Here is a 72,089-nt window from a genome sequence, read left to right on the forward strand (position 1 = left end):
CAACACCACTTTCACAACTAAATGCAAGATCTGCGATGCGAACCACAACCATGCTATAAGCCGCGGTAGCAGCAGGTATTTCACACCTGCCTCCTGCAGGTGTACAGCTGGTTGACTATCTGCAGTAGGCAACAGAGCCCCACATACAGCCACACCTGAAGAACAAACAAAGCGATGGAGCTACTCATCATGCAGCTCAGGCCCCAACATTCACCACCACCACCCCCAGGACCTTGACCCCCCGACCATCACAGAGGCAGCGCAGAGTAAGACAGCGGAAGTACCTAAACACACCAGTCTCACTGACCTAATGCCCGAGGAAGTCATTGCCCAGGCTCAAAAGGACAACCATCATCCGCATCATGACCCACATCGCCCACAGGTTGACGGAACCAACATCCCCTCGCAGATAAAGCTGCTGGCTATGCTGCACCTGTTGGTCTCTGGTATCTTCCAACCAGCAACTGCCATAGTCAGAGGAGTCTCATAGACAGTCCTATCTAAGTTCATTACACCTGTCCTGAATGCCATCCTCAACTTCACACCCCAGTACCTTCACTTCCTCCAAACAGCGCAGGAACAGCAGAAGACCAAGCAAGGCTTCTAAGCCATAGCCGGATTCCCGGCCGTGTTGGGGGCAATAGACTGCACACATGACCCACTTGTGCCAACTGCAGATACAGCACACCACTACTGTAACAGAAAGCACACGCATTCCATCAATGTGCAGGAAATAGTTGACCACCGGGGACTCTTCACGAATGTCGTTGCACCCTACTACGGCAGTGTGCATGATTCCTACATCTTCCGACAGTCCATCATCAACCAGCGCTTCCAGGATGGCATATAGGGAACTGGACTGCTCATTGGTAAGTGCCAAATCAACACACCACACACCTCAAAGCCATCATCACACAACGCACAATTATGGGAATGCACATGTGACCAAACCACACACAACATGCCAAATAACATGCCCACCTACCAGACACAACAACACCATTCCATGGTGATCCTGGCCTATCCCTGCACACAACACAGCCATATCATAGCACCACAGCCACACAACAAATGAACATATGTAGATGCCGAATGCAGCCATGTGCGAAGGATGCAAGTGACCTGTGAATGGCAATGTACACAACGGCAAGTGAGGCGGGCATGTGCAGGACAGACATGGGTAGGCAAACCAAAGCTGTGTCCATGCAGACCACAACTGCTGGTGACTGGAGAGTAGCGAACAGTGGATGCAAGCATGTCACACCAGGCCGGGGATAAGATAGCGGAAAAGTTGCACGCTCCCCCAGTATGTGTGTGAGCATAGTGGGAGGGCCCTGAGTACGCCAGTGCTGCGCAGGGGTGTGGACAAAAACCCTGTGGTGCACAGCGTGGCTCTCTCCCCGAAAGGCTAACGTCACTGACAGGGCATCGCCTCACAGTCCTCCATGAGGCAGATGCCATGAGCAGCGGGCCTGCAACCCTGTTTGCCTGCTGCACCCCAGGACACTGATACCCAGACCAGGCCAGCCCGCACCAGCACCCCAAGGCTGCACCGCTCACCTGTCTACACTGTCTTTTGTCAAAGAGGGTCCACCACGAGCTGGGGCAAGCTCCACGCCCCAGTCCCACAAGCTCTGCAGTTTCTGCTGACCATTGCTGGCCCCCAGGACACTGGCCCACATTACTCCTTTCTCATTGACATACTCCACTGGCGTCCCCTTCATCACAGTGGGCCCCACATGTGGAACTGTGTCCTGAGTCCTGAATGGCAGTGACCCCAAATCCATGGCAGCGGCCACAGCACCAGACTCCCTTCGATCAGTGAGGCATAATTCCATATTGCAGGCCGGCGACACGTGGTGCCACTAACCCTATTCAATGCAAGCCGGCGACACATGGTGCCACTGACCCTGTTCAACGCAAGCCGGCGACACATGGTGCCACTAACTCTGTTCAACGGAAGCTGGCAACACGTGGTGCCACTAACCCTGTTTAACGCAAGCCGGCGACACATGGTGCCACTACCATCGTTGGTATCTGAGCCTGTAGCCTGGGGGTTGTCATCAGCAAAGGGCAGGTACGGACTTGGTGTTTAGCATTAGTCTGTGGCATTCATATCCTACATGTTGCAGGACACAGCTGGCATGTGTCCTCTGCATCATGCCCTGGGGTACACCTTCCACTGTCCACCGAGTCACTCCGCAACACGCTCCTTCAACTTCGTTGAGAACCTGCTCCATACTCTTGTTCCTGCCCCAGTCTCCCATAGGTCAACGTCCTGTGGCGATGGACCTGTATTGGCTGCTGTGCATCCGGGGCCACTAACCCGGTGCAACTCAAGTCATCCCCCTTTGTTGTCCTGCCATTGCTGGTTTGAGTGCCTGATGACTGTTGAAGTTGTTGCCAGCACCAGCTACTCCCTGAGGGCTGGCTTAAACTTACCCCACACACAGCCAGCACAGGCATCACTGGATCAGTGGGCCTGCCATCACATCCTGCCAAACCAAGTATTGACTCTTTTCTCCCTGCACTGTCACAGGTGATCAAGGATATGCACTCTGCCTTTGGTTGATGAAACCCCTCCGGGATCCGAACACACCCGCCCAGAGGCAGTACAATTCGGTCCACATACGTATGAGGGGCATCGTTGAATGCAAATTTGGCGTGTTGAAGTCACGTTTCAGGTGCCTGGACGGCACGGGTGGAAAGCTCCTGTACAGCCAAGAGATCGTGTGCAAGATGATCGTTCCATGTTGTGTCTTGCACAACATCTGTGTACGCACCAATGCCCCATGGATACCAGTTCCAGACGTTCCATACTATGATGGGGATGATGGGGCAGGTGGTCCACAACCCACTGCAGCTGCGGCAGGAATGAACCGTAGGAACACCATCATTGACAATTACTTCTCATATGCACGTGACATTGTGGACGCCCCTGGCTACCATAGGACAGTACAAAATGTAAAAAAACAGCATGTGTGAATAAAACATATTTGCAGTTTACAGGTTGTACTAGTACATTGTGATGTCACGGTTCCATGCAGGGCCAGATGTGATTTACCATGTGGTGCACTTTTGTGGCACGAGTTGTGGCCTGTGTTCTGTTGTGGAGGTGTTGCTATTTGTACCGGGATGTTGTCAATGTCGAGGTGCACTCATACTTATGTGCGTATTCTGCACAGTTGGTGATTCGCACCTGCGGCTCTGATTTGTCTGCCACTGGTCCCTTTCATGCGGTGCACCTGTCAGTTCAGTGCTTCCATGGTGCTGAGATGCTGAAGACTTGGGTAACTTGTGCTCTTTGTCGAGTTGTGACACTGGGGCATGGTTTGTTCACAGATATGTCATTGACGTCAAGGGTTGTTTGTGCAGGTAGCTGTGTCCGAGTGTAACCTGCTTCATTCTGGTTGTGGTCCGCACTCAGCCACCTCAGTGTCGTGCCATGTACATTGTCATGGTGATTGGACAGCAGCCATGCTACTCATCATGTGGTGGTTCTTGCATTGTCAGTGTGGCTGACGTATATGCCTGTTTGCTGTGTTACACACATGTGCATGTGTCGGTTGTGTGCTTGTTGTTGTGTTGTGTGGGTGTACCTTTGGGCACATGGTGTACATGGGACTACTTGGTGTTTGTGTGTGTGCAGAGGTGTTCCCGTGAGATCAGGGACATGATCCCGAGTCATTGTGGATTTGCAATGTGGACTGCTTAGTTCTGCATCTGTGCCATTGGGCCTGTCTCCCCCATCCCCCCACTCCCTGGTCAGTGCGCACCCTGTTGATGTGGTGTTGGGTCATGTTGGACAGTGTCCGTATCCCCGACTCTTGTCTCCCACCTGGTGACTGTGGCCACCATCATCTCCATGTCATTCTGCTCCTGGTGTTCTGCTGGCCCCCTCCTTCTGGGTGCTTTGTTGCTTCCGTGTTGGCAGCGAGTTTTTACTTGGTTTTGCCATTCACATCAGTCCAGGGCCTCTGGTGCTCTTCCATTGGCCTCCACAGCCATGCAACGGAATTCAGATGGTCCGAGGTGGTGTGCCTTCTCTGCCTCTTTGTTGCCAATGCCACGTTGGAGGTGACGTACAGTTGGTGGTGGTGTTCTGGCTCATCTCAGATTTTACTGGCAAATGTGCCCCGTCTTTCTCTTCCTGACCACGTTGGCCTTCCACTGGCCCTGTATTCCTGTGTGTTACACCATGGGGATTGTGGGGCTCATGTTGTCCTCTGCAGTGGGTCAGGGTACATCCGTGGTACTCTGCAGTTGGTATCATTTTTCAGTGGCATTTTCAGTCTGCTGCTCTTGTGTTTTTTCACGCATTACGCATGGGTATTGCTGGCCTTGCGCTGGTTGTCACTGTTTTCTTATCGCGTTTGGGCACATTGCGTGTTTTTCCGCGTTGTGGTTTGTGTTTTTATCTCCGTCATGGTGGTTGTATCATGGACATTGACCGGGTTTAGGTAGACTATTGCATGCTACTGCCTTGTTGTGAATTCCACTTTAACGCAGGGTTATTTTCCCACTATCTGCTGTGATGTGTAAAGGTACGTTCCCATTTTTTGGTGATGTTTAGCACACGTTCTTATGAATATACCCATCATTGTTGTCATTCAAGCTTTTATATTTGTCAGGATGAGCCTGAAAAGTGACAACTTTTATGAAAGCTCTTGCTGATAACCTGAAGCCCAGCAATAGATTTAAATGTATTGAATTCAGTGGTATCTGATGTAGGTTCCTTAATTAGATGTCTTATTACTGTCTGCTGTAGAATTATTTGCACCATGCTTCATCCAGTGACGCATTAATGACAAGGGGCTGCATGAGGCATAAGGTCATTGAGTACATTGTTTTTCTTGACTTTTAAAAGTAGCATTTCTATATCAATAGTGGGTTTTGACCAAACATGAAAAATGTGGTGGGTTATATGGGTGCCCCATTGGTTTTGTAGTTGCCAGATGGGTACTCCTGATATGACTGATTTGATCCAATATTATTAGAAAGATTCTGAGAGCCTTCTACTCTTCATATAGAGGATTTGGCATTCATTCATCAACATTATTCTAAATAAATCTAATTTTTTCAGTCCAAATGGTATGCCTCTTTAAGTTGTTTTCAAAAGAAGCAGATAGAGATGGGTCCTTATCCTAAATGTTGTTCATACACATTGTATTTTCTTACAAAAAGAGACAGGCCTTGTTAGAACTGTCATCCTTAGGGTAGTCTTCCCCCACACTTTTTACCTTACTCCTCCTTTTTTGCTCATCTTATTTGTGTTGGCCGTAGGACTCTGTGCACTTCACCAAGGCTAAACTGTACTGAAATATGTTTGTTCTATGGTCTTAACATGGTAAAATGAGCTTACACCCAATTAGCACATTTAATTTGCTTGAAGGTCCCTAGTAAAGTGGTACTACATGTACCTTGGGCAGCACTTGCTGTGCCACCCAAATAAGTAGCCCTTAAACCTGACTCTGGCCTGCCATTTCATCCTGTGTGTGCAGTTATAAACTTCCATTTCGAACTGGCAAAATAAGCCATTTACCAGGCCTAAATCTCCCCTTTTATTATATATAGTAGGCCCCAAACAGCCATAGGACAGAGTGCAGTGTTTTAAAAAGTTGCACATTTTCTGGTGGTGAAAAACTCCTAAATGTGTTTTTCACTACTGCAAGCCCTGCCTCTCCCATAGGATAATATTAGGCTATCTTATTATATTTAATGAGTGATAACATTCAATTGGGAGCAGATGGGAATTTCAAGTTTGGTGGCTAAAGAATTGTCATTTAGAACATTCTTCAATGGTCAGGTCATGTTTTAAGTAAGAATTCTGAAAATGCCACTATTAGAAAGTGCTTTTTGTGTCTTAACCCTTTGGAGCCTGCAGCCTGTATCCTGTGTCACAGAACTAGGTGCAGCTTGCAGTTGATCGTTGTGTATTGCTCCCAGACAGTGAGAAAAAGGGGGAATATGTGTTGGTAGGATGGGCCTTCTCTGACTTGATGAAGGGGAGGAGCTGTTACCTACTTTCCCAAACTTGCACATCAAAAAAGGCTCTGCTTGGGGGTGTGGCCAGGCGCGATCCAGAATGGCCGCGTAGTGTCAGAGCTCCGCGTTCAGTAAGCCCAAGTGTCTATCCTTAATGCCTATCCTGACGTCTGGATTACTGCCCCCGGGGTCCGAGGTGCTGTGGAACCTGGTCCGCCCGTCCCGGACTCGTTTGCGGTCCTGGAGGAGTATTTTGTTGATGGATCGAGGAGGGCCGTGTCTAGGCCTCGAAGCCGGGGCCCACAGTCATCGCTCCGGCCCGACATATCGGAAACTTCCGGTCCACCCGGAAGTGGGGGTCGCGACTGAAGACACAGCCGGAGTCTGTTTTGGACTCACGCTGCCACAGGACTGTATGGTGCAGTGCTCCGTCTGGGAGCGTTATTGAGGCTACAAAAGGGGGCAGCTGCGAATTTGAGGTGGCAATCACGGCTGTGGCAGACACTGCCGAAGTATTCCAATGCCGTTCCCGGGGAGTAAATGAGCTCCCCACCCTCTCTCTGTCTGAGACTTTTGGTGCTCCTCCCTTTCCCCCTCCTGCTGTCACCGGGGATAGTGAGAAGGCGGCTATTGTGATGGCTCCAGCTTCGTGCATGGAGGCGACGTGGCGGCACGGAGGAAACTGTGACGATCGGTGGAGTTGTGGAGCAACCGGCTGCTCTCGATCGATGCCGCCTGCCTCATCAGTTGTGTGGCGGGCCCCCCGTGTTTGTGGAGCCTTCCAACTTGCCTTGGTGGCCTGGGGAGTGGGCCGCGCCTCAGATCGAGTGGGTGCCACTGCCTGCTATCAGGGGTGCGGGGTGGTCCGCCAGCACTGGGGGCTTCTCCTTATTGCATTTGGATTCTATGCCCCCCCTTCTGCTGTGCTGATGGACACCAACTCTATGATTGGCATGGCGGGAAGTGGTGCAGAGAGCCCTCCCGCCCTCCTGCATTCCTTGCACAAGTCCCAAAGGTGGGTGCGGCTGGCTGTTACACGACTCTAAGAACTGCGCCATTGCTCTAGGGACCGAGAGTGGGTATGTGCTTCTTGCCTGGACTGCGCGGCTGCGGCTTCATTAGTTGTGCAAGACCTTTGAGCATCTGAGGAGGCACAGGTAGAGGCCCCGTGGTGCAGCTGCCTGTGGTGGATGATTTCAACTTTGGCATTTGGTGGCTTTGCTGTGCATGGTGGACGATCGCATTGCTGCCGGATGTTCTGCCTCCAGAGCTGGGCTCAATAATTGTTGGGTGGTGCTATGCACCCGAGTTGTTTGCCCCTTGTGACTGATTCCCAGCATTGTACAAGTGTTTGAATTATAGAACGTGCGAAGGGTGCTGGGGCCAAGGGCTCGAAGTTGGTTCAGGCTAAAAAATTGGATCGTTATACGATCTCTAAAGATGTCCCAAAAGGGAGGCTCTCCGAGGACTCAGTGAAGGGGAGGAACCCGAACTCTCCTTAAAGGATGTCATGGACGCACGATTATAGGGGTCAAGAACTCGCTGGAACATAAGATGGACTCCATGGCTATTGACATCACCTTGATCCGTGCAGAAATGGGGAAATTGAATGAGAAGGTGAAACTGGTGGAGCTCACTACCTCCAGCCTGGTGCTTGATGTTTCCCAACTGCAGATGGAGGTCAAGGAACTGCGGGACTCCCGGGCTGATTTCAGCCACAAGCTGGATGATTATGAAGGCCGCCTCCCGCGCAACAATCTACGCATCTTGGGGGTGCTGGAGAAGGCGGATGATTGGGCCCCTGACCTCTTTGTGGAGGAGCATATCCTTAACCATTTCAAACCGAAGGGCCTCAGCAAATTTTTTGTTATAGAGCGGGCACACAGGGTCCCGAGCAGCCGTCCCAGACCGGGCGCTCCCCCGTGGCCTATGTTGGCCTGTGTCCTTAATTTTCGGGACAGAGATGCTATCCTCCAGTGCTCGAGGGCCAGTCCCCCTCTCAAATATGAAAATGCCACTATCTCCTTTCACACAAAGAGTGCAAAAGCAGAGGAAATCTTCTCTATTGGTAAAGCGTGATCTAAGGGAGAGAGGTATGAAGTACTCAATGCTGTTCCCGGCCCGTCTCATGGTTGAGGCGGATGGTCGGGCGTGGTTTTTTGATCAACCGGAGGCCGTGATGAAGTGGCTCGAATACCGGGGTGCCCAAGCCCCAGCGGACAAAGAGGAGGGTGGCGGTGCGTTCGCTCAGCCTTCCTAAATAAACTGTTGGTGGAGTGTTTTGGGATAGCGAGATGGCGGGTGGAGTGTGAGTATAGGGGGAGGGACACTACCTAAATTTGCACAGTGTTCAGTACTCCGGAACTTCTATTGTTCTAGATTGGGCGCTGACCAGGGCTCGTGGACGTATTCCCCCTAAGTAAATTTTTGTTCATTCCTTTGAATGTTTAGGGCGACAGGCACTCTGCAGTTTTCAAAGCCTAATGGGCAGGGCAGCGGGGTGGGGGGATTTTGGGAGGAGCGCTTTGTTTCACTTGTAGTTGGTTTGTTTGTTTAGTCAGCTCTTTGCACTTGTTTGCTATCCTGTATACAGAGGAGTGTCGGATTTTCTACGTAGATGATGGGGGGTAGGGATTTTAAGTTTTTAAGTTGGAACGTGATCAGGTTGGGGGACAAGATTAAGCGAAGTGTGGGCCTTCAGTATCTCAAGAGGAAATCACCAGATGTGGCCCTGATCCAGGATACGCATCTAGTTGGGAACTCATGCAAAGCCCTGCATAGACAGGGTTTTAAGCTTGTGGCTCATTCAGGCTTTACGTCAGACTCCAGAGGGGTGGGCATATTGCTAGGTAGGGCCTTCCCATTGGAAATTACTTCTGTCAGGGAGGATGACTGGGGTAGATATGTTGGAGTCACGGGCACATGGGAGAGTCACAACATCACCATTCTGTCGGTCTATGTTCCACCGGGGTTGCAGGGCACCACATTTGCAGACTTGGGGAGGCTTTTGCTTACTCTACCGGATTGGCTTCTATTATTGGGGGTCCACTTTAATGCAGTCGTCTCTGGTGTACTTGACAGACATGCTCCGCGAGACCTGGGGGGAGCTATGTGGTGGTTGCCTGATTTTATGGATGCATTGGGACTGGTCGATGGCTGGCGGCAACTTCACCCTGATCAACGGCAATACACATTTTATTCAGGGGCACACAATAGCCTGTCTAGACTGGATTACTGTTTAGTACCTGCTGCACAAGCTTCTTACATAACTGAGGTCACACACCTGGCTAGGGGCATTTCAGACCATTCTCCGCTTTGGGCCCTCATGACCATTGCTCGGGGTTCAGCCCACAGGGTTGCCCCAATTAATCCTTGGTACTTACGCAATCCTAAAATTCGAAATGACCTCCTTAAGGTGTTGAAAGACTACTTCCTTAATAATGAGGGATCGGTATCCTCCTCCCTGTCCCTATGGGAGGCCTTTAAAATGGTCATCAGGGGTCAGGCCCTTTCTCTTATAGCGGGCTCGAAGAAGAAAAGGAACAGGGAGTTGGTACATGTTGAGACTGAGATTAGTTCGCTTGAAAGGGAATTAGAACTAGGTGTTACGCAGGCAAAGCTACATCTCCTGAGACTTAAGCAGCACGAGTATAAGTCGCTGACAACAGATAGGGCCATGGTGTTGGGCCGGGAACAGCAGGGTAGGGTCTATGACCTGGGTGATAAGGCGGGGAAACTCATTGCGTGGTTAGATAAAAAGGCTGGGCCAGCCACCTTGTCCCTGGGCTTCTCACGGAGGACGGAACATTGCTCACAGACCCTCAAGATGTGGTTGACAGGTTTGCGGCTCATTTTCAGACAGTTTATACTGCAGTCTCTGCTCGGTCAGAGGACGACTCTCATTTGCTGCTCCGGGATATACAGCTCCTGTGTCTATCCTCGGAGGAGCGAGACTTCATGGATAGTGCCCTAACTTCTGATGAGATCGCTCAAGCCAATCGGTCCATGAATTCTGCTAAGCCTCAGGGCCCAAATGGGCTCCCAATTGAACTCTACAAGCTCAAGCCGGATAAACTAGCTCCCTACTCAAAGACATGTATTTTGAGTCACGGGATAGAGGGATCTTACCTGAGGACCAAAGGGTGACGTCAGTGGTGGTTATTCACAAAGAGTGTAAAGTCAAGGCTAATTGTGCCTCCTACAGGCCCATTTCCTTACTAAATGCTGAGCCGAAGATTTTGGCCAAGCTTTTGAACAAACTGGTTAAAGTGGTAAGCGGCTTGATTCACTCTGATCAGTCAGGCTTCATGCCCCACAGAAACACGGCCCTTAATTTGCCCAGACTACATGAGGTGATAGCTAGAGCCCACACACTGAGTGAGCCAGCCGTGATTGCTTCGCTTGATGCAACCATGGCCTGTGATACTATTGAATGGCCCTATCTCTGGGGGGTGTTGGCCAAGTTCGGGTTCGGCCCCGAATTTATTAGATGGGTGCGTTTGCTGTGTTCTAAACAGATGGTCCAAATAGTTGTAAACAATAGGGTTTCAGCACCATTTTTGCTAGGGCTGGGTACCCGGCAGGGGTGCCCTCTGTCCCCCCTCCTCTTTGCGCTGGCCCTAGAGCCGCTGGCAGCTTGGCTGCGTTGGGAACCATCAATTTGGGGTATGCAGTGGTCCTCGGAGTGGGAGGACCGAATATCTCTGTACGCAGACGATATTTTGCTTTATCTGACCTCGCCCCGGAAGTCTCTTATCATTGTTCTCGATGTCTTGGCCTCTTTTGATAAAAACTCGGGACTCTCCATTAACTAGGGGAAGTCCCTATTGTTTGTGTTGAGTGGTGACCCTCCAGTTCCTCCGCTTAACTGTCCGATACAAATCAACTCGGACAAGTTCAAATATTTGGGTATTTTCATTTCTCTGGACCCTGCGGCCAGATATGCTCGAAACCTTCTCCCCCCATTGCAGAGACTTAGGAGTGATATTGCAAACTGGAGTAAACTTCCTCTCTCTCTGTTGGGTCGGGCGGCCCTTTTTAAAATGATGGCTCTGCCCCATTTTCGTTATGCCCTTCAGAATACCCTGGGTGCCGTGCCGGGGAGGTATTTCCGCGAGGTTGAGGGGCTCCAGCATAGTCTACTATGGGAGGGCAGACCCCGTATTGCACTTGCTAGACTCACTCTTCCCTGGTATGACGGTGGCATTGCCCTCCCAGATATCAAACGGTACTAATGGGATTCCCAACTGGCTACAATTAACCACGGCACGTATGGTCCGGTGGCTGATCCAGCCTATGCCATGGACAAATTGCTTCTCCCTAGGGGGGATATAGCAGGGTGCTGTATTCAAGACCGGGTTGAAGGGATTTGACAGGACCCACCGGGCATGCAGTCCGGTTTGGCATAATACCACCTGTTCCTTGGGTTGGAAAGATAAACTGACCTTGGCCACTCCGCTCTTTGACCCTGAGAAGCTGGGCAAGCTCTGGAGGACGAAAGGGTTTGAACTACAGGCAGAATACAAGTTGGCGAATTCTGAATATTTCCTTTATGCACAGATTTGACACTCACTCCGGGCTGCTCTGCCCAGGGATGTGGAGTCCCCGGAGGCCTCTCCGGTTGAAGATAGAATTCTCGTTGGCCACCTCCCCGAAAAAAGAATTTCTTTAATATACAAGAAGTTAATTAACCATGGAACCGATCCTCTTGAGGGGCTTAGGGCCAGGTGGGTCCAGGATGGGATAGAATTAGATGATGAGGACTGGCAGATGGCATTGTCCTCCCCTAAACTGGTTGCAATTCCGGCTCGGCTGAGACTGGTCCAACTAAAGGAACTTCATAGGGTCTATCTCACGGAACCCCGATTGGTACATATGGGTCTGTCAGATTCGATCTGTGTAGACGTCAGTGTGGTTTGACTGGCTCCTTTCTCCATGTTATTTGGGAATGCACACACATCACTGAGTATTGGCGCAAAATTCATGACACTATACGTAGTGTGCTTGGGGTCTCTTTGATGCTGGAGGCATCTCAATGAATTGACAGTTGTATAGATGGTAAATAGGCTGTATCCAACCTATGGGAATGAAAAACCCACCACTAAAGATAAACAGTCTTGTTGAGTGTCTTCCAATTGGATTTAATAATTTGAAATAGCCAAGAGGAGATCAACAAATTGCCTTTTAATTCTGTCTGTAGCCCATATATGAGAACACCCACCTAAGAATTTATACACAATGTCAAAAGGTACATCAATATTACAAATGTTTGAAATGTTTGACCAAACCTTCCTCAAAAATTGAGAAACTTCAGGGCAGTAAGATAGGCCTAGGTCTAAGTATTGAACCCAAGTCACCGAATCTTCAGTGCACTTCTGAACCTGTGGACTTTGCCAGGAAGAAGGATGGCTGTGCAGCTGAAAGGACTGCCACTCTGCTGGACTGCTGATCTGAAGGACTTCTGCGCTGCTGTGCTGCCCTGCTGCCTGCAGCCCTCTTGACTAGGTGAGAAGGACTGGATCTGCATCTTGAACCCAGGACTGCAGGAGTGACTCCAAAATGCTAGTTAGATGGCCTCCTGATCAGAGCCTCAGGGACACAAAAGGCTCGAACCACCTCAAGCTTGGCACCTGGACTCTGCTTGTTGTGAGTCTCGCCTTCCGAGTGGTGCCACCTCAGTCCTGGACTCTTGGAAGTGGTCCTAAATAAAGGTGCTCTGCCAGCCCAGATGTGGTCCTGCAAGCAGAACCAATGCAGTGCAACCCATCTGCTCACAGCCGCATCTGAGCAATGCATCCCTATGCAGACTTCACATTGCAGCTTCCCTGAAACTCCCGTTCTGTGATGCATTTTTGACACAGACATTCACATCACATGCCTCAAGTCAGTGGCATCTTTGACGATGACGCAGGACTCTGCATCGCAGCACCACAGCTACCTTGGAACCACCACCACGTGACGCATCCTCAACACGGGATGTCGCAAAGCACCGCAAACCAGGATTTAAGGTACTTTGTTTAATGGGACTAGCTTGGCCCCTATAGCCAACCTGCACTTCACTGCAGTCGACCTGAACTTTTGACTTTGTCCTGGTCTGGAGCATCCAAATGGTGCTTTGAGATTCTTGGCACTATTTTTATTTACAACCATAAAATTGCATTTTCTCTCGTTCTACTGATTGGATTATTGCTGTTTCGGTCTGAAATAATTTATTACATTTTGCTCTATTTTGCTAAATTGGTGTGGAATTTTACTTGTGTTAGGTTTAACCTTATTACTGTTTGAAGTGCTACATAAATATTTAACACATTTCTATGAAGTTAAACCTGACTGCTTTGCACCAAGCTAACAGTGGGTTGCGCACAGGTTAAATTGTAAATTGTAAAAATTGTAAATTGATACTTTTATAGCGCACTACTCACCCGCAAGGGTCTCAAGGCGCTTGTACGAATATCGCCGTGAAACCCATCCTGGCTTTCCCTGTGAGGCGTCCACTCCTGGGCACCCCCAAGGTGGAGGCCAGGCATCCTTAGCGTTGTGGGGGCCGTTGTGGAGATTAAGCAAGCTATTGCCCAGAGTTGCAGAGTGGGACTCCATGATTGGAATAGGCACCGAGGCGAGAATTATCAGGTCCGTGGAATTTTGAGCCCAAGACCCGCCGAGGCGGGGAATTGAACCCTGGTACCGGGCCAGACCTCTGCATCAGGGTCTGCCGCTCTAACCATTGAGCCACACTTCTTTGTTTGTTTGCTTGTGGTTCACCCTGGAAAGAAGTGTGGTTGCTGCTTGGGAAGGGTTTCACCCCCTCAACCAGCAACCTAATTACCAACAGGCCTGTTCAGCTAGAAAAGGAAAAGAAATTGAGCCTTACAGTCAAGGTAAATCTCAAGGTCTCAGCAGAACCAAAATATGCTGATATGTAGTTAATGAAAGGTCAGTCAAAAACACTCCTTAAGATGCGCAGAAGCATGCACCTAGAATGATCAACCAAACATTAAAAATATTAGGTTTACCTACCCTTATATATGTCAATGTATTCATTTTTTCGCATTCATTTAAAGGAAGCTACCTGTTACAAGTGTGGTGTTTATCTATTTCTCTCTTTTTCATTAATGAAACACACACATAAGCAGATCAGTCCTTTGAATATTCACTGACAGTTTAGCATGGGAATGAAAGTTAAGCAAAGGAGGCATTTTGATCTGTCAGGTGATAGAAGTGTCCATTGCAGGCTTACAGGCTGTGCTTATTGCAATCTATGCTTGACCTTATGTTTGAATTAAATGTCTTTCTTTGTTGCCACTCAGTCACTAGGTATGAAAGGGTAATTGTGCCGTCAAGGGTTTTGTTAAACTGTAGAGTATTCAAAATTATATATTATTTTGTGGTCCTAAGCATTTGACACCACTGATGCACAATTTGTGTCAGACAAAGTTTTTAAACAAATAGAGCTAATACCAAACGCTAATAAAAAGAGAGAGCAATAGCAGGGTGTATGGAAAAGTTCTGTTTTGTTTTAATTATTCACAAAACAAAAATAAAATATACATGGGTATACCATTTGTTGCAAAAGCTACAATAGGAAAAATATCAATAAAACAGCCTATTTGCAGCAATTGTTGTAGCTTATCCACCTATTTACAAGTTATATCATTAAAAGCAGTGGAATAAGCGCAGTTGACGTTTCGGTCTCTAGACTTGCGTTATGGAGACCATCCTCAGGACAGACAAATCAAATCATGAATACCCTAAAAAACAGTAAAAACGGTAATTAAAAAACTGTTATTCCCATTCAAGGGATTTGCATATATTATCCAAAAAACCCTAAGCTCTCTACACGATTTAATAACAAACTATATTGCTTTTTGATTTTTTATCATTCATAATATTTCATTCAATTACACCTTAATACTCAGAAGAAAGGAGATTGTCAACATAATTCAAGACATATTGCAGCATCATTATCTTTTGTACAGTCACTAGGCCAACATTGATGTGTTCTTCATTATCTATCTGTGCCTTGCACACTGGTCCATCTAGTTTATGTATATTTCTTGGCACATCAAATATAAAAAATAAACATTATTCTCTGCCCTTTTCTTTTTATAAAAAACATTTCTGTACTGTTAATAGTGTATTCGTTTTACTTTTTAGTCCACAGTATGGAGTTCATCTTCATATACATGGACTTTGTCTTGAGCACAAGCAAGCCCCACCTGAAACGTCTGAAAAGTCACCCACATCCCCTGTTGTCTCTTCTGGAGTCTGATAATTTGGGGGAATTAATGTGTACTCATTTTGAATATCCTCACTCTCTCTACATTTTGAGGAGATAAACTGACCCTTCTAAATGTGACAACTGTAGCAGCTGTGCTGAAAACCAGCTCAGATGATACACTGGTAACAGGACAAGATACATATTTTATTGTCAACATGTCAACATGCTGAACTCTTCATTTGCCCAATGCCAAAAGATCAATGGTTTTTGATCACTGTAGAATTCTGTTTGATCATTCAGGTACTCTTGTGACATTTTTGCTATACCCGTAGTTGTTGGCGTTTGCTTTATAAGGAGTTTCCTGTACCTATGTGCTTGATTTAATCCTTGAAAATCCCAAAACCAACCCAGCAATGAGTTTGCTTGAGGTGACACTGTTGGGGTGTTGATTTAGTAGCAGATGTACTTTGAAACAGGGATTATTTTGGTGGGCACTGCTGTTGCAGCTGTGACATGTTACTGGACTCTGAGCCACCATGGTGCTCTCCAAAGCTTGGGGAAGGCATTATGTAAGTACTTCTTAGCCATCAACAAGGACATTTCTCATCTTCCAGTTCAACCATTTCTTGTTGATTCAATTCTTCTAAATAGTGACATCTACTGCAGGAAACGGAAGGAAAGTAGATAGCCCTTGTTTGTACCGTGGTTCCAGATATACTCTTTGGAAGGCACAATCTCTTGTTGCAGCCTGAGATTTATATCCAGATAAAGGATAATGTGTACCAAACATTTTAACTTTTTTAGGGAGTTTATGAACATAATTTAAGTTTCACAATTTGTTTTTGGGCAAAGGTATTGCCTTGTTGTGCATATGTTATCACTTTTTTGTACAAATAGGAAGAGTAATGATATGAATTTTGAGTGCTAGTTCAATCTTTTGTAGTCTATTGAGCTCTGCTGTTATTTTAGTGTATGGTTGGCTGCACATTTAATTAGCCTCTTTATGATTTTGTGCCTAAAGTCCTGAGCTTTTATATTTTCCTTGGTTATTGAGTTTATTTCTCACCTGCGGAAAAGTTTGTACTAGTGACTGCTGCTATCTTATTGCTGTGTGCACATAATTTGTTTTTTTACTTGTTTTTTCAATACGTTGTTAAGGGAAAATACATTGCTGGGTTATGATGCACTTTATATAAAATATGTTTTAATATGATGCTGCTATAGAATGTTACTTTCTTAAATTGCACTTGTATTTAACATGATTCTCTTGCTGCAGTAAAGGTTCTATCTATTTCATTGTGGCTATTTTGTTGCTGCTATTTGACACACTATATTTCAAATATGTTTTCTATGATGCTGCTATTTTATGTTATTCTCTTAAATTGCACATGTATTTAATTTGACTTATTTGTTATGTTAAAGGTCTTATATACTTGATGACTGCTACTTAATTGCCCTAGTTTAAAAGTTTTGGGACATATATTTGCTTTTAATCTTTGTCATCAGGGAAAATGAGCAGTCAGCCCAGAACCTGATCATTTTCTTAGAATTTCTACTTGGTTCATAATCTCACTGCTGCTACATGACAGACCTTAATAATTATAGGATTCAATGTGAGGCTGCTATAGAAGGGTGTCTTTTTGATTTTATAAGCATTCAATTTGAGATAATGGCTGGGTTAAAAATACTAATCAAATTATAGCAAGTTTTCTTTCTATTAAAATGATTATATTTTTCTATTTATATTCTGCTCCTACTGTGCCACCATGTGTATTTTTTTTATTGGGGGACTCCCTTTGCTTTCTAAAGGAGCCTCCATAGCTGATTTTGAAGAATTCTGATATCTCTAAGATTAACTATTCTGGTCAAATCTGTTGTCTGTGATACAATGGCTTTCAATTAAGTGATTGTATTGTAATTGTATTAAAATATCCTCCAGTGTACATTATTTCTCCCATTGAGGAATTGGCCTATGTTGGTATTTTAATATGTCTATCCATGTATGACTTAAGTGGACCTCATTAGAGATCCAAATTGTTAATAAATATATTGAATTGATAAAGGATAATGCTGTTGACTAAACCAGCTGCCTCTTCACTGACATTGACATATTATTCCTTCATCCTACACAAATATATCTGCAGCAAATGCTGCAATGGGATGGTTCGACTCATAGTACAATCCTCCTTGTTAACGTCCTATGTCAAAATCTCAAAAGGCACTAGCATTTGGATCAGACCCTGTTTTAGCCCCCATTTAAATCTTCCATTATCATGGCTATGGCGGTTGCATCACCTCTCCTTTGTAGCACATAATCATTTGTATACCTGTAATGCTCAAACTGCATGAGCCTCAATTGATTCTAAGAGAGGGCGGCAAACTCCGCTCCAAGCAGTGGGGGTGACGCACTTCCACCATTGCGGAGGAGCCAGTGCTGCTGCCCACTCTCCGTTGTTCATGGGTTTCCTCATCGTCCGCCTTCGGTTGTCTATGTACTATTATTATTTCTTGCTTGTCCTTCTCTACCCCACCTCATCCATCTCTCCTCCCCTCCCTCCCTCCATATTGCCGTGTCCCCACCCACTGCCCACCCTAAACCCACTCTCCCATTTTTTTTTAAAAACACTTTAATGCTATATCAAAAAGCACATTAGCACTGTATCAAAAAAGGGCATTTTGTATTATTTTATATTTACTAATCGATCTCAGATTGATAAAATAAAAATGCTTGCATCGTTTTGTAGGGATGAGCATCTGCATTGGTACATGCCTACAAAACTATGTGATGACCTTGTCATAGTGCTTTTTTTGTTACATTATTTTCAGCCATGCTATACAGCAGCCAGTCTGATGCACAACATGATTAAAAATCATTGCCAAAAACAAATGGTTGCAAAGGCGAGACTTATTGGCTTTACCAGTGATTGTTTACTTATTTTTTACTTTGCAGTCATATGCATACCACATGTGGGTGGAAATATTGTGACCTTTCATTACTTTTATACTTTTCATGCCTATGGCATAGGCCTTGCCAGTGCTTGTTTTCGTTTCATTGTCGATAAAAGAAGTACTATTAGTTAATGTAAGATTACGTATTCACAGTCTCTGGGAGAGAAAAAAGTAGATTGGTCACAGTGGTTAGGAAACTAGATGGGGTCTGCTTAGAACATCGACATTGAAAACGGATATGAGAAAGATAAAGGCATGAGAGGTGAAAAAAGATAAAGGTAGCAAGGTAAAGAAAGGCTAAAGAAGCATAAGAAAAATGATAGTGATGAAGAAGAAAGAAAAAACTGTTGTGGGACAAATAATACCTGAATCAGCAAAAAAAAGACGGAATTAATGTGCAACAATGAGTGGATGATGGATGGTGAAAGAACTTACAGAAATTAAGAAAGGAAATATGAGCAAGTGAAGGCAAATGAGAAGAATAATGAGGGGGCGGATCAAATGTACATGAAAAGCAAAAGAAAGAAGAAGGGGCAGTGAAAAAGTAAAAAAAGGTGAGGAAGAGGTGAAAGAAAGTTGTAGAAATGGGAGTCGAAATGAGTAACCTCAGTCTGTAAGTGGTGCCTGAAAAGAAAGCAGGCTACCAGCCCAGGTTTGAACATTTGAACCGGGCTGCGGTGCCCTGTGTGTGAATCCAGGGGTCCCTGCCAGGCCCAGGCGCTGCTGATTTATGGGGGAGCTGAGATAACCGAACTCTGCTTGTCAGGGCAGAGAAAGGCTCCCCTCGCCCGCACAAAAAAGCCCTTTGTGTTGCTAAGCGATTAGAGGAGATGTAATGAGATTTGCCCCAAAACTGCTTTGCCCTTTCCTATCTGAAGCAAAAGTGTGTGTTTTGTGAATTTCTGAGAGCGCCTTGCACAGTGCAGCAAACAACAGCTTAACTTTTCCTTTCACTAAATGAGGCTGGCTGTTTACTATTCAGGGCCTGGCAGAAAACACCTGTCTACACAAGGAATGAAATTTCGCCTTCTGTGGAGAATGAAACATTACCCTAATGTTATATTCATCGCCGTAAATGACTGCAGCACTTTCTTCCCTTGACATATCTGCAGATTTACAAAGAAAGTGGGCGTGGGCTCATGAGATTCCCCCAAACAGGAAGGAGGAATAGAGGTTTATGATAAACCATTCGGGGCTGTACACACTGCCGTCAAAGCACCCACTTTCAGTTTCCAGGGTTGTGGCAGCAAACAACAAGGGACCCCACACTTCCCCCTCTCAGGTGTGAGAAGTCAATGTAGGCATTTCCTCTGTATTCTGGTGCCTGCAGATTTGTATATCCTTATAAACACAGGATTGTAAATGCCATGGTGCATATAAAAACATAGACATCACCGAGGCCTCAATCATGGAAGAACCCAAACGCAGACACGGCATAGATAATCTGAGGAATCGATATTTATTAGAACACACACACACACACACACACACATATATATATATATATATATATATATATATATATATATATATATATATATATATATATATATATATATATATATATATATATATATATATATTATTATTTTTTTTTTCAATGGAGGGTAAACAACGTAAAGACTAAGAGGGACTGGAATGGGTGTGGTGGCTGCCTCGTTCAATGCGGGACATGCTTCTCAAAGTCTGTGTAAATAACCTGACTGGCTGGGCCTGAGGCTCTCTGAGCTGCCTCCGCCCTTTGTGCTGCTTTTTTTCGGTTAAAAGGCCTTTTTTGCGCGTTGCCTTCCGCTTGGCTGGGTGCACGCTCCCTGAATGCGCAAGTGAGGCGGGGTGGAGGGTGGGTGCAGGCCGGGCCCGCAGTAGCATTCCGGTCACGTCCCCCCGAACTTACAACAGGCACCCAGGCCAAAACAGCCCCAAATCCTCTTTCAGGTTTGGTAATTGGGCACTTTCAGAGGCAGCTCACGGCACTGGGCACAATCCGCGAGCAGCCGCGGTGGCTGCGGGGTCACGGGGCACCGGCCCCAGCCTGACCTCTGTCTTTGGGAGGGTGGGCGACGTGGGGGGAGGGTGCTTGGTTTTAATTCACCCATGGCAACTCTCTCTATTCAGATGACACACTGCGATGTTTGTTTAGCCAAAAAATGTAGACGGGGCGGGCTGATGTGGCGGAGAATGGGTGGATTCCAGGACTGGACGGTGCCAATGAAAGGACGGCGGGGCTGGGGTAGACGCAAACACAGCGCTCTTCTTTGCTCTACTACGCAGTGTTACCAAACGTTGCCTTGTGTGCTAATGTGGTAGAAGCGAGCCTATGTCTGTCTGAGTACACTGAAGGTGCTGCGCGGTTACTGGGCATAGGGGCAGAGACCCCTTCTTTGAACTGGTCCCTGTGCGGAAGTCATCATCAGATGACGAGCCCGGGTGGGAGGCCAGCACAAGCGCAGACGTGCCTTGCTGGTCGCTTTTCGCAGTCAGAGCGTCCTTGTTCAGTGTAATGAATGAGTTAAGTGAAATATAACGACTAAGTAGTTCTGAAAACCATCGAAAAGTGCGTGCAGTCCTGTGCTTTAAATGGGCCGGTACAGTCCGGTACGGTGTACAGGCACTCTTTTTTTTTATTTTGAGAGGGAGTGAACCTGTACTTCTCAAGAGAAACGTAATACTTATAATTGGAGAGAATCGGCACTTCTCAGAAACGAGCTCTGGTACAGAGTACCTGCACTTTTATTTAGCACTGGCGAGCACGCCCCGCCAGAACCAGGATGTCCTATCTCGTATTTTGTACATCTGCGAAACTGAACACAATAAAAACAGCATCCTGTGTGTTTAGCAAAAAGTTTTATTACGAAACAAGAGTGTATAAAATAAGGTTATACAATGCCATTGCATGTTTGTAATAAAACGTCGAGAAAAGGCAGTGCTTGAAGTTGTCACAAGGCAGCGTTTTGGAGGGCCGCCTGCTAGGTTTGGCCAATAGCTGCTTGCGTCCGTTCATTGTGCTCTCAAGTCAATAACAGCGTTATTACACAAACAAGGTTTAATCCAAGTAAGACACGTTGGTGCTAAAGTTCATCTGGGGGTCCTAAGCCCACCTCCACCTTCACAGGACCTTGGCACAAGAATGGCAGCTGCAAGGTGGTGAGGCTTACACGTCTATGTATGCAGAGGTAATAACATTACATATTCAAATAAGAAGCAGTGCACATTATATATCATCTGTACAAAAATTCTATAAATCTCTTATGTACAAAAATAGCTTAATATGTCCCCAAACAGGCCGGGAGATAGATACAAATAAACATTCTTACAATATAAAATCTCATTTGATTGGAAGCATTCTAGGAGGAAGCAGGTACAAAAATAGTCTATGGGGAGTGGCGGTGTCTTTGAGTACAGCAGAGTGGACATTGAAGTACAGTCTAGGCATAGTGCGGGGGGGGGGGGGGTGTCCTACGGCTGGGATCAGGGGGTCTTTGAGTGCAGCAGAGTTCGACATTGAAGTCCAGTCTCGGTACAGTGCTGGAGTCCCACAGCCGAGAGTTAGGGGGTTCTCTGGAAACATCAGAGCCCAACATTGGAGACCCGTCTCCGGATAGCGCTGGTGTTCGACAGCGGAGGGTTCTTTGAGTCCGCATTGGAGTCCGGTCTCCGGATAGTGCTGGTTGCTTGAGTCCACAGCCTTCTTGGAGAGCAGGCCTTCGGGGCTGCAGCCGACTTCTGCGGCCCCACAGCTCGTTCTGTGGGACCCTGGGTCTCCCCCTTGCAGGGCGAGCTCTTTGGGATGCCCACGGAGGCCCGGCGCCCGGGTCCAAGTCTCTCTTTCTCTCCAGGTTACCCAAGTGAAGTGCAAAGGCAGCCAGTGCTTTGGGTCCTGGGAGAGGCCGCAGCTCCTGCATGTGCTTCATCCATCCAGCCATCATCAGGCCAACGAGGAGTCCTGGGGATCAAGGAGATGCAGATTAATACAAGGAGCAGGCAACAGAACTAGGCAAAGTCACAGTACATGATCTAAAAAGAGACATATCACTAGGCCACAGCTTGGGCCTCTTACTGTCCCTACAGGCTGCATAGGCCTGGGTATTGTTGTACTACTCTATATGGACACCAATAATACAGAATGTCGAGGGACAGAAAATTGAAGGGTAAGTGCATATAGGGAAGAATAGATGTTCTATTCCTAACCCACATCTTGCATACCTTGAAGATATATGTACCGCGTGGGTACATACATGTGGAGTTAGGTATAGAAACTCTAGTCTTATCGGTCGATATTTTTTCATGATAGATTGCCCTCGATATATGTCCCATCGATATTGATGGTTTGATATTCAGGATGCACACCCTGGTTATGACACGTGGACAGGCAAACACTTTATTTGATAAAATACTTGTTTTCGAAAATATAATTTTTCAGAAAATAGTTTTGAGACCAGGCAACAGACATTACCAATGATGGGCACCACAAACAACTAGAAACATAACATGTCAAACCACAGTAACTGTGAGAGTGTGTGGGAGTGGGGGTTGAGTCGTGGAACGGGGCACAACAACAAGGGGTGTAAGACCACGGAGCATACATAGAGCTCATTAGTTAAATCAACTCTGAGCAATCCGTGGTACTAGGAATGTCTAGGCCGTCTATATTCAAGGTTTGAGTGGCAGCCTTAGCTGTGGCCAGGGTCTTATGTAAGGGCATGGTGGCAGTGAGAGTACTTATCAGTGCATGATCAATGGCACACTCATTCATTTAAGGGCTACCCAGGGTTAAGAGCTACCCGAGGTTAGATGGCCATGAGGTGGAAGGTGGGCATCCAAAGAGGGTTATTGGTGGTATTGGTATCACCCGAGCAGTGAGAGTGGTAAATATGCATTTCACAAGTACATTCAGGACAGATTTTGGCTGGTGAGTGATCATTCTTTGGGTGGATGACCTAGGACTGGGGCTTGTGCATATAGTGGGGGTCACCCTGAGAGTTGTCAGCACCCTTAGCAGATTTCAGCTAGCATTGAGGTCATGAGTAAGAGGGGCTCTGCTATAATGCGAGGACATGGGTGCAGTATGTGAGCACCAGGGCAAGGATGTGGCAGGTGGTGTGCTGGAACTTGTTGGGGGCGGTATGCTATGACTGTAGCCATAATGCACCCCTGGTCGTTGCAGACCTCGGGTGGTAGTATCATGCGGGACAGTGCATAGCAGTGCAGGACACTCCATGCAAAGAAGTTGTGGCAGCAGGACACAGCCAGTGTGTGGTGGAGGCAGGAGACCAGGGGTATTGTGGAGTTTGGTTGTGGTGGGAGGTGAAGGCGGATACTGGAATGGTGGCAGTATGGAGTGCCTTTCAGCCATGTGGTACAATCCGTGCTCGGGTGGCTGTGGCAGGACGCGATGGCCAGTATACGTTGTAAGAGGGTGCGATGGTACATGAGTGACTGCAGCACCTCGCCCTCGGGACAGGCAGGCTATGCCGTGATGCTGCGGTCACTGAGGGAGATGCTAGCATGCACAGTGCTGGTCTACTTGCGGTCATTCATGATGGACAGTACAAGGGAGGAGGCAGCGCGCCTCATCCCGTGCAAAAGTACCCACCCCGACTCCCTTTCCAGACACCCACCTGCTCGACGCTCAGAACCAGTTGGTGAAGTCCAGCAGCTCCTGCTCTTCGGGGCTCAGCGGCTCATAGGAGCCCTCGTCGGAGGAGTACGAGGAGACGGGGGAGCCCGCCATGGAGTTCAGGCCGTGGGCCGCGGGGACGCAGTGCGGGGACAGCGCGGGGGACAGCACGCCGGAGCGGAAGGCGGCGCTGACCGCGTCGTGCTCGTCCAGCAGCGCCTGCAGGGCGCGGATGTACTCCACGGCCGAGCGCAGCGTCTCCACCTTGCTCATCTTCTTGTTCTGGGCGCCGCTGGGCACGTGCTCCCGCAGGGTGGCGAAGCCCAGGTTCACCAGCTTCACGCGGTTGCGCTCTCGCTCGTTGCGCCTGGCCACTGCGGCGGGCTGCTGCGGGGGCAGGCTGTACCCGAAGCCCGTGAAGTTCAGCCGCCGCTTGCAGCGCATCAGCTCCGGGGAGGAGGAGCGGGGTCGCTTCAGGGCCGCCCCCTGGCCTCCCGGGCCCTTGCTCGCCTCCGGGGCAGACTTCTGGACAGACTCCGGGGGCGGGGAGGGCTTGCCTGGGCTCAGCTGCAGGCTCTGCCCCCCAGACGTGAAGTAACAGGCGGGCGGCAGGAAGTGCTGTTGGGGGGCGAGGGTGTGCATCTTGGCGCTGTCCGTAAAAGGGGGCAGATATTGCTGCTGGGGAAGACGAGGTTCAGAAAGCTGTGCTAAGTTGCTCGGACCACAGAGGCTCTTCCAGACTCGAAAGGAGCTGTCACTCCTGCTGTTGGAGCTGCCGAGGCTCTGAGCCTAGGAGTACAGCTCGCTGTGTGGGAGAGGTTGCTGTAGGTGCAGAGGGTCAGGGGTGCACTCTGCACCCAGACAGTGTGGTTCTTCTGTTTCTCGGCTCAGGGGTAGAACCCTCCCTCTGAAGAAGAGATGGTTCTGTTTCTGGAGAAGGTGGCCCGTCTGGAGGCAGCAGGCGGTCACGGACCCTGGCTGCTGGAGGTTGCCCGGTGGTTGATGCTGCGGCAGGCTCAGCGCGAAAAGGATGCTGTTGCTGCTGCTCTTGGTCCTGCCCCCGATGCTGCTAGAGGCGCGGGCCAGGGAGTGGCAGCGCTACTGGGGCTCCCTTGGAGGCTCGTGGCGCTCGCGTGCGCTGGCTGCTGTTTCAAACTCTTTCTCGTGTCTGTCCCGAATCCTTACATTTATATAGGAGTCGGTGATGTATGCAGGAGGTGCGGAGGGGGTGCTGCCGCCTTTTCATTGCACACACAGCCCCACGCGCTGCCGACGCCCCTCCCCGCGCCCCGCAGCTCCATTCACTCGGAGAGGGGTGTGTGCCCCCTCCCCTCTGCTCCTGCCGTGCGTGCGCCGGGCGCGTGCCGGGCACAGCCCTGGATCAACAGGGCGGGCGTAGCGAGGAGAGCCTGGGCGGGGGAGGAGGACGCCAGGGAAGGACTAGAGTGGGCAGCTGGGGTGGAGGCTGCAGCCGAGAGGGTGGGCAGCCCCAGCCACTGGAGCACACAACAGCCCTGTGAGGATCATGTGCTGGGCCAGCACCATGCTTGTCCGTATACTATACTCATCTCACACCATCCATCCATACACTTCGCTCCTGTGAACACACCTTAATCAACTGCAAGCACCTTACCCCTCACACTGCACGCGCCTCTCTGCGATATACAGACCTCTTCCCTCAACACACCTCACTCCAATGCACAAACATCACCCCTGCACGCTGCACAAACCTCTATTCCTCACTTCAATGCACAAACGTCACCCCTGCACGCTCCACACTCCACTACACAAACCTCACCCTGCACGATCCTCACTCCGATATACAAACCTCCCCCCTTCACGCTCCACACTCCAATGCACACACCTCACCAATGCACGCTCCATCCTCCAACGCACAAACCGCACTTCTGCACACCCCTCACTCCAATGTACAAACTTCACCCCTGCACACCCCTCACTCCAATGTACAAACCTCCCCCTGCACACTCCTCACTCCGATGTACAAACCTCCCCCTGCACACTCCTCACTCCGATGTACAAACCCCACCCCTGCACATTCCTAAATTAAATGTACAAACGTCACCCCAGCGCCCACCTAACTCCACCACACATTTCACCCTACCATGCAAACTTAGCTACACCCACCTGGCCCCACTGCAAACACAACTCCCATACACCTATAACTCACCTGCACACACATAACACCCCTGCACACACATTGTTCGCCTGCACACACATAACGACTGCATACCTCACTAGTCACTCAGCCCCTCACGTACAGACTTGGCTCCTCTCCTGCAGAGACCTGACTCCAGCTTGCACACACCACGCTCTCCTGCACACACCTCATTCGCGTACACACAGTCATTTCACTGAATCACTTCCGTCCCAGGCACACAACTCACGCTTATTACATACCACACAGACACACGCACTTACACGTGCAATACTCCCCTGTACACACCTCTCAAATCCCCATTTCCCTCCCCTGCTTCCAGTTCAGAGCTCACTCGTCCTCCGAGCACAGCTCACCGACCTGCACTCCTCTCTTTTTCGACAAACTCCTCGCCCCATTCACTTTCACAATCAGTACTCTGTCTCCTCTTCTCACATACATTCTCTCACCTAGGCATGGCCGACTCTTTAGCACGCACCTCTCGCTCCTGCTAGCTCTTCACCTCTGCTCACACCCCTTCCTTTGCACACGCAGTCTCCCCGGCGCAAACCCCAGTCTTCAAAGCACACTCCAGCCCCCTGCTCTGCTGCTCACTCTTCACTCACACACTTCGTCGCTCCACTTTAGTTCCAAACGGTGCTCACCGCGTGCGCCGGTGGATGGACTCAAAGGCGGGAGCTCACGAGCCACCCATTACCCACAACCCCACCGTAGTGTATGTGAAACTGCACGAAACGAATGCAATATTCGCAAATATTCAGGACATGCGCAGGTGTATTAGTGTGGGAGAACCCCCCCCCCTTCTTGGGGGGGGGGGGGCTTTTGAACTTCAGAGTCCACCAAATAACAAATGTGGGGAGAGGGCTCCCCGGGGACTCATCCCGGCTCAGGTCTAGGTCAAGCCTGACACCCGTTGATGCTCCACAGACCCGCTACACAGACGGCATTCCGGCTGTGGCGCGAGTCAGTCACAGTTCGCACATTGCATTCAGAAAACGAAACTTTGGAGCTCCCGGGCTCACCTACGCACGTCGAATCCTAATCTTGGGCACAGAAGCCAAATATACAGGTTGCCAGTTATCCTCCCTGTGCTTCTGGAGCGGGTTAGCACAGAGCCGCCGGAGCGAGTGCAGTAATGCTCCAGCACAGCCCCGTTTAGCTCTTCGCCGGCCAGTCACACCTGCAGGAGTCTGACCTATCAGGGCTTCATCTGACAGAGCTCCTCGACTGTAAGTGAACCGGACAGCAGAGTCAACCTCTTTCTTTCACAGGCCCCGCCCTCCCTCCGAGAGGGTAGAGCTCTGCCCACAGACCTGAGCCAGTCCCTGCTCCTCGCAGACCCGCAGAGCACGCCCGCCCCCCTCCCGGCCATGTGTTCGCGTCCTGTCCTGAAGGTGCTGAAGTTGCTGTTCATTCAGGACCGGAGAAGGGAGAAGTCAGAAGACGGAGGCAGGAGATACTGCCTGCGCTGAGCCCCAGGCGGAGAGCAGAGGGGATAGAAAACAGAGGGAGTCGGGGCTGTGCTGCCACATGGGGCGTGCTCACTCGTGAAATTTAATGGGGGTCATGGCTGTGCCGCCACGGGGGCGTGCTCACTCGAAGAGGCATTTAGTCATACAAGTGAAGCGCCTCCGTCCCTTGAAGCGCAGTGCAGGTGTCGGCGGCTTTCACTAAACCATGTTCTCTTGTCTGGGACAAAATCCGGACTGGGCCCAGGACTGTCCTGGCCGCCCCTGTCACTCTAAGGACAGCCCCTTCACACCGCTGTCCACGGCATGGCTGTGGGAGTGATGTCCACTCAGCTTTGTCTAACAGGGCACAAGAGGCACACCTGACGACAGGCGCCAGCTTGCCTGCCCGTCTCAGCCTCGGACCCTCCCGGGCACAGGCCTCTCGGGTCTGCCCTGGGTGTACTATCCACCGGAGGGCACCGCTGTTCAGCAAGTGCTTTACTGGCTACCGTTGGAACTTGTGCTGTATTTTCATAGTCTCTCTTCATCCTAAAACTCTATCGTATTGTGAAACGTGTTCTTTCTGTAAGGTATAATAATGCCTCATACGAGTAAGAGTAAATCCTTGGTATACTCACGAAGTGGGACACCGAGGCACGGCTTTCGAAATTAAGAAACGTCTTTCTTTAAGTCGGATAAACGCCAAGTGTTTGTGTACTTGGTTGAGAAAGCAAGTAGATGCCAGAGGAAGGCACCGAACTCTGGCTGCTCTCTTAGAATGAGGGTCACATGAAAGCACAGCTCACTCAGAAGAACACACCCTACGGGTACCCTTCAAATTTACTAAACATTTTGTGGAAACAAATGTTCGTGAAATGCTCGATTTCACGGCTGCACAAATAAAACTCTCGCTCCACAAGTGGACACGCACAACAGGCAAAGACAGTAGTGACGCACACAGCACAGATACATGCACACAAACCATAACTCACAGACACGGATGAGTACATACTGCCCAGATGCCTAAGCACTAATTCAAAAAAATCAAGAATTTTATTTAGTTTGATCCAGTCCTCTACTGAAGACAACACATAAAGAGAGATACAATCTATTAATACCATGACAATATAACTACATCAAATCAGTTTAAAAAAAACTCTTACATTTATACAAATTATGGCAAACAAATTAATCAGGTGGTGATTTAAAAAGCGATATAAGACCTTGTACCGTAATTATATTGAATCTAGTACGGATAGGGTTTATATACCGGCGTCTTGCCTCGAACATTGTTGGATTTGGACATTCGAACAATACATGTGCTCGGTCTTGCACTCCTCCGACACACACATCACAAATGCGGGTTGTATTTTCACAGGAGTTACATTAAGATGTGAAAGCTTTTAACGGTATAATCCGTAGCCACAATGGAATAATAGAACGCTGGACCCTGTGAACTAAGGTAAAATGAATATAGTGTTGTTGCGATTTGTATTCTACTGCTTCTGCGAATTGTACATAATATTTTAGTTGAGAGCAGAGTTTAACAGCAAGATAGTAGCTTAATATCGGGGTCAGGTGTTTTAAGAAAAGTCTCTAGTGTGCGGGTGTCCACGATTTCAAAAGTGCCAAAGTGCAGTTCGAGAGGTAAAGTGCTATATTTAGATTCTGGGTAAAAGTATATTGCGATGATTCGTTCCTAAATGTCTCCTTTTTTATATATACCTTAAGGAACCTTGGGCCATATTATCAAGAACAGCGATAACATTATTGCCGCTTTACCGGCAGGAAACTGCTGCTAAAGCGGCGATAAGGGTCTTGATAAAATGCCCTTGTGAATTCCCATAGAAGCCCAGTGTAATGAAGTAATTCACCATGAAACCAGTTATCTTCAAGATGAAGGTTTATTGCACACAGCTATTGCAGGATCCCATAAACTGTACACTGTAGAATGTCCCAAGCTGGAAATACATCATGCATTCTAGATCCAGATGACATGAGCCATTATGTCAAATGTCAAAGTACACTTTATTCGATTAAAAAAAAATCATAAAAGGCACGCACAATACATATACAGTGGAGAAGTGTGGCTCACTGGTTAGAGGAGGCAGACCTGGAAGCAGAGGTCAGCCCGGGACCAGGGTTCGATTCACGGCTCGGCGGGGTCTTGAGTCCTAAAATGTCCATGGACTCGACAATTCTCGCTGCGGTGCCTACTCGATTCACGGGTTCACACTCTGCGACTCTGGGCAATAGCTTGCTTAATCTCCACAACGGCCCCTCGCGGCGGGATGCCTGGCTTTCACCTTGCGGATACCCTGCCGGTGTTATCTCACAGGGGAATACCAGGACGGGTTCCCTAAGCAAGCGCTTAGAGACCAGTTGGTGATTTGCGCTATATAAATTCCTGTACATTAAAATCAACAGTTCATTTATGTACAAAATCAGTGAAGGCCATGATTAGACTGTTCTACATCGTATTTGGCTAATAGAATTAAAATCTGTTAAAACGATACCATGTTTACAATGAGGTGTTCAGTGGTACACGTTTATTCCTAATTCTAAAAGCTTCCGCTAGAAAACTGGCAACACTAAAAGTAATGTAAATATTGCCCAACATCTGGAGGTAGATTAATGCGGGTCTGACTTGAATAAAGTAAACAATTAAGGACATGGCTTTTGTAGTTCGGACTGGACTGTTCCCATGGGGCACAGGGTCAGAGCTGATTTGCATATCGCCATTGTCTAACCCAGGGGGGTGTGGAGTGCAAAAAAACGATGGATTTGGGCCCAGATCTTTGGACTGGGGTGAATGTGTGACATTGATCTACATTCTGTCCATCACCTGTTTTGTCTGACTTGAATAAAGCCAGCCTTCCTCAAAACAGGTAACAGATGTTTTTTCCTAGCGGCGGTATAAAACCCACAAAACATCATAAAATGCATGGTATCTTGTTTTGAAAAATTATCACACTCACAGGGAGGGGCATCTTCTAAATTGGCCCATGATGGGTAATAACCTAAGGAGAATTGAATCAAGTTAAACCTGAATCTTGCTAATAGAAATCTATGAAGAGGTCTCGTAACAAATTTCAGGTATGGTTCCAAGGTGGGAGTGGTGATTAACATAGAGTGTGCTCTTACAGATGGTTTCATTATTTCCTTCTCCTCTCTGTTAAGATGCACCTTCTCTAAAAAATGGACCTTGATCCATTTTACAGCTTCTCTCCTGATGTTAGATGGAGATAAAAAAAGTTCCGGTCTACCTAGAACAGAATTTTTTTTTTTAAGTACTTCAACTAAGGTATTTTCATGGCGTGGTCCAAAGAAATGACATCCTCCAGAATAAGATGGTTCAAGGTTAACTCTGAATTAAGCCATGTCTTTGCCCAGAATAAGAGGGGTGCCAGGTTCAACTTATCTGCAATGTAAGGCAAGCCCACTTCCTCATGGATAGAAAAGGTAGGGGTAGATTTGGGGACTGAGGGCAATTGTCTGATTATTCCATTTTCTACCCTTTGGATTTTATCATGGGCAGCATAGCCCCACAAGGCGGCCCCATAGGTGGCGATGGGAATACACTTGGTGTTATAAACTTTTAAAAGCGCTTCCATCGGCCTGGCCCCCAACCTTTTTGTAAAACCCAACAGTGCAGATGTCGAATGGGCCAAGGATAAACTCTTCACCTTTATCTGGGGAGCCCAGGACCCCCTTTCATCGAAAAGGACCCCCAGGTAAGGGAAGACCGGAACCCTAGAAACCACCTCACCCTTACATGTGAAGATTTTAGATCTAAACTTTCCTCTCTGTTTACCCACTATCATGGAATGAGATTTTTTGGCGTTTACTCTCAAGTCAAGGTTTTCCATGAAGGAACCAAAACGGTCCAATAATGTCTGTAGACCGATACCTGTGCGTGCAATCAGTACGGCGTCGTCCGCATATAGGAGGGCCGGAACCTGCAGTCCTCCCGAGCGCGGAACGTCTGCCACCCCCTCCTCTAGATGTTTTCCCAACCCGTTTATGTAAATAGTGAAAAGGAGGGGGGCCAGGATACACCCTTGGCGGACCCCTTTCTCCGACCTAAAAGTGTCCGTACACCTCCCCTCATTTGTGACCCTTACCTTGGCAAATAGCTCCTGGTGAAAAGAGGCCATGAATGTGACCAGGGAAGGATCTATCCCCATCTCAAGAAGGATTGACCACAGTTTGGACCTATTTACCAAATCGAAAGCCGAGTAGAGGTCCATGAAAGCCAAATAAAGAGACCCCTCCCCGGCCACCGCATATTTGGCAATTAACAGGTGCAAATTCAAACATTGGTCCAGAGTACATCGTTTCTCTCTGAACCCATATTGTATGTTTGAAAGCCCCCCACAGACCTCCAAATTTCCGCTAAGTTTAGACAATAAGACTCTGCCTAAGATTTTAATGGCAGAGTCAAGGAGGAAAATGGGTCTGTAACACCCCGGGTCCTCACGTTGTCCCTTTTTAAAAATTGGCACTATAATGGAGATCACCCAGGTATTGGGGAACACATTGTCATTTGCTATCCTGAAAACTTTAGTTAGTACCTGTGACCAAATTATCGGAGAGTGTCTATATAGGTCTGCAGGTACACCATCGGGGCCCGGAGCCTTGTTTTTTGAGGTCTCCAGAATGGCCTTCAACACCTCCTCCTCACAAAAATCTACTGGGGGGGACACCCGGGCAACCATTTGGCCACCCGGGGCTAGGCTATTCTGGTCACCATAGACGTCTTTGAAATGGAGGACCCACTTCTCATCCGGAATAACGCAGTCAGTGGCTGCGTTATCTGCCCCGACGAAAAAAGGGTGATTTATGATCTCCCAAAATTTCTTGCTGTCTCGCAAGACGTCGATAGAGAGGAGTTGGTCCCACGCTTCACTTTTAATTTCATCTTTTCTCCCCTTTAAGGTCAATTTGTATTCCGTCCTCAAGTTGACAATAAGAGCCTTGTCCCTCGGTATGGCTTTTAACTCACATTTCAGGCGACTGTGTATTCGTGAACAGTTAGCATCAAACCACTTAGATGTCCTAGGCAATCTCTGGGTGGGCTTGACTATCATGTCCCTCAATATTTGGACACATATAGATTCAAAGGCCTGTGTGATTGTATGATTGGAGGCCTCTTGATTTAGACATGTCTCTATGTCTCCCTCGATTTTAGGCAACAGAGTTGACATAAAATCATCTAGGACCACCTTGCCCCACTTGAGCCGCCTACCCTGATCAGTAGGCACAAGTGCCACCTGCACATGGGGGCGACCCAAGCGCTCACGTTTAAGGTCTCCCCAACACATCACCAATAAACAGGGTTGTGGTCACTATAGGATGAGGGAATGGTCCTATAGGTTTTCACCTTGGAAATTAGCCCAGGGGTAGTGAATATATAATCAATTATGGACCCTTGAGCCGTGCCTTTATAGGTGGGGACTCTATCCCCCCCACCTGTGTTAAAAATTTGTAAAGATTAAAACTGGCCAACAGTACTTCCAGCGCTTCACCTGATTTTGTGTGTTCAAAGTGAGGAATAGACGCCCCTAAAGGTCCCGCGTGTTCACCTATATAACAAGGAAGGTTACATAAATGGGTGTTAAAATCGCCCAACACGATGAGCTCAAAAGCAGTGTGCTTATTAAGACTGAAATTATGTAAACATTTCTCTAGGGGTGCAATGTGATCAATGTCCATTGCCCTCTCCCAGGAATTGTAAAAATTAATTAGTAGAATTGAGCAAATCGGTGAAACAGTCCATTCCACAATTAAAAGATTAGGGGAGCCTGACTCTAATTGCTTAAATGACCCCGCAAGATGTAGGGAAAAGAGAAAAATAAGACCCCCCTTAGCTCTCCCCGCCGAGCTGGGTGTCACTGGTACGAAGAAGCTGGTAAAGCCATCTAGCCAAGTATTTGCTAAAGTTTCCCAGGATTCTTGGATGGCTATCACATCAAAAGAAGAGATAAAATTGATCCATAAAGGATCTTCCCTTTTAGCTCTCAAGCTCTCAAGCCTGCAACGATCCAACTAAGGAGTTTGCATAAGGCTTTGTCCTCCTCCTGCGAGGTCCCAGTTATGGAGGCAGATGGTATGATAGTAAGTGTACTAGGGACTTGCCCCAGCTCAAACTCACAGTTCAGTGAGGAATGATCATCAAAAGAGCTGCCAACAGTAGGTTGGATAGTTTGTTCTAGTATCAAGGCTTGCGATGGGGGACTAGGTGTGACATTGGCGTCCTGGTTTACATTTGTGGATTGCTTGTTGATAGGAGGTCCCGCTTGTCAATTGCAATTATCAAAATCAGAGAAAGCATCAAACCTGTTTACGACCTCCAACGGAGTGAAGGGTAGCAGGTGATCCATCCTCCCATTACCTTCCGAGTAATCAGGCCTCTTGTTTCCATTTATGTGGCGCCTAAGAGGAACAGTTTCCCACCTAAATGCATTTTCAGCAGTCATGGGATCAGGTGCCTGCATCATATGCCAGTTGTTATATGGTATGGTTGGTTTGATCTGCGGGTACGCCGATGCCCCAGGATGGAAAACAGGGTTCACAAGAGATCTCGGGTAAAAGTAAGTCAGATCACAGGGAACAATGGAATTATCAATGCTCCCAGGGATCCATTCTAAACTATATCTTACAGCCCCGGTATCTCTAAAGTTGATGATAATTACATCCCCCTTTATGTTTTTCCCAGCCAGGAAAGTCGACGAACATGCAGAATGTCTCCATTAACATTAGGGGGCAGTGGTCGGTTTTGGTTAAGCCAATATATGATTTTGTTTTTCAGCTGAAAAAAACCCTCTCTCTTACCCACCTCTAATGTTGGAACCCCCGTTAGGACAACCACAAAAGGGGCCACTTCAGGGGGTAATTCGACCTGGCGCCCCTTACGCTTTTCTGTCCTAGCTGTACTAATTGTTCCCCTCTCCTCTCGCTTATTTCCCATAGGGGATTTGTTCCCTTCCGTCAGCGCTTCACTAGCTGTAGGTGGTGATAACTGTTGGACCGGTTTAGGGGGTATTGCCCTCTGTTTTGTTATGTTTGTGGGCTTGCTGGCTTTATTTATACCCATCTCAACAGCAGGAGTGGGAGATGGCAGTGTTGCTACAGGGGGTGGGGCTAGCTTCACAGGACCCTTAGATGGTGCAACATATTTGTTAACGGCCATTTCTAAAACTCCTAGCCTTTCTTCTACCTTCTTCAACCTCTCTATTATAGGTAAAGCAAAGGACCTAATTAGATGTTCAAAGCCTTCAAGAGGAACAGCCGGCACTGTTATCTTAGTCGGGGAGTTCAGGGGGATGGGCAAACCAGGGGGAGTTGGTACAGTCTGTGTAGGGGATTTTAAAATTAACGCGGTGTGCGTAGGGGCCTTTGAAATTTGGACATTTGGTACGGTGGCCTTCAGTGTGGATGTAAGTATTGTGTTCCCCTTGGTGATTTTGACGAAATCAGAGTGGTGAATCCTGCTTCTAAGCGGCTCACCACCCCTTTTCCTTCTCTTGTTAGGTGGCGGGCCATGAACTTTGGGCAAGGCTGGTTTCCTAACCTTCTTATTCCTAATGGTTCCAAGTACAGGCATGGGCTGGGCTGCTCCGCTATCAAGTCTGTGCCTGCAATGGGATCGCCAGGAGGGGGTACAATATTCATAGATAAACTATTGGGAGGATCAAGTAAAAGGGACGTATCTCGTTCTCTGTGTGGGTAGTAGCACCAGCTGATATTTTACAGGGCACCCCATCCAAGAGAGGTCTATTTTTCAGGCACTCAATAGAGCTACGCCGCTCCGCTCTGCGATCAGCCAAAGTACCCTCCTTATGAAGATCAATGCCAGTCTTGAAAAAATAGTTTTCCAAGGTACCCTTGGTGTTCCCAACAATGCCTCCGGGTGTGCATTTTTCTCGTATCTCGGCCATACTCAGGAGGTAGTCAAATGTAAAAAAGATATCAACTTATGCAACGTGTTAGTGTATAGGCCCGGCCTCGTCGTGCTTCTGAGGGCCTCAGAGGGCCTGCCCTTTGCCCGGGCTCGCCCGAAGGCTCCCGCGCCGCGGGGGGTGACGTTGATTTTATGGCGCCTCCTGACACATAATTCCCCTGAGCAGGGCAGCGAGGGAGCTTGGGAGATGTAGTTCCCAGCTCCCCTCGGTTCTCCAGACACAGCGGCCACGCGCGAGTGAAGGGGCTGCGGCGGCGTGGAGGGACCGGTGGCGCTGTTAGTGGCCTCTGGCAGGGTTGTGGGCAGTGAGTCTCCCGCTTCTTCAATCCCAACAAGGTCGGCAGCAAGGTAACGTTTTTTCAATTTCAGAGCCATTATGTCATCGGCCTGGATCACCACAACATCTCCCTTCTTTACAAAAGGTAATAGGAACAAACAAATTGAATAAAATGAATAAAAGAATAAAAATAAAGATTGTACAAAAACCAATAATGAAATACAATTCAAACCCATGTAAATAATTCCATACATTTTACATCAATCGCGAAACCTCAAAGGTTTGACAATATTCCTCCTACCAGTTCTGCGTATAGATAAAGGATAGGAGTTAGAATTATCCTCAATAGCTTGAACATCAGAAGAAACAACAGTAGGAGGAACAGAATAAGAAGCTGCCTTGGAAAGGACATTTGAACTGTGAGAAGATGATGCGTCATTTTCCAAAAAGGTAACATCTTTAGAATTCACTTTGGCTACTCTCCCCTTGTTCCACCATTCATTCCTACTGGTTCTCACAGCATTTTTTGTCACAACCTCAATCCTAACCGGAGGTTTATACTTAGATAAACCTTTCAAGACGTGGTTTGGATCCTTGATCCGCACCCAGTCACCCAGCTTGAATTTGTCCTGTACATGTTTCAACCTATGTGTAGCATCATAACATTTTTTTATTTTCTTTTGATATTCCTCTACTTTAGGTCTTTTAACACTATCAACTTTTAACACTCTTTCCCTTTTCTTTTGAAACTCCCTCAACCAAGCAGGGCTAAGTCTTGAGGCAGGAGGTCGTCCTCTTAAAAGCTCAAATGGAAAAACCCCAGATACAGCATTTGGAGTGCATCTATAGGACCACAACATTTCTTCAACAGCTCTCGCAATATCAAATTTGTTTTGGATTCCCCATTGAATGCATTCCACCAATGTGCGATTCACTTTCTCCACAAGGCCATTGGCCTGTGGGTGATAAAGAGCTACACATCTATGTTTGATGGCATTATTTCCCCCAAAACTCTGCATTTCTTTAGAAATAAATTGGACACCATTGTCCGAAACAACCTCCCTAGGAAATCCTTCCCTAATGAATACATTTTTCAAAAAAATGTAACTACGCTAAGGGTATTGGGTTCCTCTACAAACTTCACTTCCCACCATTCGCTATAGTAATCCACCACTACAATTGCACATTTTATTTTTCTAGGCAGAATACCAAATGGACCGATGAAGTCTATAGCCAATTTTGACCAAACTGCACTTGGCAGATCAACAGGTTGCAATGGTATTGCCTCCGTTTTTAAGCTTTTATCACTTGTTGCACAAAAAACATAATTTCGGACACAGGCGATGATTTCAGAGTCCATTTTAGGCCACCAGTAATTATCTCTTATTTTCCTCTTGGTTATGGTCTGACCTAAATGCCACTCATGCCCGTACACAATGATCCTATCTCTTAAAGAAACAGGAGGGATACATTTGTCTCCTTGCACTAACATTCCTTTATCCTCAATAGACAATTCATCTGCCACCTTGAAATAAGGTTGTAAGTTTTGAGGGAGTGTCCTCTCTTTAGGCCAACCTGACATAACATATTCCCTCACACTTTCCAATTCACTGTCTTTTAAAGATTCAGAAAACCACTCCTTCTCACTGAAAGTGGTATCATGGCAAATGCCAATACTCGCAATCAAACAGTCTTCGTCATAGTCATCATTATATTCTTGATTTTCAGTGTGATTGATTGGAGAACGTGATAAATATTCTGCCCTTATGTTCCTACCACCAGGTATGTATTCAATGGTGAAGTTGTACTGTAGCAACTTCGAACTCAACCGAGCTATTCTTGGGGTGTGATCTTTTGTAGCAATTCCACTTAATATACTGACCAGCGGCTTATAGTCAGTTTTAAGTACAAACTTCCTCCCCCAAATAAAACACTCAAATCTTTCCACAGCCCAACAATAACTTAATAGTTCCTTTTCAATTACTGAAATTTTTTTCTCATTGGGCTTCAATGATCTAGAAGCAAAACCAATAGTTGCTTCTTTCCCTTCTTTCAATTGTGTAATAGTGGCACCAAGACCCTCATTGCTTGCGTCCAAAGTGATTATACATTCTTCAGATGGTTCAAAGGGGGCAAGAACACCAGCAGATACAATCTCATTTTTTGAACTATCAAACTCTTTTTGGCACTTTTCATCCCACACAAATATTTTGTTCTTTTTTTAACAATTCTCTAAGAGTCGCTGTTTTTGTTGAAAAAGTTTTGATGAATTTTGAGTAAAACTCACAAAGACCTAAAAATGAGGCCACATTTTCTTATGTTTTAGGTGTTGGAGCTTTACCAATAGCATCAATCAAACCTGGTCTAGGTTCAACACCTTGTTTAGAAATTACATGTCCCAAATACTCTATGGAATCCTTCGCAAATTCGCACTTTTCGCGATTTGCCACAACACCATACTTTTCTAATCTTCTAGAACTTTCATCATACTTTTGTCATGACTTGACTCATTTTCTCCTGCAACTAAAATATCGTCTTGATACGTTACCACTCCATCAATTCCTTCCAAAACATTTTCTAGTACCCTTTGGAACACGGATGCGGCTGATGATAAGCCAAAAGGTATCCTTTTAAATTGATAAGACCCCATTGGAGAAACAAATGCAGTGAGGTGTCTCGAGGATTCCTCAAGAACGACCTGATGGTAGGCTGATGCTAGATCGATCTTCGAGAAAATACTTGAACCAGAAAATGTGCTGATGATGTCATCTGTTCTAGGTAACGGGTGTGAATCAACCCAGATTACCTTGTTTAAACTTCTCAAGTCAATGCATACTCTCAACTTGCCATTTTTTTTCCTCGCAATAACCAATGGACTCAACCATAAAGACGATTCTATTGGTTCAATCACCCTATCATCGCACATCTTCTTAAGAATGTCTCTGATAGAGCGGGCTGCAGAAAATATTTTATTCTGGCCTGTGGATTCAATTCCCTATAACATTAACTGATTAATTAATGCACTGTTGCATGATTTATTTTACTAATTCAACCTAGATTAAGTTTGCACCACACATGAACACGCGGGAAACTAATTATATGTGCTTATGTGCATTTGCAAATCTGTTTTTGTAACACATTATTAATATTGTCCTGTTTATTATGTCTGTCCTATTGTCTTTGTCACCATTAACATGCAGCTGATCATTCATGGCATGTGCTTTTATATGTGCTTATATGTGAGTCTTATGTTGTGTATTGTCTGTCTGTGTGTCATTTAATTATCTTTTTATTCTTTCAGAAACATAAAGCTGGACTACATGAAGAATGGTGGTTATTTTATGTGCTGCTTTAAATGTTTGCTTCTGCTAAATGTTTTTTTTTTATTAGTGGGTTAATTAATAATTAATAAGGGACTGGGTGGTTCACAAGGGTTTGCTTTACTTGAATTAATCACTCTTTTGTGTTTGTTTAAATAATAGCTCAAGTGTGAGCTGAGGCCTAGTTCTTGCTTGGAGAAAGTTGGTCGGCCTGAATTGAGCAGAAGCTGAGCCAAGCTGCACGGTGAAAGAAAAAAAAAACATTGCAAGAGGTCAATGAACTTGCTTCTCTGGCTCAGAACTTTATTAAAGAAAAGACTTTTAAATGGAGTTTATTCCATGGACTGCTCTGGCTGATCCTATTCAAGGTCGAGGAAGTGACAAGCGTGAATCTGCCGAGCTCTGGTGGAAGTGGATTGGCAACTTTTTGTTGCAAATGCCTCGGAAGTCGTTGTCACTTTGAATGGACAATGGCACAGTGACGCGCATATTCTCTGGACTAGTAGCTGAGGTGGTGTGATGACCATAAACCAATCACAGTGCTGAACTTTACTAAATAATAACATTTAGTCAGATTTGAGAGCGAAAAATGATATAAAATTGGCTCTCTTGTGGGGTTGGGAACGTTCTTTTCCAGAGGGGCGAAGCGCTGTCGGATTGCCTTGGGAGAGTGTAAGCATGCAACTGTTTATTATTTGTTTCCCTTTCAGGCTTGAGAATTAACTTGGAGAAAAAGCTAATGTTTACTTAAATTCATCATTTATGATTAATTCTGACAGCTTACTTTGTGCCAATGATTAATATAATTTGAATTAATAAAACTAAATGTTTGATTCTAATAAAATGAGTTATTAAAGACTTTACTTATGAAAACTAAAAAATAAACTTTTCAAAATGACAAGCTGGTCTTGTTTATTGTAGATAGTTTATTGCATAGAGTCAAAATAACATATGATCCATTCACCTCATTCACTATGTTTATGGGCCTGGTATTGTTGGTAAGTGTGTTAGTGGAATGAGTCATCATTTATAAAGAATTTTAGTTTCTAGGCTCTATCAATTGGTAGCATTCAGACGGTTTATATGTTGTTTTTGACATGCATGTTACATATATGTTGGTATAGACATAGGATTGATGTTTAACATATGTTAAGTTTTGATTCTGTTAAGTTGTTATATGTAGTCTTAAGGAATTTTTCCAGCAGTGTGAGAGATTCCTGGTTAAATTGCTGGCCAGCAAGATAGTGTAGCTAGAAGAGTTACACAGTGCATTTGTCTGTTTCAAAATTGTGGTATAGCATATATCACGTGTTGTGGGCGTACAACACAAGTTTAGGGACCTTAGATTGTATGGTTGAATGTGTAGTGAGGATTGCCTATGAAATTGTAGCATTAAGCAGAGGGACCTGGTGAGCCTGTTTTAAAGCTTTCTGTGAAAAGAGTAGTAGGAGTTAATTCAAACTCGAGTGAAGGGTAAAAATAGCGTCGTCTATTCTTATCAACGTCTGACGTTTTCTGTGGTTGGTTCAAGTCCTGCCAAGAATTCGTGTGTGTGTGAACAGGGTTTTCTTTGTTTGAAAGGGTGTGAATGCTTTGTAAATTGAAGGGTAGGGTAAGAATTGCCTTGCTAGTGAATGAGACTATTCTGTGAGAATAGCGTCGTCTATTCCACACTAGGGATACTTGAATGAATGTGTAAAACTATCTCTTTGTTAGAGAAGCAGACAAATGGTTTGTTTTTTATGTTGTTATTAATTGCGATTTTATAAAAATGATTTAAAGTGTTTCTAAGTCTTTATGGTGAAGAAAATGCTATTTTAGGTATAGTGTGTCATTCAAAACTTTTTATAAGCATTTTGTGTTATTTAAATGCTTAGAAAACTGTCCCGATCGAAAATTGTGAGGGAGGGGCTGTTTGGAGGAGTGAAAGCGAGTGAGGAGACTTTGCAGCTGCAGCCTGCTGCATACGTCAGAGCCTGCCGCGCTCTGATTGGTTAAAAATCCCTGTACTGACAAAACAAGCGCTCCCATTGGTTAAAGCACGATCTAAATGTTTAAAATGGTATTTGTATTGTAAATACCTTATTAAATTCATTGCGCGCTATTTTAGGGTGGATTTGACCCCATTTCTGTGAGCCCTTTGCTATTTGTATTTTGCGCTCTTTTAATTGGCAACCCGCCTATCTACATGCGCTTGCCTCGAGCCTATCTAAAATTTTGCTCGTTTCCCTCTAAAATTGTGCGTTGTTTCCTTTGTTTCCTTCTGTATTACACCGAGCGTTCTCGGTGTTTGTAAAGGAGGGGGGAGGCCTGTGAGTGAGTGGAGAGGGGCTGACACTGCAGCGGCTGATTACGTCAGCCGCCGCGCTCCCATTGGAGGAAACTCCGTCGCGTCACGCCAGAGCCGCGCTCTGATTGGGCGAGGCCGGCGAGCCTCCACAGAGGAGCTGCGCAGTGATTGGGCGAAGTGATCGAGCCCACAGGAGTCGGCGAAGCTCCGTTTGTTGTTGTGCAAAATTAGGGGGAGCCGGGCTCTCATTAGGAGAGGCTTTAGTAATTAGTTTAATTGATTCATTCCTCTGTGGATAAAACTTGCAGCGTGTCCGCTGTTGCGCAGATTAAAAGCTCTCTCGCATCGTCTTAGCGAAGCTGCGCTATCATTGGCCATTAGCGCGTCACGTCACGGGAGAGCTGCGCTCTCATTGGGCGAGGTTTTGAGGCTTCGTTATTGAAGCCAAGCAAGGTCTGCTATCGCGCTGTGTGAGCGCGAGTAAATTAAAACAAACTGACAGCTCTGGGGAGCTTGTGTAGGGAGTGCTAAGCGAGGTCTTGCCATCGCGCTGTGTGAGCGCGAGTAAATCAAAATTTGACATCTCTAAGGAGCGTATACTAGGAAGTGCGCGTGTTGGGAAGTGAGCACTGTGCTGTGTTGGCACGTGGTAGGAGGTGGGCAACATTTAGAGAAGTAAGCACTGTGCTGTATTAAGCACGTTGAGGAGGTGAGGCTGGGAGGAGGAGGCTTGGTGGGGCTCTGTGGAGAGGCGAGGTGCATTACAAGGAATAGGGGAAAGGTAGTGACGTGTGTGGTCACATGGAGTCAGGCTTTGTGCTGATTGGTTATTGACACTACAGTGTCACGGGGAAGTCTGCTGGTGACGTATGCAGTCACATGTTGATGTTATTGGAGGCAAGCTTTGTGATGGTTGGTTGTTGACACTACAGTGTCATAGAGAGGCTGCGACCGGATTGGTTGAGGGACTGTAGGCATTTTACATTGGCTGAGTGTTGTGTAGTCACATAGTGATTGGCTAAAATACACAAATACATTGTTTACATTTTCCAGAATTAGTTTTTCCCACGCTATTTATGCCTAAAGCTTCATTTTTCTTAAATTTAAAAATTAATTTGATATTTACCACTGATAATTAGTAAATAATACAGCAATAAAGACTTTAATTAGGATATTAGTACCAAAGGTGATTTAAATAGGGATATTCATTATTTAATTAATATAAATTAGATAAAAATAGTTGTTTTAAATTGCAAAAAAAAAAAAAAAAATTATAAATTTATAGGTTTGGAATTAAAATACAAACATGAGTTATTGGGATGATTATAAAAAAAAGCCTACATGGTTTCAAAAGGTAAAAAATTATTTTAAACCTGATAAGAAAATTGAGACACATGGTGGTAAATTACTTCATAAGTATAAAACACCTGCAGCCTATATGGAAGGTGAATATGGTTATCATACAGTAATTTGGTTTGATAACTGGATGCAGTATACCAAAAAGGATGGTGTACTAGCCTGGCCAGAAGATGGGTCATTTAATATGAAAGTTTTACAAAATTTAAGAGGAAAAATGATGGATCTTGTACCAAAGCCAAGACCTACACAATTTGAGGCCCTAGTCGAGTGGGAAGTTGAGATGATGGAACTTGAACGCGAAAGCAAATGTACAGCACCTAAATATTCAAAATATGTTGTAAATAAAGAAACACATGAAGATAAAGTGAGACGCTGGAGAAAAGCAGACATGTATGATGGTCTGTATCCCATAAGAATAATGATTAATGGAGATTTAGAACAAAAGACAGCTGGAAAAGAAATTGATGAGGAATTAGATGATGCAGTTTTAGAAGACATTTATGCCACTAAACCTAAGCCGCCACCTTATCAAGCAGGTTCTCACTCTATCCCGAGAGTTTCTACAGAAGCATCTCCAAGCGCACCACCTAGAGAAGTTGAGGAAGGTTCTCCTAGATTTTTAAAATTACCTGGAAGGGCAAATACTTCTAGTACACCTAACAGAGGCAGAGTAGCTTATCAAGAAAATAATTCTGTAAGAAATCAGGAAAGATTACCAGCTGAGCAAGAAGTTTCTAGTTATAATAAAGCAAAGCATGATTTGATTGAACAGCTGACAAAAGGTATGGAAGCAGTTACAGTACCAGTAACTATTGGTCCTGTGGTACCAGTCTTTGACCAAGGAGAAAATAGACAAACAGCCTTAACAGTTCCATTAAATGCTGAAATTCAAAAGGTTGCTGAAAAATTTTATTCAGAACTTTCAGAGATTCATAGAGAAAAATCTATAATGCCAAATTTAACACTACATGGAAGTTTATTAAGTTCACAGTCACCAACTGTGGCAGGTTCAGATTCAGGTTCATCAGAAAAAAGTTTAAACAGAACAGAATTATCTCAAAATGAAATGTCTCCTGAAATCCCCGATTATAAAAAGCTTGATGTAGCTAAATTAAAAGCTGATCTGGAGGAATTGATCATTGGCACAATTGGTACTGACAATTTAAAATTGTATCAAGATGATGAATTATTATTCATTTGCAAGAGCATTCAGTGGAAAACTAAAAACAGGTATGAACAACTGGAAGAAATGGCTGCTGAATTAGAAATTGATTTAAGCAAACAAAAACATTTACAGAAACATTACAGGGTAGATTTTTCTGAGAGGGACATTGATAATTTAAATGCTTCTGGAAGAATAATTCATATAAGAGAATTAATAAGCTTTCTCAGAAAATTAGGTGAATTAGGTAAATGGAGAATGAAATGGTCAAAGAAAGAACAAGATAAAAGATTAAGAAATGATGAAATTTCTGAATTTCCAATGAGAGAAATAGCAGGAGGTGGGTATGTGCATGTTCCTTGGTCCAGACAGGATATACTCCTGTTTACCAATGATTTTCCACGTTTAAGGGAGAAACCAGTGGACTGGTACCGACAGGTAGACAGATTCATAAGGGTGTCAAAAGTTCTGTGGATTGATCTGGATGGATTCTTTGACATTGTTGTTCCATCAGATCTTTGGACAGAATGCAAAATTTCTATAGATTGGCCAAAAGAAGAACCTGCCCGAGATAAAATTACAGGTGCCCCATCAAAAGATGTCATGGATCTTTATAAAAAAGTAATTTATTGGCTGAAAGAGAAAATTCCCCCAAAGGAAGTGGACTGGGTTAAAATAGACAGAACAAATCAAGAACCAAAAGAATCAGTTCATTCATTTTATGAGAGGTTACTGTTAGTTTTTAAACAGTACAGTGGCTATGAAAAATTAAGTGAACAAGACATGAGTCACTTCATATACAAATTTGTATATGGCCTGAGACCTGAAATTGGTGACATGATTAGAAATGGAATTGTTTGTTGGCAATCATTATCACTTGACGACATCTTGAGAAAAGCAAAATACTGTAGTGATGAAATAGATGCAAAGCAGAAGAGTCTCAAGGAAAAAGCAATGTGGGCACAGGTGAAGGTAGCTGAGCAGCAGCAACAACAACAGCAGCTAGGTTCTATGCAACAGGGAAAATTTAGAGGTAATTTTAATAATTCAAAGCCAAAATTTAATGTAAATATTGAAGAGTTAAAACAAAAGCTCCCATGTTTTAATTGCGGCGAAATTGGACACTGGAAGCGAGAGTGTAAGAACCCGCCCAGAAATTTTAAAAATAATTCATTAAATCCACAGGTGCAGTGTGAATTAAGTCCGCAGCAACAACAACAGCTACAGCGGCAACTGCATGAAATTAATCAACAGCGACAGTTACAGCGACAGATAGTCAACCAGACACAGCAGAGCCAGTATCAGCAACAGAATCAGGTACAGCAGAATCAAATTCAACAGAATCAGTTACCTCAAGCACCATTTCCTGGTTGTGCTAACACACAGAGATTTTCTCCTGAAACAGGTTTCTGTGGAAATAATTTGGTTAAAGATGTGTTAAAAGTCAACATGGCAAATGCTTCTCAATTTTGGTTAAATGACAAAGAGGTGAGTGATTCATCAGAGGATTACTCATGACGGTGCCTGAGAGAGGAGGAAGAGTGTGTGCTTGGACCCACTCTTGAGGTAGATCAGTCTGGTCCATTTGTTAATGGAAAGGTGAATGATAAAGATATCACTTTCCTTGTGGACACAGGTGCTACCCGTTCTACTGTTAGATCAGCAGAAATAGAAAACCTTCCTCTCTCGGGTGAAACCATTCAAGTTGTAGGTGTAGCTAATCAACAAATTAAAACCAGTCTGACAGATCCAGTAAAAGTGGAGATAGGCAATTACAAAGATAAACACAGATTCCTTGTTTGTGACAGCAGTCCTGTGAATTTATTAGGTCGTGATATATTATGTAAAATGAATTGCAGAATATATTGCTCTCCAGAAGGCATTGAAATGCAAACAGCAGAAGAAGATGGTCTTTATAAATGGACCATGATGATGGTGGAGGAAGAGAAAACACCACTATTTCCTGTATTTGATAAGAATGATTTACCAGAAGAGCTCAAAGAGCCAGTCAATCCAGCAATTTGGGACCTAACAGGTAATGATATGGGTCTCATGAAAAACATTGATCCAGTAAAAATCACTGTTAAACAGGGAGTTGATTTTCCAAATGTTCCTCAATATAAAATGAAGGCAGAGACAATTGAAGGTGTTATTCCTGTGATTGAAAAATTCATAAGTCAAGGAGTGTTAAAAGAAATTGAAAGCAGTCCATGTAATTCACCAATTATGGGTATTAAAAAGCCAAACGGAACATACAGAATTGTTCAAGATTTAAGAAAGATTAATCAGATAGTTGTTCCCTGCTGTCCCATTGTTCCAAATCCTGCAGTGATTCTTTACCAGATTCCACATGATGCAGAATGGTACACGGTCATTGACCTGTGCAATGCATTCTTTACAGTTCCATTGCATCCAGACAGTCAGAAAATTTTTGCTTTCAGGTTCCAAAATAGGATCCTAGCATGGTGTAGAATTCCTCAAGGGTATACTGAGAGTCCATCTATCTTTAATCAATTATTAAAGAAATCTCTGGAAGATCTAGTGTTGCCTGGTAATTCCACATTGGTACAGTACATTGACGATTTGCTTGTGGCAGCCAAAACACGAGAAAATTGTGTTACTGATACCATTACCCTGTTAAACCGTTTGGCAGATGAAGGACATAAAGTTTCACCAGCAAAATTGCAGTTTTGTAAACAAGAAGTGAAATATCTTGGTCACAGAATTGCAAAAGGAACCAGAAAAGTGACAGTTGAAAGAATTAAAATGATTCGAGCAATACAACCACCAACAACACAGAGACAGGTGAGAATGTTTCTAGGAATGGTTGGTTACTGTCGACAATGGATTAGTGGGTTTTCAGTCATTGCAAAACCACTTCAGAGACTGACAAAAGCAGATGTAAAAGATCCCATTAAATTGTCAGAAATTGAGCTGGAAGCTTTTGAGCAGTTAAAAAAGAGCTTATGTGAAGCTCCTGCTCTGGGTATGCCAGACTATGAAAAGGAATTTGAACTCTATTGTAGTGAAAGAGAGGGTTGTGCATTGTCAGTCCTTATACAAAGGCATGGAAACTTAAGAAAACCAATTGCATATTTTTCAGCAGTTTTGGATCCTGTTGCAAAGGCTTTGCCAGGTTGCTTAAAAGCAGTGGCCGCAACAAGTGTAAGCCTTGACCAAAGTGAGGGTATCATTATGGGTTTTCCTGTAAAGGTATATGTACCTCATTCAGTTGAAATTCTCCTTACCAGAAGTAGAACTCAACATTTAACAAGCAGCAGACTGACAAGATATGAGAAAACAATTTTGGGTTCAGACAATGTAACAATTGTTAGATGTGTAAACTTGAACCCTTCCACATTATTACCTGATGGAGCTATTACTGAGGTGAGTAATGAGGATGATATTGATCATGAATGCCTGGATGTTGTAGATTACTGTACAAAACCAAGACAAGACATAAAAGATGTCCCATTACAAGAATCAGATGTGGTATATTTTGTGGATGGATCTTGTTTGAGAAATGATGAAGGGATTCTAAGAGCAGCATACTCAGTGTGTACAGTTTCAGATGTTGTTGAAGGTTCACCTTTGGATGGAATTCGTTCCGCTCAAATTGCAGAATTAATTGGTTTAATTCGAGCCTGTGAAAGAGCAGCTGGCAAAAGAGTAACCATAGTGACTGATAGTCAATATGGTTATGGAGTTGTTCATGATTATGGACAACTCTGGTCCAATAGAGGTTATTTGACTTCTGCAGGAACTCCAATAAGAAATGCTAAATTGATAAAAAGATTAATTGACGGCATTCAATTTCCAGAACAAATAGCTGTTGTGAAATGTTCAGCGCATAAGAAGGGTGATGATTACATCACCAAAGGTAATGCCTTTGCAGACGAAATGGCAAAATATTGTGCCAGAAATAATTACGCAATCAATCGGGAAAAAGACAAAAGTCATACAATGAATTCTCTCATGCTAATTTCTGTAGTTGAGACATGGCAGGAAATAAAAGAGTTACAGGATGAGGCAAGTGAAGAAGAGAAAAATATATGGCTAAAAGGTGATTGCAGACCAAGAGAGGAAGACGGGATCTGGGTACACCAGGATGGAAGAGTTGTATTGCCAGACAGTATGATTGCTGACATGGCACGATTGTATCATGGTCAAACACACATGGGAAAAGGGTCAATGATCAATTTATTCAGAGAAACATGGTTCAATGTAAAATTTAGATCAATTGCAGAGTCACTTTGTCAAAGATGTTTAACTTGCCAACAGATGAATTTCCACAAAAAAGTTGTTACAAGCTTGGGAACCATAGGACGGGAAGGTGGTCCTTTTACCAGGTTGCAAATGGATTTTATTGAAATGCCAAGACATAATGGTTTACGTTATGTTTTGGTGTTTGTTTGTTTGTTTTCAAGATGGGTGGAAGCTTTTCCAACTCGTCATGCCAATGCTGCTACTGTGGCAAAATTACTTCTAAGAGAAATCATACCTAGGTATGGATTTCCGGTCACAATTGAAAATGATCGTGGAAGACATTTTGAGAACAGTTTGATGAAAAGAATCTGTAATGCTTTAAACATAGAACAGAAAATGCATTGTGCTTACAGACCACAAGCATCAGGTGTGGTTGAACAAATAAATGGCACAATTAAAAATAGGATCGCAAAGATGTGTGATGCTACAGGAGTGAAGTGGACTGATGCACTTCCACTTGTTCTAATGTCATTGAGAAGCATTCCAGATAGAAAAACAGGTCTTAGTCCTCACGACATCGTGATGGGCAGAGTGATGAGACAAGCATTTGTACCAGTTGGCAAATTGATGAGCATTAATGACAGTGCAATTTTTGAATATTGCCGAAATCTGTCTGATGTGATGCATTCTGTGTTTCATCAGGTGGGAACTGACATTATTACAAAAGAAAAGGTACAAGCTCATGATTTACAACCCGGTGACTGGGTTAGGACGAAGGTTCACCGAAGAAGGAACTGTTTGTCACCAAGGTGGCAAAGGCCACGTCAGGTTATCCTTATAACAACAAATGCAATAAAATGTAAAGGACTAAAAAGGTGGATACATCCAAGCCATACAATTCGTGTGTTACCTCCTGAAAATGATGAAGAAGGTGATGTAACAGCTGACTCAGATTCAGAAAGAGACCCAGAAGATCCATATTCTGATTCAGATTCAGATTCAGATTTTGGTGATCCCCAAGAAAATCAACATCAAGAAAATCTAGATGGAAGTCAGAACTTGAATAAAGAAGATCTGAATACTGGAATTCAAGGTGTTGATGATGATGATTTGCTTGAAGAAGAATCTCTGAGAGAAAAGAGAGATTCAAAAGAAGCAGAAGATTCTGAGCAAGACAAAAATCTGAGTGAAACTCTTGAAAGGCAGGAAAGAAGTAGCTCTGTGAACAAAAAGCTTGAAGCTGGGAAGCTGAAGGTGATTCCTGAAGAAGAGGAATTGCCAAGTACCAGTAAAGGTATTGTTTCAAATGGAGTGAAGTTGCCGAGTAGAGAAATTCCTAGATACAGATTTGATGTCTCAGATACAGACACTGAAAGTGATGAAGATTCTGAAATAAGAAAACAAAGAAAAAGAGCTTGGAAAACTGAATGCAACGAAAGTGTGCCAAAGAAAAAAGTCTTGAGAAAAGGAGACATTTGGCCTGAAAATAATCTGAAATTCAAACTGGTGAAGAAATCAAAAGAACAAGTCAATGAAATTACTAGTCAAGGAAGTGAACTTGAAAAAAGTAACGAAGGTGAAAACAAAAAAATAGAAGTCATCACTCGGAAAACAAAAAGAATAATTAGGCCAAATCAGAAATATAGGTCTCCAGAATGGACCTATATAATCATTCCACCGATTGTTGAGGTGGATAGCAGTGGTCAAGAATTTTTAGAAAGTGACAGGGATTAAAATTTGTTAGAAATTAGTTGAGGATCTATTTCCTGGCACAAGGCTGAAGAAAACATGTATTAGGTACTCTTTGTTTCTTGGCATAAGGCTGAAGAAATTGTGTATTAGGTAACTTTGTTTTCTGGCATAAGGCTGAAGAAAATTTGTCAGGTGACATAAGGTCGAAGAAATTCTGTTTAGTTATCTTTAAAAAATATATATATTTTGTGACTCAAGGTCGAAGAAAAATTGTTTAGGGAAAAAAAAAAAAAAAAAAAAAAAACAAAAAAAAAAAAAAATATTTTAAAAGGGGGGATATATAATTGTTACTTACATTTACTTACATTTTATTTAAAATTTTTGTTTTTGTTTTTGGAAATGCCTAGATCAGATACTTCTAGGTGTACAATTTTTAAAAGGTGTTGTAAGATGACTTCAATTTGTGTGATATTATTAATTCTACTTTGGCTAATTTTAGCTGTGGTCTATCCTTTTGATGTTAATAAGCAAAAATCTAAGACTAATATTACTAGTAAAGCAGAATCTATTCATGAGAAGCATGCTGGCAGGTCCAGTAGAGTTATTAATCATGATCCACTGTCTCATCAAGATAGATCAATTGGTGATTTTTCAACCAATTCATTTTCAAGGCTTTTATCTGAATATGTCAAAGTAATGAATGTCAAAGATTGCTATGTGTGTGTAAAATTACCCACTTCTGTTTCTGAGGGAGTGACTTATAATATGTTACCTCTCACTTATGGCATTACCTGTAGTGTGATTACTAGTCTGTTCTATCAAACTGGTCGTCTGGAGTATTATTATTCAGACTTTGATGAGGTTTTTGCAAATCTCAAAATTGTAAATAGCTTAAACAAAGTAAGATCTGCGAAGCAGATGAGGGAATTCTTTTTAGTTACTAATGAATTAAACTATGAATATGCCTATAGAAATAATTTAACATGCAAAATGAGAGCTGAAGAAAAGACATTCCTTAACATGGTTGAGGAGAGAAGGGCTGTTTACAAAAGAAATGAGAAACTAAAACATGCTAAATCTAAATTTTGGCAGTTAGAAGATGCTAAACTAAATGGTGTTGATACTAATGCAGCAATACATATTGATGAACCAGTTAGTGGTAAATTTTGTATTAGAAGAGATAATACTTTGTATGATAATCTTTTTGTAGGTGCTAGTCAATGTGAAGATACTTATCGTATTGAAGGGGGATGGGGATTTAAAGGTGGAAAGGATCCAATTTTCCCTGGAATTTATTTTATTTGTGGCAATAAGGCTTATTTTAGTCTCCCAGACCACTGGTATGGGACATGCTATATCGGCCTGGTCTTTCCAAAAATATTTCATATTGACAGAAATGAAAAAGGTACTTTTGAATTTGGTGAACACTTGAATCAAAATAGATACAAAAGAGAAAGTTTCTCAGAAATTCTGGGAGATATTTTTGGTGCTGTTATTCCTATGGTGGGGGTAACGATGAATTCTATTAAAATTAGAAAAGTGTCCACAATTGTGGATAGGTTGTCAACTGATACTGCGAGTGGTTTTCAATTGGTTAGTACAGAACTTGTCGCAATCAGAAGTATGGCCATTCAGAATCGTCTTGCGCTAGACATTCTGCTTGCAAAAGAGGGTGGAGTCTGTGGGGTCTTACATGTTCAACATTGCTGTACCTATATTCCTGACAAGAGTCGGGATATAGAGTTGCTTGTTAAAAACATTACACATTTTCATGAAGAAATTGAACCTATGGAGGAAGAAACTTTTGCGGAAAAGATTGGAAAAAGAATGGAGGCCATTAAAGATTGGTTTTCAGAACTTGGCAGGTCCATCATTGGCAAAGTGCTCTATCCAGTAATTGTCATTGTTATAATGATAATGCTGCTAAAAATTAGTTGTTTGATTCACAAAAGAAGGAAGCGTCAGAATGAGAAGAAAAGAATTTATAAACTCAAAAAGGAACAGGAAAAGGAATACGAATTAGAGGAAATGCGAAGAGCTCAGTTTGATAAAATTAATCAGACAGCTGAGACAGGGGTTTAGGGAAACTAATATCGAGAGAATTCACTGTGTGTTGTCTCTAAAATGGGTGAAATTTTTTTCTAAAAATTTTTGGAGTGTTGTTTGGTGATTTTAATATCACCAGATGAGGGAGTTGATAGAGCGGGCTGCAGAAAATATTTTATTCTGGCCTGTGGATTCAATTCCCTATAACATTAACTGATTAATTAATGCACTGTTGCATGATTTATTTTACTAATTCAACCTAGATTAAGTTTGCACCACACATGAACACGCGGGAAACTAATTATATGTGCTTATGTGCATTTGCAAATCTGTTTTTGTAACACATTATTAATATTGTCCTGTTTATTATGTCTGTCCTATTGTCTTTGTCACCATTAACATGCAGCTGATCATTCATGGCATGTGCTTTTATATGTGCTTATATGTGAGTCTTATGTTGTGTATTGTCTGTCTGTGTGTCATTTAATTATCTTTTTATTCTTTCAGAAACATAAAGCTGGACTACATGAAGAATGGTGGTTATTTTATGTGCTGCTTTAAATGTTTGCTTCTGCTAAATGTTTTTTTTTTATTAGTGGGTTAATTAATAATTAATAAGGGACTGGGTGGTTCACAAGGGTTTGCTTTACTTGAATTAATCACTCTTTTGTGTTTGTTTAAATAATAGCTCAAGTGTGAGCTGAGGCCTAGTTCTTGCTTGGAGAAAGTTGGTCGGCCTGAATTGAGCAGAAGCTGAGCCAAGCTGCACGGTGAAAGAAAAAAAAAACATTGCAAGAGGTCAATGAACTTGCTTCTCTGGCTCAGAACTTTATTAAAGAAAAGACTTTTAAATGGAGTTTATTCCATGGACTGCTCTGGCTGATCCTATTCAAGGTCGAGGAAGTGACAAGCGTGAATCTGCCGAGCTCTGGTGGAAGTGGATTGGCAACTTTTTGTTGCAAATGCCTCGGAAGTCGTTGTCACTTTGAATGGACAATGGCACAGTGACGCGCATATTCTCTGGACTAGTAGCTGAGGTGGTGTGATGACCATAAACCAATCACAGTGCTGAACTTTACTAAATAATAACATTTAGTCAGATTTGAGAGCGAAAAATGATATAAAATTGGCTCTCTTGTGGGGTTGGGAACGTTCTTTTCCAGAGGGGCGAAGCGCTGTCGGATTGCCTTGGGAGAGTGTAAGCATGCAACTGTTTATTATTTGTTTCCCTTTCAGGCTTGAGAATTAACTTGGAGAAAAAGCTAATGTTTACTTAAATTCATCATTTATGATTAATTCTGACAGCTTACTTTGTGCCAATGATTAATATAATTTGAATTAATAAAACTAAATGTTTGATTCTAATAAAATGAGTTATTAAAGACTTTACTTATGAAAACTAAAAAATAAACTTTTCAAAATGACAAGCTGGTCTTGTTTATTGTAGATAGTTTATTGCATAGAGTCAAAATAACATATGATCCATTCACCTCATTCACTATGTTTATGGGCCTGGTATTGTTGGTAAGTGTGTTAGTGGAATGAGTCATCATTTATAAAGAATTTTAGTTTCTAGGCTCTATCATCTCCTAAATCTTTTCGTACACTGAAGGGTACATTCCTAAGCTTGTGTTCGATTGGGACCACCCTATCCTGAACTTTTATTTTATGTTTAAAACCTTTTATTTTCCAGAGTTTGTCTTCAAACACCTTCGGAAATTTTTTAAACCATTTACCTACAATACTTTTATTGTCAATGGTCTCATTAAGTTCTTTACTACACTTGTCACTGTTCTCTCGTTTTCTTGTGCTGTTTCCATCTTCTGACTCATCAGTCACTAAGGATACTTGTACTTTCCTTCCTGGTCTAAGTGTCATGCCAAACAAGCCCTGGTGATACCATCCCAGTATGTTTAAACCCTTCTTTGCACAGTGTAAAGATCATGGCATAATATTAACAAAATATGTGGGAGAAAGTACATGAAGGAACCACAGAAGCAAATAATTATAAAAAACTTTGTTTCATTTAATAGATATACAAATATTCATGTTAAAATCAAACAATAAAACAACATAAGTTCAGAAAGAAATACAAAAAAAATTATACAATTTCCATACAATATAATCAATAAAAAAATATATAAAACAGTGGCAATCAATATTGTTCGACGCGCGTTTCGGCGTTGCAAGGGACGCCTTCTTCAGGAGCCACAAATTCTATCGATGAGAAAACAAAATGTTGCTTTTCTTGTATACCGACGCTACAAAGATGATTGTTGGCGTCCCGTGGCTGCGTTAGTTACTGTGTCCTTTTATAAAAACTTCTACTCACACGGAGTGGTGCATGAGAGAGACTGTATGTCGCTAGTATTTCGTCCGGGCGCTGCAAATGATGATTGCCGGCGTCCTGTAGCCGTTAGAAAGTACTATCACCTCGTATAAGTGCAATTCGGTAAAGAAGATCACGTACTGCTCATATAACCCCCCGGGCACCGCAAAAGATGGCTGCTGGCGTCCCGCAGCCGTTGGGAATAATATCCTTCTTTGCAACATACACCTTCCCAAAAATCGTGCGCCCTTTAAACTTGAGCTCGCATTCAAAATAACCTGACAATTCAATTTTTCTCGAATCATAAATGACTGGATTCCTGTCTGGTGGAAATAAACTCTGTTTCCCCCAAACCTCTTCAAACAATTCCTCGGTTATCATGGTCATTCTTGCTCCGGAATCAATAAGTAGTCTCAAGTCTTTTCCATCTGTTTCTATAATCTCATAAGGGTCTATACAATCTGACTCAACATCTTGGACAACCACTATCCTGTCTTTAATCCCCCTATAACAAGATCTCTCATCGTCTGAGTTGTCACTTTGGTCATCCTCCAATACAGAGTTTATTTTACCTTTTGGTGTTTGGCACACTTTGGCAAAGTGCCCAATTTTATTGCACACTTTACATCTTACACTCTTAGCTGGACATGGTCTACCATTTACACTGTGTCTTTCATTTCCACATCTAAAACAAATGTTTTTCAGAGTGAAAAAATTATTTTTGTTTGAAGCGTGAGTTCGTCGCTGTGATCAAATCGTCGCCAATTGTAATGAAGTAATTCACCATGAAACCAGGTATCTTAAAGATGAAGGTTTATTGAACACAGCTGTTGCAGGATCCCATAAACTGTACACTGTAGAATGTCCCAAGCTGGAAATACATCATGCATTCTAGATCTAGATGACATGAGCCATTATGTCATCGGCCTGGATCACCACACCCAGGTTCTGGTGTGAACCTGGGCTTCAATGGGAATTCACAAAGGCATATTATCAATCCCCTTATTGCCGCTTTAGCAGCAGTTTTCTGCCGCTAAAGCAGCGATAATGTTATCGCCGTTCTTGGTAATATGGCCCAAAGTTCGGCATGAAGGAGATTATAAGACCATTTTATAATGTTAGAGACGGCCCCTGCTTGAGAGCTAACTAAGGATAGCTAGTGGTGTAAAGCTTGGGCTGCAACTGCTTGGTTGGTTTTTCATCAGTTTACAATGGATATTCCCTTCTTTTTACTGTATGCCACTTGGTAGCTGGAATATATTCCAAGGCATATGATAAATTAGGAGTAATTTTCAAACTATAAACATCTAAAAGGGAGTGAAAATGTCTACTTGATTTGTTGATAATTACTGGAAAGTGTCCTGGATCCTTTTTTTAAAATTGGAATCGCAATGCTCCTCCTCCATGACTTTGGAATTTCCCAGGTGGCATAACAATGGAAATATAGGGGGGATAAGAACTTGCTCCAATCTTCAGGGTTACTTTGGAGAACTTTGATCGGGATCCTGTTGGGTCCCATTGCTGAGGTAGATCTAGCGTTCTTTATATAGTGCATTATTTGCAGGGCTGTTGGGGCTAGGATATCTTGGTTATTTAGTTCCTTCCTATGAGTAACTTTGTTCAGATTTTCCTGGCTCAAGTTTGATTTATATAACTCACAGATGTATGTATTTTTCCCACTCTGATGATGAAACTGGAGAAGCATGCAGAGTTTTCCTTGTTACTGTTTCTTTAGCAATTAAGCTCCAGAACGCCTTACTATTTTTTTGTTTGACTGCTGGATAGCGACCCAGTTTTTATCCTGTTGAACTTGTTGTTTTTTCCCTTTTATCCCCTAACAGATTTTATTTTAGCTTTTTAATTTCTTTCTGTATAATAACCTAAATAATTAGAAATTGCAATCAAATTACTTTCTTTAACTTGTTAGTTTCATGAACTGGGCTCTTTCTTTTTCGATGTCCTAAGTGCTTTTTTTGACCATTTGTAATTTCATGTATAATGACCACTACCGTGGAAATCAGATCTTCAAAACTTGTTACCAGATCTGTCGATTTGTTGCACTGAGATAATGGTGATGACGTGATTGCAGTGTTCATTTTATTGATTGTTTTTTAATTCCATATTAACTGCTCTTTTCCTGTTCTATTTCAGTGGTACCATACACATACTTTAAGGCTGCAGTGTGATTCCAATTTTAAGATACAGAATTGTGTGATCACTTTCTTGTGTAAATTTAATATTTAGTAAGAGCTTTCCTAAATAGATCTTGACTAAATATTATGTAGTCTAGAATAGAAAAGCTAGAGTTACCTTTTCTCGTATAAGCAGCGTTGATATCTCCTTCTACGCTTCCCTTTAGTACAACTCCATTTGTTGCTGTTACAGCAGTGAGTAGTATTTTCCCAAGTTTATCTGCTTTTATTTTTGTTGGAAATACTGGTAGTAGGATTGACAAGTCTTCCTCTTGCTCGCAAATCTCCCACTTTTCCAGTAGTGCAGTTGAAATTTCCCCATCAAAGACTCCTGTAAAAATGACAGGGGGGTACCCTTTTGACTCTAATACTGATTTGATTGACTCAAATGTTTTTATCGTTAATGAATCCAGTTTGGATCCTGGGGGCATATAGACGTTAAAAATTCACAGGTCTTGTAAGTTGTTCAAATTTTCTTTCCATTGCTTGATCTTAATACATTGTACATTCGTAAGGAGCATATTAAATACTTCCAAGTCCCACATGCACCAACGATTCATACCCAAGCACACAAACACTTGAGAAAACCACAAACATGGACAAACAGCACACAAATTCCATCGTTTTACACATACACACAACATTTAAACAACATGCACACATACACTTAAACACATACCACAGACATACCAAATGCAGACAAACTCACAAAAGAAACTATGGAGTTTCTTTGGGTCACCTTACAGTATCTTATTGGGCCTTCCTTCACCGCATAACAGTTTGATGATGTCACATTTCCTTTCTGGTTATCTTGATGAAGCGCTACCACGTATAGGGTGTGCTGTATAAACAGTCCTCGGGTCTTCCTAGTTACTATGGGCTTTGCGAGGGGTGTGGCTTGAGCGCCGGCCAAGATGGCGGTGTGACCCCGAAGCTCCGAAACCAGCCTCAACAATTTGCTCACCTTCGTGGCTCTGCAGGGACTCCTCGCATGCTGTAAGCTGGAATTGCGGACCGGAGCGTGAGGCACGTTGCCCGCCCTCTTCGTTTCCCGGTTCCGCTTTGTTTTCAGCCACTTTTCCGCGGAGGTGACGATGCTGGAAATCGCGGCCGCCATTTTGTTCGCCGGCCACGTCTCCACACAGCGGCCGGCGGGAAAGTTCCTGTGAGGCCCCTTTCATGCTGCTCTGCTCTTCAAGCGTCCTGCACTGTGGATTTCTTCGGAGGTGAGCCCTCGCTTTGCAGTTTGCCTTGCCTGCTTGCTCCTCTCCCGTTTTTCCTCGACGTGACCTCACTTATCTTCATTCGCCCGCCATTTTGTGGATTCCCATAATTTTCCACACAGTCATCTCAATTTTCACTTGGCGGCTGACGGAAGGGTTTCCTTATGAGCTCCTGCACCTTGCAATATTTACTGTAACTCCTGCATTACGTTTCTACATCAGAGAGGAACCCTTGTTTTACAGTTGCTGTGACTCCTGTTACCTGCTCAGTTATCCTTGCTGTAGCTTAACTTTTCTGGATGCATCCGCCTTTTTCTGGGATTTCTTTCCTCGTCACACGACCTATCTGAGTCCTGCAGCTTCTTTGTCTGTTATTTTTGCTACTCCCTCATCATTGCTTTGCGACTTGCATGGCGTTCCTGTTGTTCTACGCAAAGGCACTCAAATGTACTTTTTGATGTGACTCTTTCAGCTTTGTTCACCCGGATGTGATGATGCCATTTATGATCTCCACATGACATTGCGGACCCTGCTTTTCTCTCAGACATTCATGGCTTTTTGATGAAATTTTCTCTTCATATTACTACAGTGCCTAAACTTTGCTCTTTCTTTGCGGTGACTGGATACCTGCGTATTTCCATTTGACTCATTGTCTCTTGATTATTTAAGCTTTCATGGGCAAACTTCGAAATTTGAAGCTCGTATCTACCCCTAAAGTTCCGGTTGGCTCAGACTCTGACTCTCCTATTCAAGACATGGAGGACGGTCGGTCTTCAAAATCTGACTCACCTCATGGAGCCATTCCAAAGGCTTCCAACATGGGTAAAGCGGCTTCCTCTTTGGTTTCTTCTAAACGTCTCAAAAAAGATCCACCTTCACCTGGGAATTCTTCTTCCCCTTCCTCTATGGATCTCATATTAGAGGAACTACGTGCTTTCAAGCCTTTTATGGAAGCCACCACCAAAAATATGCAGGCAATGCAGGAGAAATGGTCGTCTCTGGATACGCATGTTCTCGCCTTGGAACAATCCACAGATTCCTTACAATCCTCTTGTTCTCGTATTCCGTCCATGGAGGCGGAGATCCTACTACTTAAACGACAGACAGAGGATTTGGAGAACAGAAATCGCAGAAACAACCTACGCCTTTACGGCCTTCCGGAACTTTCAGAACGGTCTAATCCCACCGCCTTCTTCCAGTCCTTCCTTGCCAAGATCTTAGATGCACCAGCTCTATCGTCCATCAACATTCAACGTGCTCACCGTCTTGGTCCTAGAGTTGCTACCAAGCCTAGAGGTGTTATCATGCTTTTCCTCCAATATACCGACCTTCTTCAGGTCCTCTCAGCTGCCAAACTCAAGAAACAGATCATTTGGGAAGGTCACCGTCTCTAGATATCGCAGGATGTTTCCAGAGCCACCGCGGAATGCAGGAAGAAGTTTTTGGACATGAGGCCGCAACTCAGAGCCCTTAACGCTAGATACGGTCTTTTGCATCCTTGTCTCTTCAAGGTTACTTATAAAGACAAAACAACCACTTACGAGGATCCTGAAGCCCTACAGGCTTTTCTTCGTCGGCATGGTCCTGATGTCATGGATATGTCCAATCCCGGTTGAATGTCCCTGTTACTTTTCTTTTCTCATTTGCATTATAATGTGATTCTGACTCTTTCATTGTTCGCACTGTTGATGTTATGAAACACCCAATGTTGTTTCTTCTATATTGCATCCTTTTTGTACACCTCTTGTTCATCCCATTTCCCTTCTTGTTTATTTTTGCACTCATATATTTACCCTAATGTCTCTCTTCTCTCAACAGGTTTTCCCCTTCATCTCGTCACCTTGTTTTTACCCTCTTATTCCCTCGTGCTACCTTCTTTGATGTCATAATATTTGAGGTTTTGGTGTTCGCCCTGGATGTTGTCGTCGTCGTCTCCTGCCACCACCATCCCCCATTTCTGTTTGGTTTTCTCATTTTCGTAAGTATGTCTCTCAGTCGTTCGTTCTGGACATGTACTGTCTCTCTATTTGCTATTGTTGCTGTCCTCTTTTCTGCCTCTCCTCCCATAACTTTTCTCAACTTTTCTTCTCTTCATCTTTGCTTTTTCTTCTTTTTCTTATTTCCTGCTTTTATCTCTTCTTTTCTGGATTCACCATTGTTCTCATTCTTGACTTCTCCATTTTTTATCTCTTATCTTCTCTTTTTTCCATATTTTTTTTCCATTACATTTTTTATGCATTATTAAGCATGTTGCTCTTAGCTGTTTTTCTGAATTGTTTCGTACCTTGTAACGACTTGGAACGTTAAGGGATTAAATACTCCCATTAAAAGACAGAGGGTTCTTTCACACTTAGCAAGACTTAAAACTGATGTTGCCCTCCTTCAAGAGACTCATCTTACTGAGCCGGAGGCTTTGAAACTTAAACGCTGTTGGGTAGGTCATGTTCTTTGCTCTCCTACGACATCTAGGAAGAATGGTGTTGTACTTTTGTTACATAAAAAGTTAAATGTTTCCTCGATTACTCATGAATGTGATGTTGATGGCCATGGGCTTATTGTTAATTTACTCATCGATAACATACCACTCACTCGCTTTAATGTGTACGCTCCTACTGCAATCAATAGATTCTTTTGGCCTGCTATCTCTTCCAAGTTGTCTACCCTCTCTGGAGATTATATACTTCTTGCTGGAGATTGTAATCAGATTGTAGATCCCTTCCTTGACAGACACTCAAAAGTCACTTTTGTTCCCTCTAGAATGCACACGCAATTTGTGAACTCCTTTCAAAATAATGCCTTAGTAAATATCTGGAGATTACGCAACCCTGATGTCCGAGAATATAGTTTTTTCTCCCCTCCTCATCAATCCCAGTCCTGCATTGACCATATCTTCCTTAGCAAACCTTTATCCCAGCACGCTATCCGATCTGAGATTGGCACCATTTTACTTTCCGACCGTGCCCCAGTTTTTGTACACCTGGATCTACTCCCATTTTCTCCACATTCTGGCAGATGGCGATTTAACAATGCTTTACTTTTGGACCCCACCTTTTGTACCGAATTTATCGCTTTTGCCAAGGAATTTTTTCTTTTAAATCAAACCCATGATTCCCCCTTTGTTATGGTTTGGGACTCGTTTAAAGCAGCCTCTAGGGGTTTTATTATTAACTATGTGGCTCAGCGGAAAAAATTACAAGAGGCCAAGTCGGAGAAAATATTAGCTGACATCAAGGCTTTAGAACACGCTTATTACGCCTCTATATCTGACTCCTCCCTTAAGGCTCTTATTGAAGCAAAAATTTCTTTTAATAAATTCACAATGGATGCCGCTTCTAATATCCTGTTAAAATGTAACTCTAGATATTATGGGGGTAAGAATAAAATGGGAAAGCTTTTGGCCAACTATTTAAAGATTCGTAAGGAATGCACCAAAATCCAATCTATTTAAACCTCTTCCGGTGAATCTACATTTAAAGATAAAGATATTCTTACGGAATTTGCCAAATTCTATGACACACTGTATACTCCAGAACAAGTTGCTTACTTTCAATCTCTTCCATCCCCCCCGACTTCGCATGTTGATTTTCACACTTTAGAACAGGACATTTCTCTTTCTGAATTATCCCATGCTGTATCTAAACTTCACCATGGTAAATCTCCGGGCCCTGATGGTTTTACAATTGAATTTTACAGCCACTTTGCCTCTCTCCTTTTTCCTAAACTCCTACTTTTATTTCAGTCTTTCTCTGATGCCGGTTCTTCTAGCGGCTCTTTTCAACAAGCCTTAATTTGCTTAATTCCAAAGGAAGATAAAGATCATTCTTTATGCAAAAACTACAGACCAATATCTTTAGTTAACACTGATTACAAAATCCTTGCGAAAATATTAGCATTACGTATGGATCCTCTTTTACCGGATATCATTGGTCCAGAACAATCTGGGTTTGTTAAGGGGCGTCTCTCCTCAGACAATTCCCGGGTTTTTCTCAATATTCTTAGCAAATCTTCTTCTCTTACTATTCCTTTCGCAGCTATCTCCCTTGATGCGGAGAATAATAATAATAATAATAATCTTTATTCGGTTTTTTAGCAGTGCAAAACCATAAAAGTTATCATAACATACAAAATACACAGAATTTTATAAAAGCAATTATTATACACAAGTTTTTTTAAAAACATACGACCAGATACTGTGCAAACTAATTTGGTAATGGGGCAGTAGTAACCTTCTAGTTTTTTCTTTTGTTTCACAGGTTATTTCTATGCCTCATGATACACTTTAGAAAATTGAGTACGTGATAGCAGGTACATTCGGAATCCAACATCTGTAGTGCTAGCATGGCTGGGCGACATTGTCTGTGACCCCATCTTTTTAATAAGGGGGTTATCCAGATTTTTCGATGGGTGTGAAAGAACTTGCAGAACAAAATTGTGTGAATGGTAGACTGTTGGGACAGATCATCACATGGGCAAGGGTCCATGTTAGTATTCCAATTGTTTTTTTCAGGAAATGTCACTAGTCTATAAAAGAGATTCAGTCTGAACCTTGTTAGGAGCATCTTGTCATATGCTGTAAGCTCCAGGGTCAGATATAGCTGGATTTTCGGGGACTGCTGTATCATATTCGCATGAATCACAGATTTTTTGGTTGTCAGCAAAGTCAGTCTCAAGGACTCTAAGTGGCTCAGCGCGATTTGTTTTAGTTCTTTCTTGGATATTTCTTTTAGTTTTTCTGGGGTATGATAATACTTTTGTAATCCTAGGTCAGAAAAGAAATGTCTGACATAGGAGACCCATGCTATTTTCTGTACGTGGTCCAGTTCCATGGTATCCTGTAGGATATTTTTAGTCAGCCTATTATTTTCCGACAGCCAGACGCGCCTCCAAAGTAAGAGTGGTTGGATCTTTATTAAGTCTTCAATATATGGGATTCCCAATTCCATATGTGAGGCATAGATGGAAGTGCCTTTTGGCGTTGACAAGAGGAATCTCATGAAGATGTTTTCTTCTTTTTGGAGTGAACCAGTGGCTGTGTGTCCCCAAATCCCTGCCCCGTATAGTGCGATGGCTTGGCATTTTGCAGCGTAAATCTGTAACAGTTCTACTGATGGTCTTTTTCCAAGTTTATTGGAGAAGTTCATCAGTGCTAGAATTGCTCGTTTGAAAAGATGTCTCCTAGCCTCAACCGCTGCTTTCCAATTTAATCTGTCATCGATCATGATGCCTAGGTATGGGTATTGCGAGGTCTTTTCGATTTTTTGATTTTTTAAGAAGATGGTCTTAGTGGCTTTTCGTTGTCCACCCGCTACCATGACAAATGTTTTTTTTATGTTGATATGCAAATCCAAAGCACCCATAAAATCCGCGTATTTAGATAAGGATTTTTGAAGCTCGATAGGGGTACGTGCTAAAACAACTGCGTCATCCGCGTAAAGCAGAGCGGGGATCAGGCGATGTTTCAGTCTGGGCAAATCCTGCCCCCCCCTCAACATGGTCTCCTCTAAACCGTTAGTATACAGAGAGAAGAGGAAGGGGGCCAGGACGCACCCTTGCCTTACTCCCCGCTCTACCCTAAACGGTGCAGTCAGCTCTCCTTTTGTCCCATATCTCACTCTTGCAGAGGCTTCACCATATAACTCCCTCAGGAAGTCCAGGAGAGGAGGATCAACCCCTAATGTACTCAGCAGTGACCAGAGCTTCGCGTGTGACATGCAGTCGAACGCGGAGGACAAATCCACGTAGACCATATAAATGGACCCGGGTTTAGCAGGGATGTGTTTCGACACTAGCAAGCTTAGATTTAGAGCCTGTTCGACTGTTCCAAAGCCCTCCCTAAATCCAAACTGCAGATCCGAGAGGATATTTTTGTCTTTTGCCCATTGCTGTAGTTTTTCTAGAACCACTCTGCCCACTACTTTGCCTAGGGAGTCGAGCAGCGATATTGGTCGATAACATTTCGTGTCTTGGCGGTCCCCCTTCTTAAAGATAGGGACCATGATGGAGCATGACCACGACTCCAACAAGCCGAGTTTCGCTGCTGCTGTGCAAACTCTTGTGAGTATTGGTGCCCAGAGATCAGGAAGATGTTTAAATAGATCCACTGGGACCCCGTCGGGGCCAGGTGCTTTACCACTCTTACTCATTGATAGTGCCATTTCAACATCCTGTAGTTCGAAGTCTATTGGTATTGGAAATACTACAGGTGGAAGGTTAAAATGTCTTTCTTCTATTGTTGATGTTAGTTCAAAGATTTTTGAGAAGTGGTTCACCCAGGTTTCCTCATCGATGGCCACGTCAATCTGTGGGGTGTTAAAGTCCGATAGCAGGGGCGACTTAACAATTCTCCAGAATGCCTGACTATCTTTCAAGAGTGCACTTTTGTGCAGGGCGTTCCACAAGGACAGTTTCAACTCCTTTTTCCTTGCCTTTCTGACATTGTTGTACTCCCGCCGGAGATGTTGAATCTTTGTTTGATCTCTATTTGGATTTCCAAGTGCTTTTCTCAGGTTTGTCTGTGCCTTGGTACAGTCGTGGTTAAACCAACCTGTAGTGCTTGATTTGTTTTGTTTGGGTGATTTAGTCAACAGTATTTTAACTTGTTCTAATATCGTCGTAAAGTTTTCCAGGATTTGCTTTGGTTCTGCATGTGGGTCCAGGCAAATCAAAATGTTGCTATAAGCGGACTTTACTAAAGTGTTAGTGAGATTGTTAGGATCCACTTTTTCCCACTTTATAGTGTATCCGTTGTTTTTGCCCAGTTCAAGCCTGTTTTGTGATAGGGTGTTTGCTATTGTTGCCATAAGTGATCTTGGTTGGTTCATTTGTAGATTCAGGCTTAAAGCAGAGTTGTCGCTAAGGGTATTTTCCAGGATTGTGAAGTTACTGGTTAGCTCTTTTAGACCTTCTGTGATACTTATATAGTCAACTGTGGTCTTGTGCCCCCTTCCTCGGTAGGTAGGTTCCAATTTGTTGTCTGGTGGTAGAGTAGGGTTTATTATTTGAAGTTCCAGGTCTGAGAGTGTCTTGTTCATAGCTAGCCCCGTTCTTGAGTGGATAAAGTGGACGAGTGGGTTCTCGTGTTCGTCCACCAATCCACAGGTCTGATTGTTCGGGCACGGGTATAAGTTGAAGTCCCCTCCCCAGATTATATGAGCATTACCCTTTCTCTCATAGGGGTACCGATGTTGGGTGATTTTTTCTTGAATTAAGGAAAGGGTGTTTATGAAATTATCGTCATCTAGGTTATTGTATAAGTTGATTATCGTAATGGAATTTTTTTTCCCAGTTATGAGAGTGAGCAACTGGAAATTTGGGAATAGATCTACCTTTGATACCTTCATGTTGGGTATTGTGTTCGCTATGTAGGTTACCAGACCCCCCTTAGGTCTGCCTGAGCTACTTGGAAGGGCGGGGGATGAATATGTCTTGTATCCTACAAGATGTAAGGGCGTCGTGGCCCATGTCTCCTGTAAGCATATGATTTTAGCATCCTCCAAAAATCGGGCAGCCGAGCCATCCTCTATTTTTTGTCGGAGGCCTGCAACATTCCAAAAGATCACCGGGAGCTGTAAGGTTTCCTTTTCTGAGTCTACCTTTTTGGGTTCTGATAGAGCTGGGGTAAGATTGGCTGTATGTAGGGGCTTCGGGGATTTGACTCGTGGTCAGTCGACCATTTCCAGGCAACTAAACCGATTCATGGTCGGTATGCCTGGCCAGTTTTGCCCATATGTGGTGTCTCTATAATTGGGTCTATATGATTGATAGAGCGGTCTCTCCCACTGGTCCCAGTTTCTAAGTCTGTTTTGTGGACCCACAGTCTGCCACGGGGCGTCTTTTTGTTGGTAGTTCTGGTTTGCTGACCAACAAGAGTTATCAGGATCAGTATGTCGCTGAAATAGTTTTGGGCCGGCGACGTCTATTTCCCATGGTTGTGGAATTGGTTTTCACCAGATGTTATCGATATCATTTGTATAGTTATTATAATATCTTTTTGGGTAGAAATAGGAGAGGGATCTTGTGGCAATCCCCCCAGAGGTGTTATTATATTCCCAGGAACAGATATACTCAACTATACTGGGATCCTCAAAAGTGATCACTATACAATCTCCCCGGATACTTTTTTTCCTATGCCCCACCCACGGGGTCCTACAGACTGATGTTATTCTACTTTTCCAGGTTGGCGGAACAGGTCGATTTGTGTTCAGCCAATACTGTACTTTGTTCTTCAATGACCAATTGGGTTTGTCCCCTCTCCCGTTAATTCGGGAACCCCCGTCATTACTACCACGCATGGACATGCCTCAGGTGGCATGTTTAAGGAGTGCCTGTTATCTGTGGTCCCTCTCAAAGCTCCTTTGTTATTTGAGGGATTTGTCTTTTTGGTGGCAGGAGTTTTGGGGGCCAGCGTGTTTGCGGTTGGCGTGTTTACTTCAGATGTATTAGATATGGTGTTGTTTTGTGGGGGAATGGTCAGAACCTTGGGCGTAGGTTTCTGTACAGTGGGAGCCATTGGTGCTGTAGGGACTTTTACTGTGGGTTGCTGTTTGGGCGGCGGGGCAGCTAAGGTTGTAGGTTTCTTGTGTGTGGGCAGAGTGGCCGAGATGTTTGAGCCCGCTTTTGGCAGTCCCTGTAAAGGTGTTACCTTAAGGCATCCAGAGATTTTTGTCAGTTGGGCCTCGATATTACTCAGTCGGGAATGTAGGAATCTAAGAGGGAAGCTATCTCCTTAATTAGCCTTGATGATTCTCTTTCCTTACCCATTGTTTGTGGGGCGGAGGATTCTAAGATGGTGATATCTTGGAGGTTCTGTGGTGGCTGATGGATCGTTATCACATTGTTGCTTGGGACCGCAGTCTGATGGGATAGTGCTGGCGGATTTGTAGTGCCGATCAGGTCTATGTGATCGATCACTTTGGTGTTTACGATGTTGTCAAGCTTTTCCCTATCCTTCCTTTTCTTTATAGCTCCCTCCCTCCTCCCTCTCGCTTGCCTTACTTCTTCCGGGGTATGATCAGGGAAAATTTCGGGAGTTTTTTCTAGCTCGTTTTCTGAAAATGTTACAGAAAGTTGCGAGGCTGAAAGATCTATATTATTTGGGAGACTAAGTCTGTTTGTGGCCACTGTTGTTTGTGTCGGGGCAGACTGTGTATCTGGGGTTCTTGCAGTTGCTAGTGGTCCCATTGAGGATCGCCTTGCGATTGCGAGTTCAGTTGATACTCTCCCCTCAATCAGACTTATACTTTGGTCAATGAATATGTTTGCTTTAGAGATGAAATCGTCCATTGGTCCTAACAGTTTTTCTCCTATCCCGTTTTTTTTGAGTTTTTTTTGCTTACTTGATCTCGTGTTCATTTTCAATAAGTGGATTATCGGCAAATCTTTAATTGGCAGTAGTAATTTGTAGCAGACTTCAGAGAGATAGTAAGTACCTGTATTTGGATGTCGAAGATTTAAGGGTTAGTGGTGTGGCCCGGACCGGACTCTCACGTTCTCGAACGGCCTCAAGCGGCCCGCTCTTTGCCTGGTCTTCGCCCCGGACTGCGACCCGCGCGCGTCCCGCGATGCGCATTACTGGGCTTGCTGATATTCGCTTGAGCGGAGAGGGGGCGTGGCACTGGGAGGGGGCGCGGCTCACGCGGGAAGAGGACCCAGCTGCAGTTGGTGATTGCTGGTCCTCGCAGTCCCGCGCCCGGCGCCTCTCACCTCCGCTGCGGCCACACAGATGGTCCTCCCCTCACGCTGTAGGCAAAGGCAGATGTAGGGACTTCAAGCTACTCCTGTAGCGAAAGGCGGTACTGGAACTCAATGAACCCTCTGAAACGAGCGGCTCCCGCGAAGCGGGGGCCGCGAGAGGTTTTAAGCTCACAGGTGGGGGCGTGGCACTGGGAGGGGGCGCGGCTCACGTGGGAAGAGGACCCAGCTGCAGTTGGTGATTGCTGGTCCTCGCAGTCCCGCGGCCGGCGCCTCTCACCTCCGCTGCGGCCACACAGATGGTCCTCCCCTCACGCTGTAGGCAAAGGCAGATGTAGGGACTTCAAGCTACTCCTATAGCGAAAGGCGGCACTGGAACTCAATGAACCCTCTGAAACGAGCGGCTCCCGCGAAGCGGGGTCCGCGAGAGATTTTAAGCTCACAGGTGGGGGCGTGGCACTGGGAGGGGGCGCGGCTCACGCGGGAAGAGGACCCAGCTGCAGTTGGTGATTGCTGGTCCTCGCAGTCCCGCGGCCGGCGCCTCTCACCTCAGCTGCGGCCACACAGATGGTCCTCCCCTCACGCTGTAGGCAAAGGCAAATGTAGGGACTTCAAGCTACTCCTGTAGCGAAAGGCGGCACTGGAACTCAATGAACCCTCTGAAACGAGCGGCTCCCGCAAAGCGGGGGCTGCGAGAGGTTTTAAGCTCACAGGTGGGGGCGTGGCACTGGGAGGGGGCGCGGCTCACGCGGGAAGAGGACCCAGCTGCAGTTGGTGATTGCTGGTCCTCGCAGTCCCGCGGCCGGCGCCTTTCACCTCCGCTGCGGCCACACAGATGGTCCTCCCCTCACGCTGTAGGCAAAGGCAGATGTAGGGACTTCAAGCTACTCCTGTAGCGAAAGGTGGCACTGGAACTCAATGAACCCTCTGAAACGATGCGGAGAAGGCTTTTGATAGGATTGGATGGGATTACATGTTTCAGGCTTTACGTTGGATCGGTATTCCTTCTAAATTTATTTCTATTATATCTCTTCTCTATTCTAATCCTCAAGCTTCTTTTTTTGTTAATGGGATGTCTTCAGATTATTTTTCTTTACACAGAGGAGTTCGACAAGGTTGCCCATTATCCCCTTTACTTTTTATTTTAGCTTTAGAACCCTTCCTTACTAAAATTCGCTTAGATGACACTATCTCTGGTTTTCATTTTGGTTCCCATCAAGTCAAGCTCTTGGTTTATGCCGATGATATTCTTTTCTACTGCTCCGACCCTGCTACTTCCATCCCCTCTTTCCTTTAACAAGTTTCTTCTTTTTCTGCAGTTTCCGGATACTGCTTGAACGCTGACAAATGTGAGATTCTACCTTTGAATTCTCTTTGTCAGAAACATCTCTTTTCTTGTACAGGTTTCTCATGGCAACAATCCAAAATTAAATGCCTAGGGGTTTTGTTTGCTCCCTTGCTATCTAACACCCTCAAACTAAACTTTGATTATGTTTATAAGAAAATGGATACGGCTATCACTCGTTGGCATCCGCTCTTTTTGTCCTTGTGGTAAATAAATATTTACCGTCGGAATTTCTATGCAGTAAAGTTCAATAAAATAACTCAATCGGAAATAAGAGGCACAATCCGTGATATCTGAGTTTATAAGGGTTTTATTCCATAAAATGGAATGGTTCGAACCAGGGTATCATGTTCCTTTCACCATTAAGGATCAGGAAGGGATAGAGCATACTTTATTGACAGGATATATAATTTATAGTAAATGCATATAATGGTGATGGATACAGAAGGCGTAACAGCTGAGAGAAACGAGATAAGAACACATGTGCGTAACAGAAAGGCGTGCACGAGGGCGTACACAGAGGTGTGTGCTAGAAACGTCACATGAAAGTGTCACAAGTGGGTGGATACATAGTGGAATCTTGCAGGGCCAGCAGAAATCTGTAGCAAGGATGCGCGCGCAGCAGCATGACGTGTGACTGACGTGAGGCTGGAGGGTGCAGGGGTCTTGACATTTAGCACTAGAAGAAAGAGACAGAAGTCTGGCATGTCAGATCGACTCGTTCCTAAATCATATCTGATATCTTGTGTTTGGGGAACTATATTATCTAGGAGGAAAGGTCTCTTGGGCAGAGGCTACTCTATACTGACTATTAATGCGTGCATATTTGACTACGTGTCTGCGTGTAATGCGAGGGGCCATGGGCCTACCATGGTAACAGGAGCAATGAATTACTTGCATGGAGACAGAGAGTCCGGGCCCTTTGCTCTGCAGCCGGGGAAATGTTTATCTATTCTGCTAGACTGGAATGTGTTTTCGAGGAGCTGAACTCGGCTATACTGATAACTTGAAGGCAAAATACTGTCTTTGGCAGGCAAGCAGGCCGAGCCGGGCACCGCTCGCCGCGCAGGGAGTATGACAGAGGTCAGGGAGGCATCCCACGTTGCAGCTTTCAGGAGGCAGAGAACAGAAAGGGCTCGATGGCAGAAATCAGGGCCTAGCTCTGCAAGGCTAGGAAAAACGTGGAAGTGCACCATGAAAAGACGTTGGCAAGGCATACTTAAGAACTGAATTATCGATCCATTCATGGTGGATCTGAAAGAGGACATGTTAATGTTGGACGCAAATGTATTTGCGTCTTCATAGCAGGTCGAGGAGGGAAGTTACATGCACTTTAAGCTCGTACATGGAGACGGTGGGGTTCACGTTAGGGGACACAATTGACCATAAAAATTCATATTACCTCATTCCCTCCTTGTCCCCTACGGACCCTTCATAATATATCAATCTTCATTAGTCCATCTATTTGTTCATATAACATCATTTGCTCTTCCTTTTTCAGGCGGGATTTAGAACGTGGACTTGGATGAGGAAAACATGACGTGGCGCACAAGCCGCAAATCGCTGGCCCACATTGCATACATAGGCAACAACTGAATACTATGAGAAGGGCTATTCCGAGGAAGGATAGGACTTTCCATCCCCAGGCTGATAACACGCTCCAGAACCAACCGGACCAAGTCCAGGTACCTGGATTCTGATGTATCTGACTTACTATCTTATGGAGACGCGTTATGGCTTTATATACTGACGGTGCGTTTTCTGGAATGAAAACACAGCAACTCGATCCGATGACTCTACAGGCTCCGCCCCTATCGGCCAAGATGACGTCAAGAACAAGACGATTTTGAAGGACAACAAGTCTCATAGCGGACTGTTCCTCTGTTAAGTTGCCTAGGGCGGAAGTAGTTTCGTTTACCACTGCTTCAAGGGTTCTGGTCAAATGACGTATTGATTTGCTATTGAAGATAGCTCCTAAATAGGGAAAGAAACCTTTATTGAAATCTGTATATTGTTCCCATGCCGTTTCAGTATAGTCGACAATCGGGAGTTCTCTCTTGGGTCTATTAAGTACTAGACGGGAATTCTTATGATAGTCAGGTGGAGCTAGAAAAACAGGTGGCAGAAGGAATGCAATGTAACATGTCCCATCCCAATCTAGTGGCAAACGTATATAGGCTGTATGACCACAAATGAAATAGGAATGGCGGGTAGCTTTGAATGTAGACTTGCCTTTCTCACTGAAATCGATCACAGTAGTACATTTACTATGACCTAGATGTACCGAACCCTTCTTTCTGACACATAATTCGCCTTTGACTGGTAACACTGACATAGAGGGTAAGTCTGGTCCTGTATCGGACTGAACATTCAGAATCATGAAGTTAAGTGTATAATTACCTAATCCATATACTTCATTTTCTAGATCGGTCCCTGTCCTTTGCGGAAGACCCTCCTTGTTAGGGTAACATGCTTTATGCAGAACTGTGTTCAGATTTCCCCATACCCAGCTGCCTTTGTAGACTATGGAATCAGAGTCTAAAGAATTTATTAAACTAAACCAGGCACCACAGGAACCATTATGTGTGAACGGATACGGGAAGAGGGGCAGGACTCCCTTGTATTTCTGGTAGGGAGGAAGTCGGCCACATATCCAACAATTGGTAGCATTGCTGGTCTGATGGGAATGATGTAACATACTAATAAAAGTATTGTTGCGCAGCGCAAGCCGGTAGGATAACTCGTGCGGGGGTAGTTCGCTGAAAGTATGCTCGACAGTGCTATTTGGAAAGAAATGTGCATGTATGGAAATAGGGAAATACATGTGTAGCAGTAAACTTGCAGCAATTATCGTAAGACTCAGAAAAAACATAATCAATAATGTCACTATACAGTGACTACGAAGAGATTTACAATATTCTCGTTTCTTGAGCTGTTTCTGTCTATCTCTCTCTCTATTGGGATCTAGCTTGTACATGTCAGGAACCTGTCTAACCGCTTCACCTAGGGGAGGACTTAAACAATTAAACTGTCTGACTTGCTAGACCTCAACTTTAAACGGTACTCCTGTTGAGGAGTTTTCTCTACCAGTGGGAGTTTAGATTCAGTCTCTGGGACGGGGCTGGGCTGAGAGTCTGATTTTGGCTGAAGTCCATTATATTTTTTTATATGACTTGAGTGGAGCCAGCCTTTGCGGCCCTCCACCTTAACGGCTGTCCTTGTAGTCAGTAAAACAAGCTTCGGTTCCTGCCAGCGGGGCTCCAGCGGACTCTTCCTGTCGAAATTTCTTACAAAAACGAGGTCCCCCGGTGTAATCTCGTGCGGTTTCACCTCGGTATTGTCGGGAAAGGCTGCAGCTACCTGTGAACGACAAGATTGTAGTGCAGACATCAAGGAGGCAAGGTAATCTGTCAACATGTTACTATCAACATCTGTTATTTTTCGAGGCAGAGGCGTCCCCCACATATTCGGTGGCCCACCAAAGACCACCTCATACAGGGATAGCCCTGTTCTAGAGTGTGCAACCATTCTCATGTAAAACAATGCAACTGGCAAGGCGACTATCCAGTCTACCCCTTTTTCGGCACAGATCTTAGCAAG

At 44.3% G+C, this 72,089-nt stretch overlaps 2 protein-coding genes across 2 annotated transcripts; one reads left to right on the plus strand and one right to left on the minus strand.

The window, feature by feature from the left end:
* Positions 1–20,982: 20,982 nt before the first annotated feature.
* ASCL1 (achaete-scute family bHLH transcription factor 1) lies at positions 20,983–24,919 on the minus strand. The gene is made up of 2 exons (XM_086938117.1): positions 23,770–24,919; positions 20,983–22,094 (listed from the first exon to the last, which is right to left on the minus strand). The coding sequence occupies exon 1, from the start codon at positions 24,408–24,410 to the stop codon at positions 23,781–23,783; it is 630 nt and encodes a 209-aa protein (XP_086794243.1). The 5' UTR covers positions 24,411–24,919; the 3' UTR covers positions 20,983–22,094; positions 23,770–23,780.
* Positions 24,920–33,942: 9,023 nt separating this feature from the next.
* LOC147751274 (uncharacterized) lies at positions 33,943–58,150 on the plus strand. Its single transcript, XM_086933180.1, has 6 exons — positions 33,943–33,988; positions 34,638–34,834; positions 39,526–39,627; positions 44,952–45,083; positions 48,675–49,478; positions 58,124–58,150. The coding sequence occupies exons 1-6, from the start codon at positions 33,943–33,945 to the stop codon at positions 58,148–58,150; spliced, it is 1,308 nt and encodes a 435-aa protein (XP_086789306.1).
* The last annotated feature ends 13,939 nt before the right edge of the window (positions 58,151–72,089 follow it).

The sequence above is a fragment of the Lissotriton vulgaris genome, chromosome 1_1 (genome assembly GCF_964263255.1).
Source record: "Lissotriton vulgaris chromosome 1_1, aLisVul1.2, whole genome shotgun sequence".
In the NCBI taxonomy this organism is placed as follows: Eukaryota; Metazoa; Chordata; class Amphibia; order Caudata; family Salamandridae; genus Lissotriton; species Lissotriton vulgaris.

Excerpts from the sequence above, each read along its gene's own strand:
- ASCL1 (XM_086938117.1), bottom strand. The coding sequence starts at position 24,410 with ATGCACACCCTCGCCCCCCAACAGCACTTCCTGCCGCCCGCCTGTTAC.
- LOC147751274 (XM_086933180.1), top strand. The coding sequence starts at position 33,943 with ATGCCCCAGGATGGAAAACAGGGTTCACAAGAGATCTCGGGTAAAA. Across the intron at positions 34,835-39,525 it reads CGGTGGCCTTCAGTGTGGAT|TCAGATTTGAGAGCGAAAAA; the intron begins GTAAGTATTGTG and ends AATAACATTTAG. Across the intron at positions 49,479-58,123 it reads ATAATCTGAAATTCAAACTG|CTTTCATGGGCAAACTTCGA; the intron begins GTGAAGAAATCA and ends TGATTATTTAAG.